The following is a 72,089-nucleotide window of genomic DNA, read 5'->3' on the forward strand; positions in this document are numbered from 1 at the left end:
AAATAAATTTCAACTAAAAATAATTTTCTATTTAATTAAGTGTCATGAAAAAGAAATATTTAAGTATGATGATGAAAATCAACTTAGAGATTTAATTTTTAAATTAATTAAATGTATTAAATTCAAGAAATAAATAATTAAGTGTAGAGAAGACTTAATTATTAATCTCTAGTTTAATACTAGGAAAAATATACTTAAAATAAATTGTACCAAAATTAATTATATAAATAATTAACTTCACAATGTATAATATTTTCCTATTTAATATTAGAAATAATAAGTAGTCTAGAAATAACTATCTAGGAAATATCTTATTTGACTAAATATCTTTTCCACAAAATTTGAAAAAATATCTAATTTAAGTTGTATTAGAAAAAATCTAGAACTTAAATATTTTCAAATTTAAATTTAATTAAATACCAAAAATTAAGTTGTAACCACTTAATTTAAAAAAAAAAATATTCCATTTTAAGTTAATATTCGAAAAGATATTACCTTAAAAAATATTTAAAATATTCAATTTTAAGTTAATATTCGAAAAGATATTAACTTAAAAAATATCTAAAGAATCTTAATAACCAATGCCTAAAATTCCTCAACTTAATTTTGAAATTTTAAATCCAAAAGATATTCAGATTTAAGCTGGTTAGTTATAGATAACTAAATGTCAACTTAAATAGGAATATGTAATGAAAAATTTAAATTAAGCTTCAGAAAGAATCTAGATGGTTATAATTCTATATTTAATTAAATACAAGAAAATACATATAGTTTAGCTTAGAATAAAATTCTTTAAACTTTGATTTTCTTAAATTAATTTCAAAATAAATGAAATTAATTATGTTGCTAATCAATTTTATTAGGTTAAACTAGTGTAATTAACCTAGTACAGTTGTTCAAATCAAGCAAATGGGCCTTCACAATTGGGGTGGTTCATGTGAGGGGGTGTTGGGTTCAGTATGTCGTACCCACTTCTATGGCTCCCAACTCTCACACAAGGCCCAAAAGAGATGAATTTAACCTTAAAATGAACAACTGTTATTAATTGAATAGACCCAAAAACTAAATGGGCCTAAATAAAATCTATCAAGAACTATGATAATTTATTTAGCAACATCAACCTATATGCATCTATAATGAAAATTAAACATATAGGCTCACACAGGCACACTTTGAATGGATCCTATCATGTTGCTAGGTCATACACAAATGAAAGAAGATTGTAAATATACCTGTTACAAATTATTTATATGACCAAGGGAGCCATCAGATCATTAGATCTGGCAAAAAGTAACCATGGCTATTTGCAATCACGTAATAATAGGTTTTAAAAACTTACAAACAAGCTAAAACACATACTTCTGCAACAAGGTTAGCTGGATAGTTGGATGTAGGATTTATTTAATTTTAAATAATTAATTTCGAAAATTAAATAATTAAATAAAAAAAAATTCGAAAATTTTAAAAAAAAAATTGAAATGAAAATTTCGAAATTAAATTAAAAAATTTAAATTTAAAATTAAACCTACAATTTTGAAAAATTAGGTTTCAACCAACCTAAATATCATTTTAAAATTTGCTAACTACTTTTAAAAATTAAATGTTATTTTATAAATAAAAATTAAAAAAGATAAATGAATATCTTTTTCAGATTTTAAATGTAATTTAAATAAATAAAATAACAAAATTTAAAAGTTAGTAAAATATCTTACACCTTTTTAAAATTACATGATTATAGCTATCTTATTTTAAATTTAAATAAGGTCAAATTATTTTTTTAAAAAAATTAATTTTAAAATATTTAAAATCTGACCTTAAATTTAAAAATAAGATAAGATATAATCAAATTTAAAAATAAGATAGATTATTAAGCAAATAAGATGGATACTAACTATTTTTAAATTCAAATTACACTAATATCTTGAATTAAATTTAAAAAATATTAAATTAATTCAAAATGATAATTAGAATTGAATTAGGAATAGTTATAGTATAAATACAGAACTACACAAAAAATCGGAAGTTAATTCCATGAAAAAGCATGAAAAAACAAAGAAAAACGAAAAAAAATTGCGAGTTGTACGGACGGAATGCTGTGCATACCCGTCCGCGCACGCAGGAGGGTGATTTGGGCGAGTTTGTGCGGCAGAATCATGTCGTGCATGATTTCTGCGCGCGCATGCAAGTTTCAGCACAACTCCGATTTTTTCGAATCTTCAAAAAATCATAACTAATTCAAATTAAATCGAAATTGAGTTTTGTAAAAAAGTAACTTGCTTAATATTTTACATACTATCCAATAAAAATAATTCTAGAAACAGATATTCAATTATTTTCACGAAAATTCACAAAAACCAATCAATCATCAAATAACACTCAATACAACATGATACCATCCAAAAACAAACAAACAATCGTTTTAAAGTCCAAATTTCTTGCAAGTAAATCAATTACCATGGCTCTGAGGCCAGTTGTTGGAAATTATTTTACCAGGATCTTAGATCTACTCACAAGTATGTTGATTGACACCCTAAATATGAACTTTCTAAAACGATGAAATAAACACGTATAAAGTTAAAGAAACCTTACATTGGGTGCAGCGGAATTAAATGACTCCTTCTATTCAGATATCTAGCCCTTGATTCCTTTCTGTAGCAGAGCATTATCAATATCTGAACCTGGATCTCTTTCTCTGAATCTTTGATGCTGAAACTTATTTGATGATGATCTTTCTTCACGATCTTCCTCACTATGATTGAGGTATTGCTTGCTGTGTGTGGGCACTACTCTAATCACTAAGATTTCGAAATTCAAGAGAGAAGAAAGAGAGAGGGAGTGGTCGGCCAGATAAGGAGAGAGAAGGCTCAGGTTTTTCTGAATCAGAAGTGTCAGAAGAAAAGTGTAATTTTCCTGAAGCCTTCACTATCTATTTATAGCATTCCACTAGGGTTAGGTTTGAATTATTTGGCATTAAAATAATGAAAATATTAGTTTAAAATGCCTACAAAAGTGGCCGGCCATGGCTTGATGGATTTGGGCCTTGCTTTTTGCAATTTTGCAGTTTTACCTTTTCTGCATCTGATTTTCTCAAAAACGCCAATTTTTTAATTCAACCATTTAAATGCCAATTCTAACTATTTAATAACTATAAATAATTATTAAATAATATTGTCATTTATCATATTTATTAATTGAACCATACAAAGTATCATAATTAACAAATAGGCCCCTAAAACTCTTTCTTTACAATTTCGCCCTTACTTAGTGAAAAAATTCACAAATAGACATAGTCTAATTTGAGAATTATAATTGATTACTCAAAACCAATTACATGAGTCTTACAAGCAATATTATCTCAACTAGTGCGGGGACCATGGGTCTATATAACCGAGCTTCCAATAAGTAGATCAAGAATTTAGCACTAAAATTCACTAACTTATTAATTCTTCGTTGAATCCACGCATAGAACTTAGAATTGCACTCTCAGTATATAGAATGCTCTATATGTTCCACCATATAGATGCATCATTAGTTATCCATTGTTATAATCCTAATGTGATCAATGATCCTCTATATGAATGATCTACACTGTAAATGGATTAGATTACCGTTACACCCTACAATGCATTTATTCCTTAAAACACTTGACCCCGTATAAATAATATTTCAGCTTATGTGAAATGAGTACTTGTAACACCCTAACTATCTTAGGCGTATTACGTGATTTTTAAACGTACTGTGCAGCTCGTTGCTAATCAACGAGGTTTATGGAAAAACGTGATTAATTAAAATTTTGCTTTTTAATTAAACTTGTAAAACATATTATAAAAGTCTCGGGATCCCGATTTATAAAATCATTTACAAACGTTTTAACTGATTAACTTTTACATCAAAATGAAAGTCGTCTAACGACAGTTACAAAAATCTCAGCCGTGCTGTCCCGAGGATCGTACGCTCCAGGCCTAACCGCCCCGACATGTACAATCTCATAAGCTCGCTCACGGTCCATCAGCTACAGCCTTGCCTTTACCTACACATGAACGTAAACTGTGAGTCGACAGACTCAGTAAGAAAAGCATAATAATATCATACATAAAACTGACTGCCGTGTCCAACACGATACTGAGTCCCGCTACTGCCATGTCCAACATGGTACTGAGCACTACTGCCATGTCCAACATGGTACTGAGTTTTGAACGTTCAGGGGACGGTACTATTGACAAGTATCCTCCTGATCGGTCGAACCGGTCATACTCCGGCTGCTGGTCATACTCCAGCCTGTACCGACGGGATAGGTCAATAGCCCTGAACCACCAACCAAGTGTCAGCCTGATCGGTCGAACCGGTCATACTCCGGCTGCTGGTCATACTCCAGCCTGTACCGACGTGACAGGGTTGGATGGTTCGAAGCCTAAATACATATCTAATGTAATCTAGCAGGCTTCCTACATGCACGCTAAACATGTAATCTACATATGCATACTGTTATACTAATCTTACCTGGATTCCGATTTCAGGTGTGCCGGTCAACCTGACTGGAACTGAAGCTGAGTGGCGGATTACTGGCTCCTAAACCATAAAAATCACAACGCTATAAGTGACACGCTAAATCACTTCCCGGGGACTAAAACTTGGAACTAAAAGTTTCCCTATCGATAAAAAGCATGGCAATACCCCTAAAAACCCAAAAACGAGGAAAACTAGGGTTCTGAAAAATCCCCCAACCGGCAGACCGGTTGCCCAACCGGAATTCCGGTTCTGGGAAATTCTGAACCCCCATCCGGAATTCCGGATGCTCAACCGGAATTCCGGTTCCTCGCAGGCAGCCAACTAAAAATCCCATAACTCGACCAATTCAACCCCAATTGGTCCCAAACTTTCCAGACCTGTTCTAAACTACCCCTAGAACAAATCCAAGGCATCAAATTCACCCAGAAAACACATATACAAAATTCACCATTGGAGCTCAAGCTTTGAGTTCCAAACTCAAGCTTGAGCAAATCCACCTAACATGCATCCTAGCCTAGTTAATTCTACTTAACTAAGCATAATAACACCTCTGAAAACATACAAGAACATCCAGCAACATCACAGAACAAAATGAACCATTTCTTTCAAAAATTCACAACTTTTTCACATAAAAACTAAAAGCTTGAACAACCTAGCTACTCATGCTTCAAACAACTCAATTATCATCAATTAAACATGCTTTAATCCACATAAAATAACCACGAAAGCGACGGCAACATCATCCAAAACAACATGCATTTACTCATCTTTTTATCAAAAATCCAAGAAAACATAGAAGGATAAGTTCAAGGATCTTACCTACAATTGAATCACACTTAAAATGGTAGAAAAAGGATTGAATTGAAGAGAAAATCCCCCAGCCCTAGCAGCTCACACCAAGCCGAAATAGAGAGAGAGAAAGAGAGAAAAATTCTCTTTGATTTCAAGGTTTTTTCTAATTTTTACTAAGTGTGAAAAACAAATGAAATAAAGGTCATATAATACCATTTTATTCAGCCAACAATTAACAAATAAAAATAAACATTTAACATTTAATTTTTCAAATAAAAAGCTCACATAAGACAAAACACTAATGGGGCAAAAAGACCATTTTGCCCCTCCACCATAAACCATGACAATCATACTAAAGGGGTATTTTTGGGAAATTCTAAATTCCCGGCCATTCCCGACATTCCCAATGTCTAGAACCCGTCCCCAAAATACTAACATACTAAGTTGTGATTTCTACTGAGCTAAACGCCGAGTTCCAAAATACCGGACACCGGAAATGCGAAATAAAACTACTGATGACATGATCATGCATTTCTGAATTCCGTAAATAACAGTAATAAATTATTTAAATAGCTATAAATAATTTCATAATTAAACATAAACAGCTGCTAATTTCCAAATTAACTAAGCGGGCTTTACAACTATCCCCCCCTTAAAAGGATTTCGTCCCCGAAATCTAACCTGAATAACTCTGGATATTGAGCTCGCATATCTGACTCTAGCTCCCAGGTGGCTTCTTCCACCTTACTGTTTCTCCAGAGAACCTTGACCAAAGCTATGGTCTTATTCCGAAGGACTTTATCCTTTCTATCCAGGATCTGCACTGGTTGTTCCTCATATGACATGTCTGACTGAAGCTGAAGACTCTCATAACTGAGTATATGAGAGGGGTCTGAAACGTATTTTCTCAACATTGAGACATGAAATACGTTGTGCACTGCTGATAAGGCTGGAGGCAATGCTAACCGATATGCCACTTGACCTATCTTTTCGAGAATCTCGAAAGGTCCTGTAAACCTAGGGCATAACTTGCCTCTTTTCCCGAAACGTTTAATCCCCTTCATCGGAGATACTCGCAAAAACACATGGTCCCCTACTCGGAACTCAACATCTCTACGTTTCGGATCTGCATAACTCTTCTGTCTGCTCTGTGAGGCAAGCATTCTTGCTTTTATCTTCTCTATTGCCTCATTGGTCCGCTGAACTGACTCTGGACCTAGGTATTTCCTCTCCCCTGTCTCATCCCAGTGGATAGGGGATCTACATTTCCTACCGTACAACAGTTCATAGGGTGCCATCCCTATCGTACTCGATAACCGTTGTTGTATGAAAATTCTATTAACGGTAGGTATTTGCTCCATGAACCCTCAAAGTCCATAACACAGGCTCTCAACATATCCTCCAATATACGAATTGTCCTTTCGGACCGACCATCCGTACGAGGATGGAATGCCGTGCCGAATTTTAGCTTCGTACCCATTGCCCGTTGCAAACTTTGCCAAAATTTGGAGGTGAATTTCGGATCCTGTCCGAAACTATGGACTTCGGTACCCCGTGAAGTCTCACTATCTCACGACATATAACTCGCCAACCGATCCACTTTGTAAACGTTGTTCTAACCGGCAGAAAATGAGCAGATTTCGTAAATCGGTCCACCACTACCCAGATGGAATCATACATACCCGTGGTCCTAGGTAACCCGACCACAAAATCCATCGCAATATCCTCCCATTTCCATTCTGGTAGGGTTAGAGGCTGCAACAACCCTGCTGGTCTCTGATGTTCAGCCTTGATCTGCTGACAAGTGAGGCATCTCGATACGAATTCTACCAAATTCTTCTTCATACCGCTCCACCAGAAGTACGGTTTCAAATCTTGGTACATCTTGGTGGTGCCGGGATGCAGAGAATATGGAGTAGAATGAGCCTCCTCAAAGATCTCATTTCTCAGTTCCACACTGCTCGGAATACAAACCCTAGCTTTATACAAAAGCATCCCACTTTCTGACACTGAAAAGTCTTTGGCTTGACCAGCCAATACCTCATCTCGGATGTTCACTAACTCCGGATCTGTCGTCTGAGCAACCTTTATTCTTTCCAACAGATCAGATTGTAGCGTTAAGTTGTGAAGCTGACCTACCACAAACTCAATGCTGGATCTAACCATATCCTCTGCTAGCTGGGGTGAGATCTGAACCATGCTAGCTACCTGCCCGGGACCCTTTCTACTCAGGGCATCAGCCACTACATTGGCTTTTCCGGGATGATAGAGGATCTCGCAATCGTAGTCCTTCACTAATTCCAACCAACGCCTTTGTCTCATGTTCAAATCTTTCTGAGTAAAGAAATACTTGAGACTCTTATGGTCGGTGTAGATCTCGCACTTCTCCCCATACAGGTAATGCCGCCAAATCTTCAGCGCAAAAACCACTGCGGCCAATTCTAAATCATGAGTCGGGTATCGTTGTTCATAATCCTTTAACTGATGGGAGGAATAAGCGATAACCCGATCGGCTTGCATCAATACGCACCCCAAACCCTGTTTGGATGCGTCGCAGTAGACTACGAACTTCTCCTTGTCTGAAGGCAAAGCTAGTACTGGTGCAGTAATCAATCTCTGCTTCAGCTCCTGAAAACTAGCTTCGCATTTATCTGACCAGATAAATCGCTGATTCTTCTTTGTAAGCTCGGTTAGGGGCATTGAAATTTTGGAGAACCCCTCCACGAACCTACGGTAGTACCCAGCTAATCCCAAGAAGCTTCGATCTACATCCTTGTCTTCGGTCTCGGCCAATCCCTGACGGATTCAATCTTCCCGGGGTCCACCTTGATCCCATCTTTACTCACAATGTGCCCTAGGAAGGACACCTGAGACAACCAGAACTCACATTTCTTGAACTTGGCGTAGAGCTTATGTTCTCGAAGTCGTTGCAGTACCATCTGAAGATGTAACTCATGCTCCTCTTCTGACTGAGAGTACACGAGGATGTCGTCGATAAACACAATCACACAGATATCGAGGAAATCCTTGAATACTCTATTCATCAGGTCCATGAATGCTGCAGGAGCATTGGTTAGTCCGAATGACATAACCAGAAACTCGTAGTGTCCATACCTAGTGCGGAAAGCCGTCTTTGGAATGTCCTCCTCTCGGATCATCAACTGATGATAACCCGAACGGAGATCAATCTTAGAAAAGATCGCCTTCCCCTGAAGCTGATCGAACAAGTCATCGATCCTAGGTAATGGATATTTATTCTTCACCGTCAACTTGTTCAACTCTCTGTAGTCGATGCACATCCTCATAGATCCATCCTTCTTCTTGACGAACAAAACCGGGGCTCCCCAGGGTGACACACTGGGCCGAATGAACCCTATGTCAAGCAACCCTTGGAGCTGAATCTTTAGTTCCTTAAGTTCAGCTGGGGCCATCCTATACGGGGCTTTGGAAACCGGATCCACCCCTGGTGCCAAGTCAATCACGAAGTCAATCTCCCGCTGAGGTGGTAACCCTGGAAGTTCTTCGGGAAAAACGTCCAAAAATTCCCGAACCACTCTGATGTCCTCTGGCCGAATGGTGTCTGGCCGAGTGGTGTCCACCACCACGGCCAGAAACCCTAAGCACCCACCGTGCAATAATTCTCTCGCTGACATAGCCGAGATCACCGGGATCCGAGATCCCTGAACCGAACCCACAAACACGAACGGTTCTTCACTTTCCGGTTGGAAGACCACCATCTTCCTCTTACAGTCAATGCTCGCCGAATATTTAGATAGGAAATCCATTCCTAAAATAATATCGAATTCGACTAAGCTCATCTCTATCAGATCAGCGCTTAACTCTCTACCATCTATCCTGATCGGCATAGACCTAATCCACCTATTGGAGATAACCAATTCTCCGCCAGGTAACAGGGTTCCAAACCCTGATTCATATCTATCAAAGGGTCTACCCAACTTACTAAAGACTCTGGCCGCCACATAAGAATGTGTAGCCCCAGAATCAAACAGCACTGAATAAAGCGAGTTGTTAATAAAAAGCTGACCTGTAACAACTGATGGGCTGGCATCTGCATCAGCCTGCGTGATAGCGAATACCCTGGCTGGAGTAGGTATCGCTGGAGCTCTCGGTGCCTCTGGCCGGAGCTGGGGACATTCCCTCTTGAAGTGTCCGGGCATGCCACAATGAAAGCATCCCTGCCCCTTGCACTCACCCCGATGATGCCTCTTGCAGCTGGGGCACTCGGGATAGGAGAATCGAGTCTCATTACCACCAGGACGACCCCCTCTGTTCTGGTTCCCCCGGAACCTCTTGTTCTGGCTCGAGCCGCCGGAAGCAGTGGGTGCCCTCTTCCTCTGATCAATGGCCGAACCACTACTCCCCCTGCTAAAGCCTGATGCAGGAGGGGTAGGAGCTCCGCCACTAATCGGAGTACTAGCTGACTCTGACATGCACCCCACTGCGCCCTCAGCTCGCAGTGCCTTCTCCACCATCTGAGCATAGGTGGTGCTGTCGTCCGTGGTAATCATCAGGTCATGCCTGATCTTGGGATTCAACCCGTCCAGATACTTCTCCTTCCTGCTGAAGTCGGTCGGCACAATTCCCGAGGCCAACCTCGCCAACCGATCAAACTGAGTAGTATACTCAGTGACGCTCATGTTCTCCCGCTGGGTCAGGTGAACGAACTCTTTCCTCTTGGCGCTTCTGACCGCCTCATTATAGTATTTCGCGTTGAAGAGTTCTTGGAACCTTTCCCAAGTCATGGTGGTGACATCGTGAATCTGAGACACCATGTCCCACCATACCAGGGCGTCCTCCTGGAACTGAAATGTGGCGCACACCACTCTGTCGTTACCGGTGACACCCATGAAATTCAGGATTCTGGTAATCACCGTCAGCCACTGCTCGGCTTTCGATACATCTGGACCTCCCAGGAATACCGGAGGTGCTTGCTTCCGGAACCGCTCATACAATGGTTCCAATCTATGGGCCGCCACCACTATCTCGGCCTGGGCAGCAGGGGCAGGTGCCACTGGAACTACGGGCACTGGAACTGCAGGAGCACCCTGCTGTCTCAACCTCTGAATCTCGAGGTCTTGTTCTTCGATCCGGGCTTGCATCTCCGCAAACCGTAACTCCCAGTTCGGGGCTCCCTGATCGGCTGGGGGAGCCTGGGCAGCCTGTGGCGGGTTCTCAACACCCCGGCCACGAGCCCTGCCTCGGGGACCTCTACCTCGGCCCCTAGCAGGTGGGGGAAACTGAGCTCCCTCTCCCTGATTCGACCCCACGGAGTTGCCCTGACTCCTGGTAGTCCGCCTGGCGTCCATCTGATTAGAACCGCCTGCGAAACCAAGAGTTGGCATATCAGGTCGTATTCAAGGCGAGCTTACTAATGCCGCTTAATTTGGAAATTAGAAATGAAACATGCGCCTATTCTACTATCAGGCTACTAACATGCTTCCTAACAGGCTTTTCTTTTTCATAACTGAATAAAATAAACTACTAAAGCAATAAAGGCTTACTGAACCGTGAACCGAGCTAACTGCTGATGATGATTGTACATGTCGTGACGATCTTCGGAAGACAACACAGCGGCTCTGATACCAAATTGTAACACCCTAACTATCTTAGGCGTATTACGTGATTTTTAAACGTACTGTGCAGCTCGTTGCTAATCAACGAGGTTTATGGAAAAACGTGATTAATTAAAATTTTGCTTTTTAATTAAACTTGTAAAACATATTATAAAAGTCTCGGGATCCCGATTTATAAAATCATTTACAAACGTTTTAACTGATTAACTTTTACATCAAAATGAAAGTCGTCTAACGACAGTTACAAAAATCTCAGCCGTGCTGTCCCGAGGATCGTACGCTCCAGGCCTAACCGCCCCGACATGTACAATCTCATAAGCTCGCTCACGGTCCATCAGCAACTGCCTTGCCTTTACCTACACATGAACGTAAACTGTGAGTCGACAGACTCAGTAAGAAAAGCATAATAATATCATACATAAAACTGACTGCCGTGTCCAACACGATACTGAGTCCCGCTACTGCCATGTCCAACATGGTACTGAGCACTACTGCCATGTCCAACATGGTACTGAGTTTTGAACGTTCAGGGGACGGTACTATTGACAAGTATCCTCCTGATCGGTCGAACCGGTCATACTCCGGCTGCTGGTCATACTCCAGCCTGTACCGACGGGATAGGTCAATAGCACTGAACCACCAACCAAGTGTCGGCTGATCGGTCGAACCGGTCATACTCCGTGTGGTCATACTCCGGACTGTACCGACGTGACGGGGTTGGATGGTTCGAAGCCTAAATACATATCTAATGTAATCTAGCGGGCTTCCTACATGCACGCTAAACATGTAATCTACATATGCATCTTGTTATACTAATCTTACCCGGATTAGATTTCGGGTGTGCGGTCAACCCGACAGGAACCGAAGGCCGAGTGGCGGATTGCGGCTCCTAAACCATAAAAATCACAACGCTATAAGTGACACGCTAAATCACTTCCCGGGGACTAAAACTTGGAACTAAAAGTTTCCCTATCGATAAAAAGCATGGCAATACCCCTAAAAACCCAAAAACGAGGAAAACTAGGGTTCTGAAAAATCCCCCAACCGGTAGACCGGTTGCCCAACCGGAATTCCGGTTCTGGGAAATTCAGGACCCCCATCCGGAATTCCGGATGCTCAACCGGAATTCCGGTTCCTCGCAGGCAGCCAACTAAAAATCCCATAACTCGACCAATTCAACCCCAATTGGTCCCAAACTTTCCAGACCTGTTCTAAACTACCCCTAGAACAAATCCAAGGCATCAAATTCACCCAGAAAACACATATACAAAATTCACCATTGGAGCTCAAGCTTTGAGTTCCAAACTCAAGCTTGAGCAAATCCACCTAACATGCATCCTAGCCTAGTTAATTCTACTTAACTAAGCATAATAACACCTCTGAAAACATACAAGAACATCCAGCAACATCACAGAACAAAATGAACCATTTCTTTCAAAAATTCACAACTTTTTCACATAAAAACTAAAAGCTTGAACAACCTAGCTACTCATGCTTCAAACAACTCAATTATCATCAATTAAACATGCTTTAATCCACATAAAATAACCACAGAAAGCAGCAGCAACAACATCCAAAACAACATGCATTTACTCATCTTTTTATCAAAAATCCAAGAAAACATAGAAGGATAAGTTCAAGGATCTTACCTACAATTGAATCACACTTAAAATGGTAGAAAAAGGATTGAATTGAAGAGAAAATCCCCCAGCCCTAGCAGCTCACACCAAGCCGAAATAGAGAGAGAGAAAGAGAGAAAAATTCTCTTTGATTTCAAGGTTTTTTCTAATTTTTACTAAGTGTGAAAAACAAATGAAATAAAGGTCATATAATACCATTTTATTCAGCCAACAATTAACAAATAAAAATAAACATTTAACATTTAATTTTTCAAATAAAAAGCTCACATAAGACAAAACACTAATGGGGCAAAAAGACCATTTTGCCCCTCCACCATAAACCATGACAATCATACTAAAGGGGTATTTTTGGGAAATTCTAAATTCCCGGCCATTCCCGACATTCCCAATGTCTAGAACCCGTCCCCAAAATACTAACATACTAAGTTGTGATTTCTACTGAGCCAAACGCCGAGTTCCAAAATACCGGACACCGGAAATGCGAAATAAAACTACTGATGACATGATCATGCATTTCTGAATTCCGTAAATAACAGTAATAAATTATTTAAATAGCTATAAATAATTTCATAATTAAACATAAACAGCTGCTAATTTCCAAATTAACTAAGCGGGCTTTACAGTACTCCACCATTTATGTTCGTTTGGTCAAGCTCGAAGGAGATCATCCTTTGCTTACTATTCGCCAGATAGAAGCTATAGATTCCATGTTTATGCTAGCGCTCCCACTCAATTGCACTACCGTGTTCCCAAAATGTACGTATCACCCTGACCTAAAAGTAGGCTTAACTAACAAATCAAAGAACACGAATAGCCTTTCAAGATTGAGCCTAATCATAACAGGATTAAGAACATTTGATCTATGATCAACTAGGCGATATTGACTTGAATAGATATTACGGTAAGTTTAATAAATCTAAGTCAAAGTTCAATATCGGTCCCTTCCGATGCATACTCCATGCATCCAACCTGAGCTTTACTTTAACCAATGCTCTGGAAAGAACATAGCACTTCTCCAAATGCAAGTAAACTCTGTTGTAGATTATCATATCAGTAAAATCCTATGTCTGATAAATCTAGGAAACTTTATTCACATAGTCATGTTTACTTTCCAATGTGTTGACGGCACAATAAACAGGATCAAGTATGTGAAAAGGGTTCAGATGAATTTATACATTATATACATATAATCATGAAATAAATCATGTGAACCATGCAACATTAAATGTTATTTTTGATCTATATTAATAAGTAAATCTGATTATATTGAAATGAGTTTTATTTAGGGCATAAAACCCAACATGTCACTCCAGGGCCCTTCTCATTTGAATTACCCCTGCCCCTAGCCATTAGATCATTTTGCACGGTATGCAAGGACATGCATGCTTTATGTGGCGTGAGAAACAACCTCCACTACTACAATATGGGCCTTTAGCTTCCCTTTTTTTAACTTATTTTATAAAAAGATAAGCTAAAGGGTGTGAAAACACCCACCTGATTCGAAATTGACATTTAGAGGCGGTTTTTTGGTAAAAACCGTAGGTATATATATTAATAAACCCTATCCCGTCGGTTGGAAATTGGGAATTTTTAAGGGTTTTTGGGAGACCCTATGCCGTCGGTTCCTAGCAAAGAACCGACGGCATAGGTGCACACTTTATTGACACGTGTGCACCTATGTCGTCGGTTCTTTGTTAGGAACCGACGACATAGGGTCTCCACTGAATAACCTTTGCATCGTCTTCTTCTTCCTCACTTATTCTTCTCCAGCATATACCAGCCACTTCTACAGTAGAGAAAATCCACGAAAACCCTCGCCAACCACCTCTAAAAACCCCCATATCTTTCTCATTTCTTCACCATTTCACCTCATTTTTGTCTTAAAAGTTTCTATTTTCAATATCTAATCCCACACACTAAATTTTTTTTGTTTTTTCACCCATTTACACTGTACCCGAACCTATTTTAAAAAAAGGTGGTGGTTTAACTCCGACCACCGATTTTAGCGGAGAAATCGTTTAATCTCAACATTCATTAAGGTATAAATATGATTTCTGTTCATTTTATTAATGTACATTGGTATTATTTCGTTTTTGTAAATTATTTTTAGGATTTTTTCATTTTATAAATATTATATTGTGTGTGCTATAGGTGGCTGGATTTTTGGTAGCAATTTGTCGCCAGATTGCGTTTATAAGGTAAATATTTATTTACTTGATATATAATATATATGTATATATTTTGTATTTTATTATTGAATATGTGTTTATATATATGTTGTGTGTATATATATTGTGTATATACTATTTGTGTATTTTGTGTATTTGTATTGTATATATATTTGTTGTGAATGAGAATGAGAGGTAGTAGGAATTTAATTAGTTTAGAGTTAAAGTTTTTAAAATAATGGTAGTGTGATATTTAATTGATTATATATGTATATATATGTATATGTTATTTTTAAAAAAATTAACTATGGAAATTAGTAACTAGTAACTTGCTACTTTGTTTAATAACTAGTAAGTAATTTAATAATTAAAATTTTAATTTGGTTGTATATTGCATTATGTTATAGGTTGTGTGCTAATATTTGAGAGTCGATCGACATATTTCGGTGTTGATCGGATTTGCAATAGGTATATCCATCCGCTAACCTTTTGTTATTATAATTAATTATCAATGCATGCTTAGTTGATTTTGAATATCTTAAATATTCATTCGTAGTGAAGTAGGTTCTGCGAATACATGTACTGCAGTCGGATTGGTGGATAAATTTTGTATTGTTTATGTTAGTTTCTTTGTTCTGTATTGTTATATTTGTTTTGTTTGTTACTTTAGGCACTTTTAAAATTTTTGGGAACGTCCAATTACAGCCGTTATGCTGCAAAAATTTCGGTAGAATTTGGATCAAATTTCAGTAGAATTTAGTGTTAGTAGCATGATTATCAATTTTGTTTGTTAATGGTGTAGATATGGCCAACTCGAGTTCAGGATCTGATTCAGACCCAGAGGCAGAGTGTCCAACAGTAATACCTACAAGAGGGCCTACTCAAATGAATGAAATATCCAAGCTAATGGATCAAGGCAAAAGAGTGGCCCTCGAGGTTAATGACAAAGAACAATACTGCGGGAAAAGCTATGCTAAGCTCGTATCCACTCTAGGTGTCAGATGCCGGCAGACGATAGGGTTGTCCTATAAAAATTGGAAAGAAGTCAACCCGACTCTGAAAAATAAAGTTTGGAACGACATACAAGTAAGCTGTTATTTGTTAGAATTTTGATTTGTTTTTCTATTAATTCAAATGTTCACTCTAACCATGTTTGTTTCCCTTCAAACTAGACGGGGTTCATTGTGCCGGACTCCTTCAAACATGATTGTCTCATCCTAGCTGGAAAGTTAATGAAAGACTTCAAGAATAGGATGACAAAAGACATCATAATGCCCGCGTTGCAAGAGAAGGATCTGGGACGACTGGCACAAGTCCCTGAAAAGCACCCCGAGATTGACGCTGCTGATTGGTGCACTTTTGTTGAAAGTCGACTAACTCCTGAATTTCAGGTACGCTAATTATATTAACACTAAGATAAACTCTTAAATACAAGTACATGTATCTAATGTATTTTTTTGGCATTGTAGGAATTGAGTAAGGTGCAACGTGAACGTTCATCGAAAATTCAATCCAGACATCGTAGTGGTCGGAGTGGAATGGTGAACGTACGGGAAGCTGTGGTAAGTAATGCTTAAAATTTAATGTGCTATAATTTGCTATAAAATTTAATTGGTACTCATTTAATTGTTATAACGTGATGTAGAAAAAGGATCTCGAAGTTGCAGATCCCCCCCACCACCGTGTTTGGATTAAATCTCGCACCAAGAGTCGAAAACTTGTCACTGATTACGGCAAGGAAATTGCAGAGAAGATAGTAAGTATATATTAATCCTTAATTGAGTTCTACTCATGAGTTAGTGTATATAATTCATATACTAATTGCTTGAATATATGTGTGCATTAGGCTCAATTAGAGGAGAAGCTTACTCAGGGACAAATTCAGGTCCAAGGCCAAAACGATATCCTGACGCAGGCGCTCGGGACACCAGAGCATCCTGGACGTGTCAGGGCTACTGGGTATGCTATTACTTGAAATGTTATTTATTTAGTTACACAAATAAAATCGTAGCTAATTTGCATTTTATGATTTGTAGGTTCCTGACCAGGGCATCTCAACTGTTCGGCAGGAAGAAAAGGGAAGTGTCTGATGTTGTGGCTCGGCAAGCGAAGGAGAATCAAAAATTAAAAGTCGAAGTCCAATCCCTTAAGCAGCAGAGAAACGCTGCCGAACAAGAGAAAGAAGGAGAGGTGGCTGGTGAGGCGTATGATCCACAACCATACGCTCCTGAGGATGAGGTACAACCACAAACTTATGCTGAGGAGTTTATTTCCCCCAACGACCAAGGTATCCTGTACAATTTCGATGACCATGCGGCCCTTAATCAGCAAGTACATCTCTGCTCTGACAACATCGACAACATTGTGGCCCGAACATATTTGTACGAGCATGTTGGTAAAATCACTGTTCACTGCCAGGACTACGATGATTCACATGCCCGAATTCTGGTGTCAGAAATCCTGCAAGAGGACGCTGAAATCCCAATCCCAATTGAAGGGTGCAGATATAACCGAGGTAACTTCTCTTATAATTAATTCGTAATGATTAGTGGAGTTTGAATATCTTCAATATTCATCCGTAGTGAAGTAGGTTCTGCGAATATATGTGCTGCGGTGGGATGGATGAACAAACTACTGTTATATATGTGTTATTTGTCGTTATACAGGCATGTTTAAAATTTTTTGGGCCATTCAATTACAACTGTTATGCTGCCGAAATTTCGGTAGAATTTGGATAAAATTTGATATATTATGTTCCGTTTTGTTTAGGGTCCACTAGCTCAACCGCCCTCAAGACGTGATGCGTCGAAGGGGAAAGCTCCGATGCTTTCTCCACAAGGCGGTGGTGCACGGGAAGATGACTTGTTCACGGAAGAGAAGATGGCGTTGATCCCTAATTCGCTAAAATGGATGATTCGTGAATTCCTGAGGCTCAAAGATAAACGTGATATAATCACAATTCCTGTCCCCTGAGGATTCATTGCACCGCGTACCCAGATCACGTTATCTGGAGAGGATTTGCAGTAGGTTGCTACGTGTGACTACATCGGCAACTAGGGAATGCTGTTTGGAATGATGTATACTCTTCTTTAATCTAATTAACCTTATATCAAATTGTAGTCAAATTATTATAAGACACTAACACTTTTTTTGGCAGGCACATATGGGAGAGCATCAACGGTCTGAGGAAAATTTTCAAGTTTTACGACCCAGAGCTTCTCATAGTGCATGGGATCACCGATGAAGAAAAGAGTCAGTCTTTTGACGATGCGGCAAGACGATTGGCTAATTGGTTATCATTAATGAATAACAACCACAAAATGTTCTTTATTCCTTGGAATATCGGGTAAGCTTTATTAAATTCTTTAGTGCTAATTGTTCATTTCTATATTATGTCTTCAAATTATTTTTATACTATCTTACTTATATTCCAATATAATTTTCTAGGATGCATTGGACGCTAGTGGTGGTTACGCCAAGGAAAATTATCCATCTAAACCCTGTAAGTGGCCACCCAATTCCCGAAGAAATAGAACAAATGATCGGAAGGTAATAATTTAATGACTTCTTATGTAACAAATTTAAATTAACTAACGAATTGAAATGCTAATATAATTTTCCAAAACAGGGCATTCATGTATATAGGGAACGCACATGAGTATCTTGGCCCGTGGCTAGGAATTAACCAAGTAAACTGTCGAAGACAACCTAAAAGCCAAAAATGTGGTTTTTATGTTTTGAAATATATCACTGACATCATCGCACGTGCCAACCCCAGCCGTTACATACAAGATCAAAAAGCTGTAAGTTTTAATTATTGATTATAGTATATAAATTCTATAATAACAAATATATAATATACATATATATAAACTAATATAAATTTATAATTTTTTTTAACAGTTTGGGGGTAAGAAGCAATACGATCCAAAAACAGAATTGTTATCACTACAGCGAAAGTGGATAGAACAATTGATGGCGGTGATTCACGGTGACGATTGAGGTTGAAAGGTCCAAGAATTTTTCTTCATTATGTAATTTTTATAGATTAACTTGTAGTTAGATTTATTAACTTATTAATATTTTTAACTAATTTTACATTAGTCTTTGTGTAATATTTAATTACTTTTATGAAATTAAATTATGTATTTTATACAAATTTAAATAATATTTAATTTACAATTTAAAAAATAAATATGCAATTTAAATTAAATAAAATAATATATAAATTAATAAAATAAATATGTAATTAAAATTATATAATTAAATTTAAAAAAAAATTGAAAAAACTGAAATTCGTGTACTTATGGCTTCGGTTGCTACGCTACATATGGCGTCGGTTGCTACGCTACATATGGCGTCGGTTCCTAGCTAATAACCGATGCCATAGGGGTACATATGGCGTCGGTTCATTTAAACCTTTTAGCTTCGCCCTGATCAGCGTCGGTAGCGAATTTTGCGAAAACCGACGCTGAAAGGGCTTAAAAACTGCCTCTAAAGGGGGTTTTTGTAGTAGTGCTCTGATATCATAATTATTGTAACTAAATGTATGTTTAGTAACAATACTTGGTGTGACTAAAAGTAAATTAGTGACAACTTGTATCTAAATATTATGTTTTACTCACAAGTAATTTTTTGATGTGACTAAAGTCTTATTTAGTCACAAAAAAATTATGTTGTGACTAGAAAGCTGTCAATAAATATAGCATTTTTTTCTTAGTGTTAGGTTTACTATTGAGCTCATCATTTAGTTTACTTATATTCACTTAGAGCTCGTTTGGAACGTCGTATTATAGGTCGTATTGTATTGTATTGTATTATATTGAATTGAATTATAGATCATATTTTTATATAATAGTATGTTAAACTTTAATTTATACTAAAATATTATATATTTAGGTGTCTATAAAAGTTAATACCACATATAGTTTTACATAAAAATATTGCATAAAATATAATTCAATACAATACGACTTAATACGGCGTTCCAAACGAGCCCTGATATGTTAATTTAAAATATTAACTCAAATAAATTGTTTTAATTTGTAAACTGCCACGAATATTGGATTATTAGAAAATAATCCTACCACGAAAGGTAGCGAAACCAATTTCAAATATGTATTACATATTTCTTATCCTAATACATTAATACATTAATCATGTTAATTTATTAGAAGACAATTTCTTAGTACTAATTAAGTAGCATCATATCTAACATAATAATGTTATAAATATAAATAAGAATATACACATCAGCCGTCGTCATATTTCATGTAACTTCATATGTTTATCTACTCTTCTTCTGATGGTGATCTCGATCCATCATTTTCTGATCCACAATTTACACCTACCCGATGAAATGACAGGTATACTGTATACTAGCTAACTGGCCAGCTGCTTCCTTTTTGTTTCTCCAATTTATAATCATCTAATTCAACAAGTGTTAGATGATGAAAGATAGTGACCGAAAAGATATTGATCTTGCAATAATTTTATCAAGATGTATACGTTTTGTTCTTTTTATATATATGTATATATAATATTAATAACAACAACAAATCAAGAGGTGTTGCCGAGCAAATCTTTATTATTATTCCCTAATTTCTCTAAATTAAGGAAGCATTAATAGCTACCCCGAGAAAATATAATTCCATCATTTGATTTAGTAGTATATATTTATCTAATTATGAAGTACTTTGTTAATAATTATCTAAAAAGGATGAGAGTCGGAAAAGTAGTGTAAATATTATTACTACTAACTTCCATCTCCATTGAGTTTAAGGGCTCTTTATTTTGTGGTTCAGTCTCTTTAAGGGGATGGTGATCATGATGATGATCATTGTGATCAGAATAAGGAAAGGCAATGGTAAGATCAAGATTAATTAGGTGTTTGCGATTGTGATTGTTATCAGAAGAGGCAGCTGCAGATGTTTCATCTGAGTTTGAGGCATGGGCGTTGATTGAGCCAGAAATAATATTATGGCTGTTGTGAGGATGAGTGGTTGTAGCACTATGATCATGATTTTGGCTTCGGTTGACCTTATGATTATTTGGATCAATTCCCAAATTTATGAGCTTCTTTCGTAAGTGAGAATTCCAATAGTTCTTCACCTCGTTATCCGTTCTCCCTGGTAACCTTCCAGCAATTAGAGACCACCTACCAATCCACCACATACAAACTTTTATTTTATTTTTTTACCAAATAATATATGTAAACTCAATTGAAACAAATTAAGTAATATGTACGTAATAATAATTTACATAACAACCTAGCTAATAATTCGTGTAATGTTTTTTTATATATAAAATGTATAATGTATGATCATTTACAAGTAATTTATACATATATATTATGTGTAAATAATATTAATTATTATTACCGATTGCCAAGGAGGGCATGAAGCTTGATAATGAGATCCTCTTCGTCCTCTCCAAAGTTTCCCCTTTTAATGTCTGGTCTAAGATAGTTAATCCATCTAAGCCTGCAACTTTTGCCACATCGGTGCAGACCTATATATATTGTATATATCCAACATATATATTATTATACACGCATTCAATTAATTAATAAGTATTCACTACATAAAGTTTCTTCTCTTTATTTTTACTTTTTGTAAAATTAGGTGACATGACAAAATCAACTTGAACGTACATCCCAAATGATCTTCATATATTATTATAACCCTTGAACAATTTCAAATATTTATGTAGATATATATATATTAGGAGTTATCATATGGTGCGTATGTGTGATTATTATACGTACGTACGTACCTGCAGCCTTGGGGAGTGAGCGCCAACATCCTTCGCCGTGAGTTGTGATATAATCAATCAGCTTTTGGTCTTCGTGCTTCGACCATGCTCCCTTGTTCGTTCCATCTTTATCACAGCAAGGTTTTCTCATTCTTTATGTGTGTATATACAATATGTATCTACCTCAGTTTTAATTTTCTGTAATTGTTCAGCAGAAAGTCTGGCAGAGGCGAAATATGCTCTTCTACATATATGATAGGTATTTCTATAAATATATATATATATATATATAACAGGGAAAGAGAAGGAGAGAGAGAGAGAGAAATTGTGAGAATGGACTAGCATAAGTGGTGCATATACTGGTGATCGTGTTAGCATATAGCACTGATTAGTAGGAATAGAGAATAGTAATGGTTGACTTTGACCGGTTGTTTTGGCCATGCATGCATGCATACATTTATATTTTATTAGGTGGGTCTCACTCACGATACTTACGAAATACTATTTTAGATCGTTAGGTCTTGTAATGTGTGGTGTGGTTTACCGTTAAGTATGCATCCTTTTCCTAGTTCTCATCACATACATACCAATATCTTATCTTATTTCGTTCTTCTAGTTATCTTATTACTCTCTCTCTTTCTCGCTTACTTTTCACACTATTCTTTTGTTGGGCGTTGCCACAAACAAAATTTTGATCACCAACACCAACCACCATATATATTATATATTATAGTAAAAACAAAAATAAAGATGAATATATATAAAGGCGTCGGCTACAGTACACATATGGCTAAATACGTCATCCAACATGCATAGGCGGACCTAAAATTAGAGATAGAAATAATACATAATTGGTAGTTAGTGTAGGTATTTGTTCTTTACTTAGTAGATTTGGTCTTGAATATGAGTTCTATCTTTTATTTTTATTTATATATAAATCTAATGTTTTGAAAAATTAAGCTACAAAATATTAACTTAAAGCATTCAAACTACAAATAATTTCTTTTTTGTTGAAAAAAAAACTTATTATGTTAATGAATTAATTGTTTGAATTATATATTTAATCTATAAGTAATACAAGTTCTTACATAAAAAAATAAAATAAAAATTATAAAATCTCATGTTATTATTTAGATTTGTTTCAATTTATATAATAATTTCATTTCAAATTTAAGTAAAAAAATGTATTATAGATTTTTCTTTTTTGCTTCAAAAAATATTATTTTAAATTCTAGTGCAAATTTTAGTTACCTCACCTTAAAATTATATTCTAGATCCGCTACTACCAACATGACACCTGGTTTTTTTTTCTAGCTTTAGAAAATATTTTATTGCATTTATAAATTACTTTTTAACTGGTTATTGTAGGTTACATTTATGGTTAAATATTTAATCAATTTTTTTATTATGATGTTATGTCTATAGTCATATTTTACATCAATTAATAAAAGGTCTAAATGTCAATCCACCCTTATTTTTTTTTTTTTTAAAGCACTTAACAAATTCATTGAAACTAGAATAACATCATATAGCTAGTTATGAATACTAAACATGTCATCTCATGTTCATCAAATAAATACTAAATATGGCATAATAATCAAAATAATACTATATTCTAACAAAAATAAAAATAATCATATCTACCAAAACAAGTTGTTTATTTATCCAAAAAGCATGTGCAACTAATTTACAAGCAACATAAATTAGGAACACTCATGGAAATTTAAATAACAAACTTGTAAAAACTTATAATAATAATCACAAAATCATTTGAGTAAAGGACTCTGATAGAAAAGCAATCATAATTGTAAAATCTTGGTACCAGACAACAATCTATTGTCATCACCAGCATCACGCAAATTGTTTTAAAAACTCACTATTCTTTCTCTAAAAGCTTGACGGGACTAAAGTATCTTAGCTGCACATAAACAAACTATATATTAGTGAGATAAAAATTAAAAATAATGAGAAAATAAACATTGCAAATTTATATTTTATTTTCACTACAAATAAACAAAATAAGCATCAATAGATAGAATTTATAGAAAACACTAACAATAGTTACTATATAAAAAAGTATTTCCAATCGAAAAATTATAAAAAAATGTAAAGTGACTTATCTTATCAAATGCATATTAGTGTCTCAAGGAAGATCCACGAGTACTAATTTAATCATTTAAATAATTATTATAATTTCAATGACTTTATAACTCAAATATTAGATAACTTAAATCTTTTAATTAATAACTTAAATTATATTTGTAATAATTTAATTTAACTACTGAAAAGATTTAATGATAGAGGTTTCAAAAAGAATATATGATTTGAAGAAATTTTTAAAATGAATAAGACTAAAAATATTTATTTCATAAAAAAAATAATTAAAAAAACAAACTAGTCTAATCAAATGTGTTCATTTTTAATGATTTATAAATAAAAATACTAATAAAATCATGTGTGATTTTTGTTAGAGTATATAAAACTAATTCTTTAATTAGCAGCTATGAAATTATGGATTACTGATGACGTAGTTGCCTACTTATTCCTTTAACCCGAAATAATTAGAATATATGTGTATGTGTTTTGGGATAGATCGATGTTCATAAATGGGCACCATTCATGATATTTGGACTTTTATGAATTTATAATTTTTTTTAGGGAAACTTATAAAAATATTAGAATTTGGGTTAACTTTTACAAAAATACTGTCACACGGAAAAGTTTTCAAAAATACTGTGTTTTTATAAAACACCAGTAGAACACAAAACAGAACAACTCAAAACAACAGTAGAACACGAGTGAAAACTTAACACAGCATACTGCAGTATAAAACTTATAAAAAAACACATTAAAAAAGTAAAAAATACTGCCTGACAATATTTTTGTAAAAAAATAACAAAAGTCAGTATACCATGTAAATTTCCCTTTTATTATTATTATTTTCAATTGTAAAACTTATGTATTTTTTTTTTAAAAAAAAAACGTTATGTAATTATATTTAGACGTCTTTTAATGTAAATTTTAAAATCATAAATATCAATCAATATATAAAGGAAGGTATAAACCAAAATTAGCTCCCAGCTTATCTTCTCTTTTTTTTTGAGTTTTTTCTAATTTTTAGTAATTTATAGTTTTAATTTATATATTATCCTAATCCTAATCCTAACAATAATATAACAATAATACTAATTAAAATGGGTAAAATCGTTTTTTTTTTTTTTTAAATTGATAGCTTACAATAAACATGATAATGAATAGCTTGCAATATATCTTTTCATTTCTTACCTAAATATTATTAATATATCACCATCAAGATAATGAATATTTATTTGTTTCTACTCAATATTAATTAATATTAATAAATATTCCAAACGAAAAGGCATAAACAGCTCCAAAAGGAGAGAATGGTTTAAAAGGAAAAAAAAAATAGGAGACCGACCTGAATATAAAGGAATGCACTAATTGATTGTGTAACAGTCAAAAACTTTCTATTTGATTGTAAAAACCATAAACCACCTTTTTATATAGATACCTAATTAATCATATTATTAGTAACTTGTGTAATAATACATACACTGTAAAAAATTATCATTCTTTGACACTGTTAGAGTCTTTACGATGCTTCCTTTGTCAATTTTTTTTTTTAAAAAGTGACCTCTACATTTGAAGCTCTTTTTTTTTTTCATCACCTCCATCCTTTCTAAGCACTTCCACGTAAGTTATTTTTTTCCTAAAATTTCATTCAAACATACATGATTCATTCCTAAAATTTTAATACACACTCAGATATGTTTATATATATACAATGTAGTCCTTTTGTTAGAAAACATTAACTAAATTAATTGGTTTTGTTGGATTAATTCATTATTATTTCATCACCAACAACTTTTTCCTTGGCACCTATGTAAGTATTTTTTTTTGGCTAGAATTTCATTCAAACATACATGATCCATTTATAAAATTTAAACAGACATATATATACAATGTAAGTCTTCTTGTTGAAATTTTTTTTAACTAAATGTATTGATTTTGTTAGATTATTATTAATTCATTATGAACTATACATATACATGTAAAAAAATTAATTTCTCCAACAATAGACGTTGCCAATTGTATATGTAAGAATAATTCTTTTTTAACCGTAGATGTTATAAGTTATATATACATCATATCATGTGGCAACAGAATTTTTCATTACTTCTTGTATATATGCATATGTATATACTAGGTAGAAATTACGTGCCGAGGCACGTAAATATTAATTTTATTTAAAGTTTAGTTCTTTATTTTTCTTTCATTTCTGTAACTAAGTATGATTATGTGAATGATTTGTTTTCTGCAAATAATATTTGTGTTATTATATTTGGTTAGTAAAATATAATTGTGTATATATAAGTCATAACAATATATGAAAATAATATTTTTTATCTACTTATAGAGAATTTAGAGGAACAATATATGTATTTTGCAAAATTTTAAGCAAATATTATGTAACGAAAATTAAAGAAAATGTGCGATCTTAAAATAGAAGAAAAAAATATTAAATAAAATCTTAAGCCTATTAAAATAAGGTTTTAGAAAGAAAAGACTAACCATAATCTAAGTGGCTCATTATTGGATAAAGGTAAAGACTAACCATAGATTTAAGTGGCTATTCGTTTCTGTGCCTATTTTTTCTTATGCTATGGTGTCGTTTGGTAACACTTTTTTAATCAGTTTTCTGTTTTTAAAAGTGGAAAAATAAAAAATATTAAATAAAATCTTAAGCCTATTAAAAAAAGGTTTTAGAAAGAAAAGACTAACCATAATCTAAGTGGCTCATTATTGGATAAAGGTAAAGACTAACCATAGATTTAAGTGGCTATTCGTTTCTGTGCCTATTTTTTCTTATGCTATGGTGTCGTTTGGTAACACTTTTTTAATCAGTTTTCTGTTTTTAAAAGTGGAAAAATAAAAAATATTAAATAAAATCTTAAGCCTATTAAAAAAAAAGGTTTTAGAAAGAAAAGACTAACCATAATCTAAGTGGCTCATTATTGGATAAAGGTAAAGACTAACCATAGATTTAAGTGGCTATTCGTTTCTGTGCCTATTTTTTCTTATGCTATGGTGTCGTTTGGTAATACTTTTTTAATCAGTTTTTTGTTTTTAAAAGTGGAAAAATAAAAATATATACAGTAAGTACATCATAGATCTTTGATAATAAAAGAATCTAACAAAAACAGATAATAAAAGAACTAAAACAGATAATGAAATTTAACAGCACATAATTTCAAAAGAATTTCTAATTTACACCTTTTTTTTTTATGCAAAATATCTACACTCTGATTGCTTCAAAGAAAGAATCAAGACAAAAGAAAGGAATAAAGAAACAGAAAGAAAAAGATGTAGAATAACTGATCAATTGAAAATAGTTATTGGCACCATTTTTGAGTATTGGTTATGAAAAATGTTCATACTTTCCCCACTCTGAAGGAGGATTCCATGCTGATAAAAGCATATCTAACTTTGCGTTGGGCAGGCAGTTTCGGACAACAAAATATTTAGTAGTGAAAAGAGCAACTCCAACATCCTTGTGATCTCGGTCAAAGTCATAAATCTGTATTAAAGAAAAAAAGAAAACTATGTCAAACTAACTTTTAAATGCTACCTCAGGAAGGGATATAAAATAAAGAGAAAGAACCCATCAAAGAAGAGTCAATTACATCCCCATAAAGACAAAAAAAATTAAACAAATCAAGGGAAAACATATGTAACCAAATGAAGCCAAAAAAACGAGAAAGAAAGTTAGCTTACCAAGTCACAGTTCATCATATACTTCTTTAAGCATTGAAAAAAAAAAGCAAAAAATTATGTAATTTATGATCGAAATTTCAAATCAAAGACTACATTTTTTTAATACCATATTAATCAAGATCAGGGAATCTTTCAGCAGAATTCTTGTCACAATTTTTTTCGTAAAAACTTTGGAAGAAGAAATTGAGGGACAACACTGAAATCAATTTCTTGAAGTACGAAACTATTTTTGTGCACCATCATATATTTCATTCAGCCATGCTAGTAAATGTTCGGGTTTTGCTGTATTACTCACCAAAGTCATGCACTCATCTATATTCAAAATAACTTTCTCATCTCATCATATAGAGATGTACATACTGTATACCTTATTTCTTATTCAAAACATTAATTAAAGGGCATGATCAATTCTTTTTCATTTTGACACACTGTTGCAAAAGCTGCAACAAAAAAGCTGACCTTTTCTGGTGGCAGATCTATCCCCAAATTTCCACGAGAGAGAATGATACCATCTGCTTCTTATAGAATCTCATCAAAATGAGTTAACCCCTAGAAAGATAGAGAGAGAGAGACATTTCTTGTTAAGAATCACATTGTAATGAAAAGGAGAAGGAAATAATGGCAGACTAAAAATATTTATTGCATGTAAACATCCTCATCCATGTAGATGTGAGTTGTACGTACTAATATGATATGAATTGAATATGGTTGCAAAATTAAACAGAGCAATACAACACCATCTATGGTCAATTAAAGTTGTTATGCTGCTATCCTCAATTAGATAAAGTAACACAAGCATAAAAGCTATGCACTGACCATTTAATTAGTTTCTGGTAAGGCATATCAGAATATTCAAAAGAGAGAGATGCCATGTCTCTCAAGGTGGAACCTATCTCAAGTAGTACATCATAGCCTTTCCTTACATCTTCTTCCTACCTACACATTATTACAAAATCCATTTCATGTATCACAATCGTCTAAAATAAAATTTTCAGATGATGCAAAATAAATAAATTGACATCCCAAAAACATCCCATGACCAGAGGTGGAATTCGATTGACCAAAAGTGAATCGATCCAAATGAAATGAATCAAATCGAATAAGAAAAACTAAAAGTGAATGGATCCAAATGAAATGAATCGAATCAAACCAAAAGGCCTAACCTTAGCAGCCTTGTAGGCAGAAAGAGTATTTTAGGCAGCCTCCTTTCAATCAGAACCATTTTGGAATTCAGCAAGGTACCTGTGGATATCACCCTTCATTTTCAGGTAAAAGACCTTAGATTCAGCGGCGGTGGCAGAAGGGACAAGCTTTCTCTCAAGCAGATCCAGAATATCATCGAATATGGAGGCGAGTTCGTTCTCGATCTTGGACCTGTATTCCTTGATGGTGGACACGTGTTCGACATTACCACGAGTCTCCTCCTTCTGCTCAATGGAAGAGACGATCCGCCACGAGGCACGGCGAGGTCCAACCATATATTCTTGTAAGCAATGGAGAATAGGTTTCGCTCCTCGAATGTGTGCCCACCAACATCGAGATTTGACCATGTAAACATTGTCTTCGCGTGTGACCGCCATTGATGGTGCTCAAAGTTAGGGTATGGGTCTGGTATTGGGAATTGAATCAAAGAGAAATTCATTGCTGTAAGCCGTGGTTGAGGAGTTCAATGGCGATTGGAGAAAGACAAATTCATATTTGAATTGAGTGTGTGATTTTGATTTTTCTTGAATTTCACAATCGTTGTTGGAAAAAAAAATGCTTTTTGTAGGTGGATGGATGTTTGAAAAGAGAGGTGAATCATTGTTTTTCTAGGTGGATCGTTAGCGTTAGCTTAAAAATATTAAAAAAACTTAACAGAGTTGGAAGCCATTGTATTTGTAGCAGCGTCTCTTCATAACAGAGTTGGTTTGTTTAATGTTTTGCTGCTGCGATTAGGGTTTTTAAAATTGGAGAGTGAGTGAGAGAGGGCAGAGTGATGAGAGATTCGTTTACGGATTAATTGAAATCTCAAGATGATTTTTTTTAATTTTAAAAAAAAAATTGTTTAATTTTTTGGTTTAATTATTGGGTTTATTTGTTAATGGGAGATCAAACCTATTAACATCGTTAAATTTAACAGAATATTCTTTTATTTTTAAGGTATATTCTGTTAAACCAAGAAATGCCGTTAGATAGGCACTTTTAATATATAAAGATATAATTTTAATGCAAGGTGTAATGTGAGGTAGCACTTTCTAGGAGTTTTCTATCTTATTTTTTAAATTCCCAATTTTCTTAATTTTTCTCGTTATACAATAATCTATTAATAATTAATGTTAGTATGAACTCTTATTTATTTCTTTTCTTTCAATTTTGTTCTTCATTTTCTCAATTTTAAGTGTACTATTACAAACCAATTAATTTAGTATATTATATGCATATAAATATTTCAGTTATAAGATTAAATTAATATAATATGACTTTATTATTTTTTTTTTCTATTTTTATCATAATTTTTTTTTTCACAATTTGAATGCACAAAAAATACACTGAATTTAATTTTATTATTCTCCATATTATTGAAGATAGATCTATGTGTGCTTTCTCTTTGAAATTATTATGAAGGTACACTAAAATTTCAAAATTAATATATAGTTTTTTTTTCTTTTCTAAATTCATTTGCTTAAAATATTATTATATTATGGTACATTACTATATGTTCAATGTTACATACGTGATTAAAGGAAGTTTGTTAATTATTATTAAGTTTTGCTTATGTATTATTATTAAGTTTTGATATTATGTTACTTTTAATGAGTAGGGAAAGATGTTTCTAATTTCAAGAGATGAAGTTTTTCAGCTTAACATATTTGTTTTTATATTGGAAGTGTCTCATATACTTTATTGCCTTAAGTTAAGTTTTACTTATGGTAAGCTCTCTATCTCAAATCAATTCATTTTCTTTAATACGTTAATTATCTATCTTATATATTTTCTTTTACAAGGCCTCAGGCCCGGCCCTAATGGTGTGCAGGCAGACCTACTGCACAGGGCTCAGGCAAGAAAAGGGCCCAATTTTGTTAATTTTTTTTAATAAGCTGACTAGGGATTTTTTCAAAAATATACTTAAAATATAAAATAATTACAAAAATAACTTAACAAATCTCAATTACACTAATGCCTTGCCACGTCATCAAAAAAATACCTTAATTCTAAAATAATATGCCTGGAATGAATTAATCCTGAAATTCTTTTTTTTTTTTTTTAAATTTTCATGCGTTTCAAAAATAACCTTTTGGTTACTTATGATGTTGATAAGAAACCAGTAAGTAACTTTTTCATAAAAAAGTATCACTTTTATATTATGTAATGTGAAATATATTTTGGTTACCTATAAAACTTACGTGTATACACTTTAATAATCAATTATTTATTTAGATTATATTAATACATTTGAGTAACCTTCAAGTTTATTTTCGAAAATAATGAGTTATCATTCAGTAAGTTGCCATTTTAATAAACTATATTTTAAAAAAAAATATGTATCATGAATATTTAAGTCACCCATATTTTTTAAATATAAATTAATATATACATTTTTAATAGTTAAATAAAGAATCAAGTTGCAAATAACTTTTAAATTATTACAAATAAGACACATTTTTTTGGACAAATTAGTTATAATTTCGATAAGATACCAATTGGTTACTTTTGATAAAACAATCAATTTTAAAATAAAAAGATGATGATCAGACTAAATATCCTATAATCAGATATGCATGTACTTATATATGCCAAATAAATTTATTAGTGTATTTTGGTATATTATTTATTATTGCATATTGAAACAAATTTTCATTCTTTGTTTACATTTTTTGTATAGCCTACCATCATATATGTTAATAAATCTATTGATTTATTTTGGCATATTGAAACAAATTTTTATTTTTATTTTTGTATATTTGAATAATAATTCATTTCATTTCATATAGCCTACCATTATATATGTCAACAAACGTACTAGTTTTTGTTTGTTGGAATAACATTTTATTCTTTTCAATACAGATTATACTATAACCAAACATAATGATATACGCCAATAAACCTATTAGTCTATTTTTCGTATATTGGAACAACAATTTATTTTTTGTTTTCAAACATAATGCGTGCCTATACAATAATAAACTAATTAGTCTATTTTTTTCCAGGTTGAGACATTAAAACTGGTTGTATACAATGTACATGATTGTAACATGTCTTACAGATTTACATAGTAAACTTGGATAACAATATATGCACTTGTCAAATATTTGAATATGATGAGATGTCTTGCTCACATAAAATGCCTTGTTCATAAAGTTATTTGGCATATATGGCTATACTATGCGTATACTCATACATGCGAAATAAACGGATTAATTTATTTTAGCATATTCAACTAAAAATTTACCCATTGTTTACATGATAGCCTTTTTGTATAGCCTATATATCGTATATGCTAATAAATCTATTAGTTTATTCTGACATATTGAAACAAAATTTTATTTTTCTTTTCGTATATTGGAACAACAATTTATTTTATTTCATATAGGCTACTATTATATATGCCAATAAACCTACTAGTTTATGTGTGTTAGAATAATATTTTATATTTTTCAATACAGAGTAAGCTATAATCAAACATAATGATATACACCAATAAATCTATTATAAAATAATATTTTTTAGGTTCAATCTAGTAATCACATGGTTAGAAATTCTTTTTAAAGTTAAAGATGAGAGAGAGAGAGAGAGAGAGAGAGAGAGAGAGAGAGAGAGAGAGAGAGAGAGAGAGAGAGAGAGAGAGAGAGAGAGAGAGAGAGAGAGCGAATAGAAAAGATAAAAAGAAAGAAAATAGGTAAATGATGTATTCTTGAAAAATAAACTTAAGTAAATAAATAAATATTAATAAACTTTCACTCACTTTCAATAATAAACAATTTTTTTATATAAAAAAACAACTAATATGGTAAAGTATGTATTTTTTTTTTTTGCAAGCTATTAGATATGATGGTATATGACATCATCAGTTGACATCAACACCTAGAGTGACTACAAACTCCATAAGTTGATAAATGCAATGTGAAAATTAATCATGACACTAGCGAACAATAAGCAATTAAATACTTTAAAATTGAAAACGGTAAAAACCCACAGTAATATTCACGTTAAAAATAATATTAAATAGAGAAAAACGTCTCCAGATGTAAAAATTCCATCATTAATTGAGAGACGTTGTTTATCTCTCTCTTTCTCCTTCCCAACAAAAGCTCATTAAATTTTAACATTTTCATTTTTTTTTTATAAACCAAGTATTAGTCAATTAATACCAAATTTCCTAGTTTATAGTAAACTAACGGTAACAAATTTATTAATACCATTTATTTTATTTTTTTGAACTTTTTTTATTTACCTACATGACTATATATATGTATATATCTATATATATATCTCATTTTAAGCTTTTTCATCAACATCAAAAATCAAAATTATTTATGAGAATTGAGAAGAAAGATATTAGATATATTTTGTTATCATCTATATTTCTAATTTTCTTTTTTTATATATATAAAAAAATAAAAGAATTGAAGAATAATATCATTCAATGGAATTTTTTGAGGCAAATTTATCAACGGTTAATAGAAGGTATGTATTTGATATTTACTCTTTGTTCATTGTATCTATATTGTTTATTATTTTTAATTTCAAATCTGTATATTTGTTATATTTGATCTCAATTTTTATGATTAACAGTGTAGTTAGTATTAGTAGTTAGCTAATTTTTTTTTTTTTTGTCTTTTTACCTTTTATTTTTTAAAAAACTAAGTATACATGTTTACATATTTAATGCTGAAACTAATGGAGAAAAAAAAAGTATGTAATATGTATATGTTGTAATTCACCCTTGTTTAATATTGTCAATCAATCATGTTTTTGTAATTTTTTTTTTAATTGAGATTAATTGTTATTTAGTTAATTATTATTTATTAGTACAATAACTTTATTCTAAAAATATCATTGCATAAATCAGAAAATCAATTTAAATGAGCATTGGCCAATTGGTGACGGCAAATTTTCACAATTTGAAATTTTAAACTTTGAAGACGGAATTAGCAGCGAATATCAAGTTTTTTCGTCCCTTTTTGAACTTTTAAATTACTAATTATTATTATTTTGATTGTTCTTTGAAATATTATATTAGTTGTTGCTATTATTTTTTTTACTATGTCTCATAAAATTTAAAAATATGTGTCTGAGTATGAAAAGCGTAAGAAAAAGAAAAAAATTGAGGAGTTAACGCAATCTCAAAGAGGAGCTCTTGATAAATTCATTATAAAAGAACCACAAGTTTCTTTTGAAAATCATAATCATAATGTTGTTGATACTGAAATTTTTGAAAATATGTTGCCTATTATTGAGAATCATAGTGAAAATGATAATGTAGAAAATAGAAGTGACATGCCTATTGAAAATGATAATGTGAAAAATAAAGGTGATGTGCCTACTGAAAATGATAATATCGAAAATCAAAATTTTGATTATGAAAATTGTGATGATGATCATTTGAATAATTCACTTGAAAATAAAATTTTAGAGGATAATAATAATGCTGAGCAAACAAACTCATTTAAAAATTTACTTGACATATTTGATCCAAGAAATTGGGATGCTCTTGATCCAAAAATAATTGATTTATTAGTGATTAAGGGTACAAAAAGAGATTGTTCTATTATGGCTGGTCCTAAAGGTAAATTTTCTAGACGATTCACTGTTAATTTGTATACTAGAGTTTTATCAAATGGGGAGAAGTGTGATAGAGATTGGCTTGTTTATTCAAAAGAGTTAGATAGAGTATTTTGTTTTTGTTGCAAAGCTTTTAAAACAAGAATTGTTAGAGGACAATTAATACATGAAGGCTTTAGTGATTGGGTGTATATTGTGAAAGACTTAGAGAGCATGAGATAAGCATGGAACATGTTAAAAATATGACCACTTGGTACGAGTTCCGTCTAAGACTCCAAAAGAATCAAACCATTGATAAATCGACTCAAAGACTAATTGAAAAAGAAAAAGATCACTGGAAAAAAGTTTTACAAAGAATTATTTTAATAGTTAAATTTCTTGCTAAATATAATTTGGCCTTCCGTGAATCTAATGAGAAATTATATCAAAATAGCAATGGCAATTTTCTTGGCTTAATTGAAATGTTGGCAGAGTTTGATCCTATTATCCAAGAACATGTTAAACGCATTACAAATGATGATATTCATATTCATTATCTTGGACATAACATCCAAAACGAGTTAATAATTTTGCTTGCTTCTGCAATTAAAGCTGAAATCATTAAAAAAGTTAAACAAGCAAAATATTTTTCTGTGATACTTGATTGTACTCCTGATGTTAGCCATCAAGAGAAAATGTCCTTAATATTGAGATATGTGGATGTTTCTCCACATTTTGTTAGCATTGAAGAATCTTTTTTAGGATTTTTAAATGTGAATGATACAACTGGTCAAGGACTTTTTGATGTGCTACAACATGAGCTGAAAAAACTTGATCTTGACATATTTGATGTGCGAGGACAAGGTTATGATAATAGGTCAAATATGAAAGAAAAACATCAAGGTGTACAAAAGAAATTTTTAGACATAAATCCAAGAGCCTTTTATACTCCTTGTGGTTATCATAGTCTTAATTTGATTTTTTGTGACATGGCTGAATCGTGTAGTAAAGTTAGAGATTTTTTTGGAGTTATTCAACGCATTTATACAATTTTTGCCAATTCTATTAAGAGATGGCAAATTTTGAAAGATAATGTGAAAGGATTGATTCCGAAATTATTGTCATCCACTCGTTGGGAGAGTCGTGTAGAAAGTGTTAAAGCTATAAGATCTCAAATGTCAGATTTTACTTGAAGTATCGGAAAAGGATGAACTTGATTCTAAAATCAGAAGTGAAGCAAAATCCTTAGCAATAAATGAACTTGGTGATTTTGAGTTTTTAATAGCAATTATTATTTGGTTTGAAATCTTATCTGCAATTAATTTGGTTAGTAAGCTTTTACAATCAAAGGATATGCTTATTGATATTGCTATGGACAAAATAAAAGGGTTAATTTTTTTTTCGTGGGATATAGAGAAACAGGTTTTTATAACGCCTTGGCTAATGCTAAGGAAATTACTATTGAAATGAATATCGATCCAGTATTTCCTCGAAGGCGCACAATTCGAAGAAAAAGACAATTTGATGAAAATTTAAATATTCCATCTGTTGAGTTATCTGGAGAAGAATCTTTTAGAATTAATTATTTTCTTTACCTTGTTGATCAAGCCATTGCTTCTCTTACTAAGAGATTTGAACAATATCAAGAGTATGAAAATATTTTTGGTTTCTTGTTTACTTCTGACAAGTTACAATCATTAGACAATGCAAATTTAAAGTCTTGTTGTTGTCATTTTGAAAATGCATTGAAACATAAGAACAATCTGATATTGATGGGAATGAATTATGTGTGGAGTTGAAGCTATTAAGGCAAATATTGCCTAGAGAGAAAATGAGAGCTATCGACATATTAAAGTTTTTGAAAGATTGTTTTCCTAATACAATTATTGCATATAGGATTTTGTTGACTATTCCTGTGACAGTTGCTTCTGCAGAAAGAAGTTTTTCAAAGTTAAAGTTGTTGAAGTCCTACTTGCGGTCTACCATGTTACAAGAAATGCTTAATGGATTAGCATCGATAGCGATTGAAAATGAGGTTTTGGAGACGATAAAATATGAAGAGTTGGTTGATGAATTTGCTTCAAAAAGCGTTCGAAGGATGGCCCTTTTAAATAGAATGTTGATATTGGCTTGAAGTTGTATTGGAATTAATAACAAGTTTAGTAAAATTTTTTGAACTTTTAAGTGTTTCATTATGTAAAATATAGTTTCGTAATATGATAATATTTAAAATATTATTTGCAAAATATATTTTTTTTTTTGTTAGGGGCCTATTTTTTAAAATTAGAACATGGCTTCCGAAATATTTGAGACGGCCCTGCAAGGCCTCTATTGTAGTTTCATATATTGATAATGTCCTACAACTTAATATTATTGATGCTTTGATTGAACTAATCATTTCATTGGTACAACTATATACATGTGATTCTTCTTATATATGCTGGTAACTGAGAATGTAAAAGAAATTTAGGTGGCAAAATGAAATAATTTGTATTCTATCTATTTGTTCGATTGTATTTTAAAGTATTGGAATGTCATTCTAACAATTTTGAAATAAAATTAAAGACTATTCCATTACAAGATATATATGTATTTTAAATTTGATTTCATTCTTATTTTTATTCCCATTCCTATTTCTATATTTTTATTTCCTCCAACCAAACGACATAAAAGTTTATTCCCTATTATACAGTATCCAAACATATTTTTGTTAAGCATGGTGAGTACCCTTTAATAAGTTTTTGTATATGTACTTTAAATATTAAAATTTGAAAGAGATGATTTTCTATCTTTTTAAAGTTATGAACTTAATATTTTCATTCACAAATGGAGTTAATTGGAATGGTCCTACACACTCCAATACTAGGTTCCCAAATCTTAGTGAAACAAACCCTGTTGAATTCGTTAATGAGGTAATTTTTAAACTTTCTCACATCGCTTAGTAGTATATGTTCTCTTAATCCTGTTACTTTACTGATACTGATTTTTATATAATAAAAGGAAATTATTGGTATATATTTTAATTCTCCAGCAGTTCGTAATAGTATATTTGTCATGCTATTTTTTTCTTTTCTCTATTCAAGTAATTTTTGTGAGAAGATTATGAAAATAAATTCAGAATTTAAAACTAATTTTAGAGTTGGACCATGAGATGGGACATTTAGATATTTTCTTCCTAATGTATTTTCTTGCTAAAGAATAGAGAGGTGGATCAAACTATTTGTTGGAGTACAGTTAGAGTTATTAAGGTAGTTCACACACTAAATCCTTCTTGCATAAAATATGGGAGAGTGTTACATAAGATAATTAATAATCATATTCTCATCATTATGTTTTCATTATTATATGTATTTGTAAATTATATCAAATTTTCTTTATATTTCACAAATCATCAAGAAAATTTTTACAGCTACAAATACTTAGGCACAAGTCTGTTTTTCTTTATTTTAATTTTTATTAAGAGTTGTATGTGATCAAGGTATATATTCATTAAAATTTTCTTAGCTATTTATAATTTAGGAAAAGTTGACTAATTTTTTTCAAAAATAGTGACATGCTTTATTTGTATTGTTTATTGTTATACAATGATAATTAGTGAATGAACTGAAGAGATCAAAAACTATTCTAAGTAAGGTACATATAGAGTACTTTCAAATAATTATAATTTTTTGTTTGGTTGTAATTTATTTATGTATTAACAATAACATAAACAAAGACTTTTTAAATATTTATTTATATATATTTATGTATAAGAGATAGTACTATTGTTTGATCCCATTTATTTATATATTATATTTTCCGTACTGTTATTATTATATTTTTCATATTTAATTATTGTTCCTTACTCTTGAGGTGATAAGTTAGATCGTGCTTTGTATGATTTAACATAATATGTTTTAAATTACTAGAGGACATATTTCCAAATAGTTGTGAAAACAAATTTTGAGTCGTATTGAGACAATTCAATATAAGTGTCTATTGATTTAGATTAACATAGATATATAATGTAACGCCCCGACCTGCAGGGACGCCACGTGCGTGTGCTTTTATGAACTTATTACTAGCTATTCTATTAGTTTATGAAAAGTGGGGTTTAATTAAAAACTTTTTGATTAAATCAGAATAAATTCTGTTTTCTCGGTAGTTTTGTGGGCCCAGAGTACCTGAGGTAGCTCGTCAACCCATCTGCCTTTGGCAGCGTCTAACTTCTTCTTCATTGTATCCTTTAGGGTTTTATTAACGACTTTCACTTGTCCATTTGCCTGAGGCCTGGATACTGACGAGAAGCTTTTGATAATTTTATTCCTCTCATAGAATTCAGTGAACAAGTCATCATTAAAATTGGGTTCCATTATCAGGTACTATCTTTATGGGAATTCCAAACCTACAGATAATGTTCTTGGCGACGAAGTCAAGGACTTTCTTGCAGGTTATAGATACGAGGGGCTCGACCTCCGTCCATTTAGTGAAGAAATCGACTGCTACCACTGCTAGCTCCTCCTCGCCAAGTGGGTAATGCCCCAATTAGGTCAATCCCCCATATAGCAAAAGGGTAGGGCAAGGTCATCATTCTAAGTTCGGTTGGCGGTACGCGAGGTATATGTGAAAATCTCTGACATTTATCACATTTCTTGACAAACTCATGTCTGTCCTTATTGATTGTTGGCCAGTAATATCCTTGTCTAATGATATTTTAAACAGACTTTGCCAATCTGCATGATCCCCACAAAAGCCTTTATGAATTTCTTTAATGATTTTGTTTACTTCTACGCGAGGAACACACCGAAGTAGGGGCATTGAATACCCTCTTCTATATAGTTTGCCTTCGATCATTGTGTAGCGAGGCATTGTATACAAAAGTTTTCGTGCCTCATTTTTGTCATTTGGAAGCTGCCCGTCGAGTAAATAGTTGATAATGGGCGTCATCCATGTTGGAGAGCTATCTATCATCTCGACGTCTTCAGTTTCACCTATATTTGGCTCGCTCAGAAGTTCTACCGGAACCAAATTTAATTTATCCAGATCATTCTACGAGGCCAATTTTGCTAAGGCATCGATGTTGGAGTTTTGTTCTCTCGAAATTTGTTCGATTTTAAAGTAATCGAATCTTTCCAAGTTCTTCTGAACTTTCTCTAAATACTTTGCCATTTTCAAGCCTTATGGCCTGGTATTCCCCGAGGACCTGGTTCACTATCACCTGCAAATCACTACGACAAATGAGATTTTTAACTTTCAAGGCCTCTGCTATCTTTAAGTCGGCAATCAAGGCTTCATACCCAGCCTCGTTATTTGATGCGTCAAATTGGAATCTCAGAGCATAGTGAAACTTAAAGCCTCCTGGAGATATTAATATTACCCCTGCACCCGAACCCTGTTCGTTGTATGCGCCATCCACATATAACTTCCAAGTTTCTACATCTTGCTGATTAGGTGGGATTTCTTCTAGAGTTATACCTTCTATCAAGAAGTCAGCCAAAGCTTGACCCTTGATAGATGTTCGAGGATGGTATGTTATATCGAACTGCCCCAATTCAATCGATCATTTTATCAATCTTCCAGAAGCATTTGGTTTTGATAAAACTTGTCTCTAGGGCTGATCGGTTAACACTTTTACGGGGTGAGCCTGGAAATATGGTCGTAGTTTGCGAGACGCATGGACTAGGCATAACGCAAGTTTTTCTAGAGGGGGATACCTGGATTCTTCCCCTAGTAACCTTTTACTTACGTAGTAAATAGGTTGTTGGTGCTTACCCTCTTCTCGCACTATAGCTGCACTAATCGCATATTCTGAGATGGCTAAATAAAGAAACAATGTCTCTCCAGTTATTGATTTATCCAAAACTAGAGGCGTTGCGAGATGCCTTTTTATGCTCTGAAAGGCCTCTTCGTACTCTTTTGTCCACTCGAACTTTTTGTTGCCTCGCAATATATTGAAGAATGGTACACACTTATCAGTTGACTTTGAAATGAATCTGTTAAGTGTCGTCATTCTTCCTGTCAGGGCCTGTACTTCCTTAGGCTTTATCGAGGATGGCATATCTATTAATGCCTTGATTTTTTTTAGGATTTTCCTCAATACCTCTTGCGTTAACTATGAATCCCAAAAACTTTCCCGAGGAGACTCCAAAGGAACCTTTTTTTGGGTTTTGCTTTATGTTATACTTTTTTAACCTTTTAAAGCATTTCGCAAGGTCTGAGGTATGATCCTTGCCCTTTATCAATTTTACCAACATATCGTCGATGTAAACCTCCATGTTTCGCCCTATTTGATTTCGAACATTTCATTTACTAGTCGCTGATACGTTGCCACAGCGTTTTTCAGTCCGAACGACATGACTTTATAACAATAGAGTCCCATGTTGGTTACGAAGCTTGTATGTTCTTGATCTGGGACATACATTTTTATTTGGTTATATCCAGAATATGCGTCCATAAAAGACATAAGCTCGTGCCCAGCAGTTGCATCCACTAATTGGTCGATCTTGGGAAGTGGAAAACAGTCCTTTGGGCATGCCTTATTCAGATCGGAGAAATCAATCAAGTTCTCCAAGTTTTGTTAGGTTTCGGGACGAGAACATGATTGGCTATCCATGAGGGATAAAATCCTCGCGTATAAAATCGTTGACTAACAACTTGTCAACTTCCTGTTTTAGTGCCCCTTGCCTCTCGAAATCCAAGGGCCTCATTTTTTGTCTATTCGCCAAGTAGTTTGGATCAACATTTAAGTGATGGCAGATAATCTTAGGGTCGTTCCCTATCATATCCCCATGACTCCAGGCGAATTAATCTTAGTTCCCCTTCAAAAAGCTCACTAATTGCTATTTGAGCTGCTTGTCTAGGTTTTTCCCAATGTATACACATTTGGTGAGACTTCCATGATCGAGAATAACCTCCTCCAATTCTTTAATTGGTTTTAGCAGGTTTCTTTCATTTTGAACTCGGGGATTAAGATCTTCATCTTTCTTCTCGTTTCTCCTGCCAAGATCGTCATCAGCTGATGACCAACCAATCTATGCTGCAACTCTATGCGATAGCAATCGCGAGCCAGCATCTGGTCGCCACGCACCACTCCCACACAATCTGCTGTTTAGAACTTTAAAGATAGGTGCTTGATCGAACCGACTGCCCCTAGCTCGATCAGTGTTGGACGACCCAACAGTATGTTGTAAGCCGAAGGCAAGTCGACAACCAAGAAGTCTTGCATAACAGTAGCATTTAAAGGTGCCTCGCCTACAGTTAATGCGAGCTCGATCATGCCAAGGCTAGCGATGCTATCCCCGATTCACCATACAAGGTCTTAACTTAGCCTTTTCGAGCCCCATTTTCTTCAGAGTCTCCTTATAAATGATATTTACTGAGCTTCCATTGTCTATTAACACTCTCTTGATCCTCTTATTGGCGAGTCGAATAGTTATGACCAGCGAATCGACGTGAGGATATCTCACGTTCTTCTCGTCTTCCTCTGTGAATGTAATGGGAGGTTCCTCGATTTTCACCTTCTTGGAAGGTTCTGGGGCAAAGACCGACTGCTTGTTCTGGATCTCCTTCACGTATCTCTTCTAAGCGTTATTGTTTTCCCTACAATTTGCGGTCCTTCTGAAATAACCAAGATGTCCTCTCCTTCCACAGGAATAGGTTGTAACCCCTAGTTATTTGGGTTATCAGGCTGACGGGGCTTGCTGTATCCCTGGCCTTGTCTTCTCACATACAGTTTAAAATGGCCTCGAGCGATAAGACTCTCTATCTCAACTTTCAATTGGCGACATTCGTCGGTTGAATGCCCAATATCTTTATGAAATTTACAATATTTGTTAGGATCTCTTTTGCTCCTCGAATTCCTCATAGGCTCGGGTTTGCCAAAGGCGACCTACTACTCATGTGCGAGGTAAATATTTTTCCGAGTTTTATTAAGCTCAGTATAAATAGTATACACTGGCACGTATTTGTCATGCTTCTTTTGTTTCTTTCTATCCTTCGACGGTTCCCTGATTCTGTCCTTTCTTTTCAGACCAGAAGCCCCTGAGTTATCAATTCTCGTGGAAGCAGTCCCTGTTGAGACATTGCTGGGTTTACCTCCCGAGCCTATTTTCAACAAGTTCATTTCCTTTCGGGCTTCTTCCTTCCGAACAAACACCTGAGCTCTCTTGTTGAACTCAGTGATGTTTCTTACCGAACGTCCTTGCACATCATCCCACAACTCGCCTTCGGCAATTAATGGATCAGTGGAGATTCCCGCCGGGCTATAAGTTGGGTGCTGCCATCCAAGTTTCTAACCCTAGCGGCAGTCGTGCTAAAATGACGTAAGTGTGCCTTAAGTGTTTCGTCAGGTTGCTGTTGTATATTGGTTAGCGAGGCCTCTTCAGAACGCCTATCCCTAGCTGTTGGAAATATTTTACTAGGATCTAGATTTACTACCAAGTATGTTTGATTAACACCCTAATATGAATTCTAAAACAATGAAATAAACACATAAGATTTTAAGAAAACCTTACATTGGGTGCATCAGAATATAATGACTCCTTCCATTCAGATCTCTAGCCCTGGATTCCTTTCTGTAGCAGAGCATTATCAAGATCTGAATCTGGATCTCCTTCTCTCCTTCTTTGATGCTAATTTTCCACAGTCTTACATACTATGATTGAGGTACCACTTGATGTGTGTGGGCACTACTCTATGACTCAAGGGAATTTCGAAATTGTAGAAAGGAAAAGAGAGAGAAATTGGCGTGTAGAAAGTTTGCTCTGAAGGAATGAGATGCAAGTGCATAGTTTCCTGAAGCCAACACTTTCTATTTATAGAATGCCCTCTACGTTTAGGTTAGAATTGTCTAGCATTAAAATAATGAAAAAATAAAATGGTAAAAGCCTCTGCATAGTGGGCGGCCATATAAGGAAATCGGGCCTCACTTTGCAACTTTCCCATTTTGTTATTTATCATTCTCATTTTCTCAAAAATGTCAATTTTCCAATTTAACCATTAAATGCCAATTCTAATTATTTAATAACTTAAAAATAATTATTAAATAATATTACCATTTAATATATTTATTAATTTAGACATGTAAAGTCTCTTAATTAATAAATAAACCTAGAATCTCTTTTCTTTACAATTTTGCCCTTGCTTAGTGAAAATTCATAAAGTAGACATAGTCTAACTTTAGAATTTTAATTGATTAATTAAAATCAATTAACTGAGTCTTACAAGCAGTATGGTCTCAACTAGTATGGGGACCATGGGTCTATATCACCGAACTTCCAATAAGTCGAACCGAATTTACCAATTAAATTCCCTAACTTATTAATTCCTTATTGAATCCACTCTTTGAACTTGGAATTGCACTCTCAGTCATATAGAACGCTCTATATGTTCCATGATATAGATACGTCATTAGTTATCTATTGTTATAATCCTAATGTGATCAATGACCCTCTAATAGATGATCTTGTTGGAAATTATTTTACCAGGATCTTAGATCTACTCACAAGTATGTTGATTAACACCCTAAATATGAACTTTCTAAAACGATGAAATAAACACATATAAAGTTTAGTAAACCTTACATTGGGTGCAGCGGAATATAATGACTCCTTCCGTTCAGATATCTAGCCCTTGATTCCTTTCTGTAGCAGAGCATTATCAATATCTGAACCTGGATCTCTTTCTTTGATTCTTTAGTGCTGAAACTCCTTCTTGCTGAAAGTCTTTGTTCACGATCTTCCTCACTATGATTGAGGTATCACTTGCTGTGTGTGGGCACAACTCTAACACTAAGTATTTCGAAATTGAAGAGGAAGAAGAGAGAGAGAGAGGGAGTGGTCGGCCAAAGATAGGGAGAGAGAGAGAGGCTTAGTTTTTTTCTTAATGAAAAGTGTGAAATTTTAGTGTAAATTTCCTGAAGCCTTCAGTATCTATTTATAGCATTCCACTAGGGTTAGGTTTGAATTATTTGGCATTAAAATAATGAAAATATCAGAGGAAAAACCCTACAAAAGTGGCCGACCATGCAATGTGGACTTGGGCCTCACTTTTTGCAATTTTGCAATTTTATCTTTTCTGCATCTGATTTTCTCAAAAACGCCAATTTTCTAATTCAACCATTTAAACGCCAATTCTAACTATTTAATAACTATAAATAATTATTAAATAATATTTTCATTTATCATATTTATTAATTGAACCATACAGAGTATCATAATTAACAAATATGCCCCTAAAACTCTTTCTTTACAATTTCACCCTTACTTAGTGAAAAATTCACAAATAGACATAGTCTAAATTGAGAATTATAATTGATTAATCAAAACCAATTATATGAGTCTTACAAGCAATATTATCTCAACTAGTGGGGGGACCATGGGTCTATATAACCGAGCTTCCAATAAGCAGATCAAGAATTTATAACCTAAATTCACTGACTTATTAATTCTTCGTTGAATCCACACATAGACTTTAGAATTGCACTCTCAGTATATAGAATGCTCTATATGATCCACCATATAGACACATCATTAGTTATCCATTGTTATAATCCTAATTTGATCAATGATCCTCTATATGAATGATCTACACTGTAAAGGGATTATATTACCGTTACACCCTACAATGTATTTAATCCTTAAAACACTTAACCCCGTATAAATGATATTTTAGCTTATGTGAAATGAGATCTCCGCTATTTATTTTCGTTTGGTCAAGCTCGAAGGAGATCATCCTTTACTTACTATTCGCCAGATAGAAGCTATAGATTTCATGTTTATGTTAGCGCTCCCACTCAATTGCACTACCGTGTTCCCAAAATGTACGTATCACCCTGACCTAAAAGTAGGCTTAACTAGCAACTAGCCTCTTGAGATTGAGCCTAATCATAACAGGATTAAGATCATTTGATCTAGGATCAACTAGGCGATATTGACTTGAATAGATATTACGGTAAGTTTAATAAATCTAAGTCAAAGTTCAATATCGGTCCCTTCCGATGCATACTCCATGCATCCAACCTGAGCTTTACTTTAACCAAGGCTCTGGAAATAACATAGCATTTCTCCAAATGCAAGTAAACTCTTGTTGTAGATTATCATATCTGTAAAAACCTGTGTCTGATAAATCTAGGAAACTTTATTCACATAGTGATGTTTACTTTCCAATATGTTGACAACACAATAAACAGGATCAAGTATGTGAAAAGGGTTTCAGATGAATTCATACATTATGTACATATAATCATGAAATAAATCATGTGAACCATGCAACATTAAATGTTATTTCTGATCTATATTATAAAGTAAATATGATTATATTGAAATGAGTTTTATTTAGGGCATAAAACCCAACAAACTCCCACTTAGACTAATATAAAATAAAAAGTGCATTTCAAATAATCTCAACACCTTGATATACAAATCAAGTGTAGTAGTAGTAAACTCCTCGTAATAGGATCTGAAAGGTTGAATTAAACACAACCTTTTCTCCACCATTACTCTTCCTTTAATCACAAAATCATTGATAATGTGAAATTCCTCTCTATATGTCTACTCTTATTGGGATACTGGATTCTATATCTTTGGCAACTACTTTTGGTTAATCAGGAAATAACACTAGTAGTTTAGGCAATTTGGAATGGTGCCAAAGATATATAGAACTTTCCTTAGACTGAATAAGTACCTTTCCTGCAAGTTTAACATTCAGTCCCTTTCTGGTAGACCTAGAGACTTCAGATAGGTTTTTACACTTCTCCAAAATCACTATTCCACCCCCAGAGTAATCACCATATTATCAGAAAGATTTTCTAGCACAAAGGCAAATCTAGAAATCTAATGTGGTGTAGTCTAAGAGTTTTAAACACACGCTTATAGACTGACATATAGTTCCTCTTCTTAATCTTAAGATTTACTTGATTGTCTTCCAATGTTCTTCTCCTGTATTAATCTGATACCTACTCATTACTCCCACTCAACAGCAGGTGTCTGGTCTAAGGCATACTAAAGCATATCTGAGACCTCTCACTGTAGATTTAAGAAATTCTTTCATGACTTTATCTTTTCTGGAATAGTTGAGACTTTTCCTTAGATAAATAAAATCTATACCCAGAAGTCGAGAAGCTTCTATAGATTGCCATTAGAAAGAAAATGCTTCAGCATCTTACTAAAGTAAGTTGCTTGCATTAGAGTAAGTAATTGCCAGGTATACCACAAGCCATAGGTTTAGATAAACTCAAACCTATAATACTAGGAACAGGAAGTTTTGTTAAGTACATTGAATAGACTTATTAACTAAAATTTCCTTTTATGTCCTTGTAATAGAAAAATTTAGGTTACTCCATGTGAATGGATTAAACCATAGTTCTCTTGGCTTTTCTTCTTAGTTTCTTATCTTGACAATCCATTACTTGTTTAAACTCACAATGGATTTTAATCACTAGTGTCTTCCAAGTCATAAGAAGGTGAGTTCCTAGAAACTCTCCCACTACGACAAGGTACCGTGAATTATGTCTAAGAAAACTAAATGGTATTGACCTCTTCGGTTGTGACAAGACAACAGAGCCAGTGGGATCATCATATGTCATATAAGATGATAGAACACTTTTGGAATCAAGAAAAATATCTCCTTTATTTGCTACTTTATTTTCAGACTTAGTCATTTTCTTAGAAAGTAGTATTTGTTTGAACAAACACTTTCTTATCTATTGACAATGGGATGGTCCACCCCTAATCACTTAGAATAGCTAACAAACCATGGTTAACAGTTCTAGCTTTTCTTAAGATTTTGATTAGGTCATCCATGAATCTAGTAATGATTTACATTAAGTATACAACCATTGCATCATTCTGAAATTGTATTACCATAGAAGGATTTAGGCAACGACTAGTAACTAATCATCAATATGCAAATCGAAATTTCTGGGGAGGTAAGTTTGGATATAATTCAAAAATCAAATTAATGATCTTTAAACTGCATATCTACTAACTATTTCTCCACCCCTATCAGTTCGCAAGATCTTTAACCACTTACCTTAATGGTTTTTACCATTGCTAGAAATTAATGAAATTTTTCAAATTTTTTTGCATAAGGTATAATCTAGAGTGATCGTTTTAAGAATACAACGAAAAAATAATATCCACCCCTGAATGTACATCCATTTGCGAATGAGATGAACTACTTTCAGTGGATATAGGCATATTAACTCTTTAAAGAGATTGATCTTGTCAAAACCACTATGAACAAGATACAAATGCCATAGATTAATAAAAATGTGCTTGTGTCTTTTTGATGACTTAGATTTAGCTACATCAAAGAGTTCTTAGAATAGTGCAAGTGGATCCTGGTCATAGAATACTAAACTCATATTCCATACAGTTTGAATCCATTAATAGAAGATGGATATTAAACACTTGAGAAAGTGAAACTGTATTATATTCTGGAATTAGAAATATAAGAAAATTTCTGTTTGGAATCTAAAATTAAAGTCAAAGACTTAAATTTATACCAAATCTAATGAGTAATTCTATCTTGGACCACCACTACTAATTTAACTCTAAGTCTGATTTGCCCATACAAGTAGGAGATTTCTAAGATTGAGGATTTATATCAATTGGGAATAGAATTTTGGGATTATAATCATATGCATCATTTAATTTCTTAAGAGAAAATATAATGACATTAAATGATATATAGACCATTCATCCAATGATATGTTATTGAGGTAATTCAAAATGAATAAGCTAAGAGGAGTTAGGATAATTTCGTTTATAAATAAGAATCCAACGATGCTTCGATTAGCGAGAGTCAAAGTAATCTTATTTATACAATCTTCTTGTTTCATATCGTAAAAATACTAGTCTAAGGTGTCATCAATTGATGAACAGCTAGATGTCGCATATACAATATTTATCTTTCAAGATCTAACACTATTATGTATGTCTAATGGTGAAAATCCATTAGGGATTTATCTCATTAGATAAACAAACCAAGTTAGACCAACAATGAAGATTCGAAATTAAACTACAATTTAATAACAAAAAATAAAATGGTTCAATATAAATTCATACACAATTCAGAAATTATTAAACATATAGCAAGTAGGAATGACAAGTGAAAATACTAAAACATACAATCCTAAATAATTTCCAAGGTTTTCAACAAACTGATATCAGTGTCCCGTTTAGGCGAGAGTCAAAGCTACCATCCATTGAATAGAGTTGTCAGCTCATCTAAAATGTTAAACATTCTAGCAACCTTTTATTCGATCAAGATTGGACTTCAACGTTGTCCCGTTTAGGCGAGAGTCAAGGCAATTCTATCTTATTAGCTTCCACCATTGTTTCATAATTTGCAAGTCAAATATGGTCGCCACCATTAGGGTGATCCATACCATATAAAACACTTACAAACCACTTATCTTTCGAGATTAAACGGTGCGAAATTGCTAATGAACGTTCCTCCATTAGGGAGGATTACTCACTAAAACAAACGCGATGTAAAACAAACAATGGAGATCGAATATCTTAATAATAAAGCTCATTATTTAAAGAGAGTTGTATTTTCTTTGAATCTCATTATTTTATCTATTTATTTTAAATATATATTTATTTAATTAAAATTTCCAATTTAGAATGAAGAATTCTAAATATAAATTTTAATTTAATATTTATAAATTTTACTTAGATGGATATGAAAATAACATGAATTTCTTCCATCTTAGTAATAATTTCCAATAAATATTTAGAAAAATATTCAATTTAAGTTGTTACAAAATTAATTTACAACTCAAATTTACTTTTCTATAAATATATATTGCATTTCGAAAAATTAAAGTATTTAAGAATACAATTTTCGAAAATGCATGTTAAAATAAAAATAAATCCTGGAAAAATTATTCTAATTTAATGTTGGCCCAAAATTAATTAATAAAATTAATTTACAACAAAAAAAAAATATAATTTTCCTATTTAATTAAATATATAAGAAAAATTTCAAATATTTAAGTATGATGATGAAAATCAACTTAAATATTAATTTTTATTTAATTAAATACACTAGAAAAATACTTCAAGCAAAAACAGATAATATCTATCTAGATTTTCATGGACTAATTAATTCATTTTCTAATTAAATATATTTTACTTCATTTATTTTAATTAATCATTAAATGAAAAAACCATTGATTCAAGTTGGTCCAAAATTAAAATAAATAATTTACAACTTTAATCTATTTTTCAAATAAAATTCGAAATTTCTGCATTTAAGAAATGCAATTTCGAAATATGATTAATAAAATAAAAAAATATATTTTGAAAATTATTTAAATTTAGTTGAAAAAATAAATTTCAACAAAAAATAATTTTCTATTTAACTAAGTGTCATGAAAAAGAAATATTTAAGTATCATGATGAAAATCAACTTAGATATTTAATTTTCAAATTAATTAAATGTATTAAATACAAGAAATAAATAATTAAGTGTAGAGAAGGCTTAATTATTAATCTCTAGTTTAATACTAGGAAAAATATACTTAAAATAAATTGTACCAAAATTAATTATTTAAATAATTAATTTCACAATGTATAATATTTTCCTATTTAATATTAGAAATAATAAGTAGTTTAGAAATAACTATCTAGAAAATATCTTATTTGACTAAGTATCTTTTCCACAAAATTTGAAAAAAATATCTAATTTAAGTTGTATTAGAAAAAATCTAGAACTTAAATATTTTCAAATTTAAATTTAATTAAATATCAAAAAATTAAGTTATAACCACTTAATTTGAAAATATTCTATTTTAAGTTAATATTCGAAAAGATATCAACTTAAAAAATATCTAAAGAATCTTAATAACCAATACATAAAATTCCTCAACTTGATTTTGAAATTTTAAATTCAAAAGATCTTCAGATTTAAGTTGATTAGTTAGAGATAACTAAATATCAACTTAAATAGGAATATTTAATGAAAAATTTAAATTAAGCTTCGGAAAGAATCTAGATGGTTATAATTCTATATTTAATTAAATACAAGAAAATACATATAGTTTAACTTAGAATAAAATTCTTTAAACTATGTTTTTCTTAAATTAATTTCAAAATAAATGAAATTAATTATGTTGCTAATCAATTTTATTAGGTTAAACTAGTTTAATTAACCTAGTACAGTTATTCAAATCAGGCAAATGGGCCTTCACAATTGGGGTAGTTCATGTGAGGGGGTGCTGGGTTCAATATGTCGTACCCACTACTATGGCTCCCAACTCTCACACAAGGCCCAAAAGAGAGGAATTTAACCTTAAAATGAACAACTGTTATTAATTGAATAGGCCCAAAAACTAAATGAGCCTAAATAAAATCTATCAAGAACTATGATATTTTATTTAGCAACAACAACCTATATGCATCTATAATAAATGTGCCACTCTGTCATTACCGGTGACACCCATGAAGTTCAGGATCTTGGTAATCACCGTCAGCCACTGCTCGGCTTTCATTACGTCTGGACCTCCCAAGAAAACCAGAGGTGCTTGCTTCCGGAACCGCTCGTACAAAGGTTCCAATCTATTGGCCGCCACCACTATCTCGGCACAGGCGGCGAGGGGCGGTGCCCTTTGGAACTACGAACCTGGAACTGCACGAGCACCCTGCTGTCTCAACCTCTGAATCTCGAGGTCTTGTTCTTCTATCCGCGCTTGCATTTCCGCAAACCGAACCTCCCAATTCTGGGCTCCCTAATCGGCTGGGGGAGCCTGGGCAGCCTGTGGCGGGTTCTCATCACCCCGGCCACGAGCCCTGCCTCGGGGACCTCTACCTCGGCCCCTAACTGGCGGGGCAAACTGAGCTCCTTGTCCTTGGTTCGACCCCACTGAGTTGCCCTGACTCCTGGTAGTCCGCCTGGCGTCCATCTAGTTAGAACCGCCTGCGAAACCAAGAGTTGGCATATCAGGTCGTATTCAAGAAGAGCTTACTAATGCCGCTTAATTTGGAAATTGAAAACGAAACATGCGCCTATTCTACTATCAGGCTACTAACATGCTTCCTAACAGGCTTTTCTTTTTCATAACTGAATAAAATAAACTACTAAAGCAATAAAGGCTTACTGAACCGTGAAACGAGCTAACTGCTGATGATGATTGTACATGTCGTGACGATCTTCGAAAGACAACCTGGCGGCTCTGAATAAAATAAACTACTAAAGCAATAAAGGCTTATCATAGGCATATTACGTGATTTTTAAACATGCTGTGCAGCTCGTTGCTAATCAACGAGGTTTATGGAAAACGTGATTAATTAAAATTTTTGCTTTTTAATTAAACTTATAAAATAATATTACAAAAGACTCGGGATCCCGATTACAAAACCATTTACAAAAAGGTTTAACTGTTTATACAAAATAATTGTCGCCTAGCGACTAGTTACAAAATCAGCCTCGCTGTCCCGATGATCGTACTCTCCAGGCCTAACCGCCCCGACATGTACAACCTTCATAAGCTCGCTCACGGTCCATCAGCTTTAGCCTTGCCTTTACCTTCACATAAACGTAGAACTGTGAGTCGACAGACTCAGTAAGAAAAGCATAATAATATTCATACATAATCCCGGTCATGATCAGACGCCCATACCCCTGATCATAACCCTAACTGTCGTGTCCAACACGATACTGAGTCCCGCTACTGCCGTGTCCAACACGGTACTGAGCCACTATTGCCGTGTCCAACACGGTACTAAGTTCTGAACGTTCATAGGGACGGTACTATTGACACGTAACAGCCTGATCGGTCGAACCGGTCATACTCGATTCTTGGTCATACTCCGGCTGTCTTACCGACGTGTTACTATATCCACTGATCGGTCGAGCCGGTCATACTCATTTCTGGTCATACTCCGGCTGTACCTACGGGATACGTCAATAGTACGGAACCACCAACCAAGTGTCAGCCTGATCGGTCGAACCGGTCATACTCCGGCTGCTGGTCATACTCCAGCCTGTACCGACGTGACAGGGTTGGATGGTTCGAAGCCAACATACATAACTAATGTAATCTAACAGGCTTCCTACATACATGCTAAACATGTAATCTACATATGCATACTGTTATACTAATCTTACCTGGATTTCGAATTCAGGTGTGCCGGTCAACCTGACTGGAACTTTAACTGCGCGGCGGATTACAGGCTCCTAAACCATAAAAATCACAACACTATGAGTGACACGCTAAATCACTTCCCGGGGACTTAAACTAGGAACTAAAAGTTTCCCTATCGATATAAAAAAACATGGCAATACCCCCTAAAACATAAAATCGAGGAAATCTAGGGTTTCTGAAAATTCCCCAACCGGTAGACCGGTTCTGCAACTGGAATTCCGGTTTTGGGAATTACTGGACCCTCATCCGGAATTCCGGATGCACAACCGGAATTCCGGTTCCTCGCAGGTAGCAAACATAAAAATTCATAACTTGCACAATTCAACTCCAAATCAATTCAAACCTTCCAGACCTATTCCATATGACCCAAAGAACATTTCTAAGGCACCAAAACCACCCAGATTGCACCATAGCAAAAAGTGCCATTAAAGCTCAAGCTTTGAGTTCTAAACTCAAACTTGAGTAAAATCACCTAACATGCATTCAAACTAGCTTGAATCTACTTAAACAAGCATAACTAAGCCTCTGGAAACAATTAAAAACATTAACAACAACACAGCAACAGATTCACAACATTTCCTTCAAAAATCATGTATTTTGCATAGAAAAACATAGCTTTGCTCAACCTAAGATTCATGCTTCAAAAACAACTCAATTAACCTTAATCTAACAAGCTCAAATCTCAGACAACAACAACCAATTCACAGCAACAACAATATCCAACAATATGCATGCATCAACTATTTTCATCATATTTTTCCAAGAAAATAAAGGAAGAAAATTAAGAAACACCTACCACAATCAAGAGTTCACAAATTTATGTTGAATCTAGCTTGAAAATTGATGAAAATCCCAGCCCTAGAGTCCCATGCAACCAGCCGAAAAGAGAGAGGGAAAAGAGAGAGTTTCTCTAGAAAATTTTCTATTTTTTTCTAACTTGTAATTTTTTTTTGATAAAAATGAAATAAAATCCACATAACATATAACCTCATTTCAGCCAACATTTAATATCAATTAACACTTATTTTTCAATAATAAACACACTAAAAGACAAAATACTAATGGGGCAAAAAGACCATTTTGCCCCTCCACACTAAAACCACATAAATAACACTAAAGGGGTATTTTTGGGAAATTCTAAATTCCCGGCCATTCCCGACATTCCCAATGTCTAATAAACCGTCCCAAACTACTAACATACTAAGTTGTGATTTCTATTGAGCCAAACACCGAGTTCCAAAATACCGGGCACCGGAAATGCAAAATATGAAAACTACTGAATGACATAGCAATGCATTTCTGAATTCAATAAATAACAGTATAATAAATTATTTAAATAGCTATAAATAATTTTCATAATTAATCATAATTAACTGCTAATTTCCAAATTAAACTAAGCGGTCTTTACACATTAAAATAATGAAAATATCAGAGGTAAAACCCTACAAAAGTGGTCGGCCATGCAATGTGGACTTGGGCCTCACTTTTTGCAATTTTGCAATTTTATCTTTTCTCAATCTGATTTTCTCAAAAACGCCAATTTTCTAATTCAACCATTTAAACGCCAATTCTAACTATTTAATAACTATAAATAATTATTAAATAATATTGTCATTTATCATATTTATTAATTGAACCACACAAAGTATCATAATTAACAAATATACCCCTAAAACTCTTTCTTTACAATTTCTCCCTTACTTAGTGAAAAATTCACAAATAGACATAGTCTAAATTGAGAATTATAATTGATTAATCAAAACCAATTATATGAGTCATACAAGCAATATTATCTCAACTAGTGGGGGGACCATGGGTCTATATAACCAAGCTTCCAATAAACAAATCAAGAATTTATAACCTAAATTCACTGACTTATTAATTCTTCGTTGAATCCACGCATAGAACTTAGAATTGCACTCTCAGTATATAGAATGCTCTATATGTTCCACCATCTAGACACATCATTAGTTATCCATTGTTATAATCCTAATTTGATCAATGATCCTCTATATGAATGATCTACACTGTAAAGGGATTATATTACCGTTACACCCTACAATGTATTTAATCCTTAAAACACTTAACCCCGTATAAATGATATTTCAGCTTATGTTAAATGAGATCTCCACCATTTATTTTTGTTTGGTCAAGCTCGAAGGAGATCATCCTTTACTTACTATTCGCCAGATAGAAGCTATAGATTCCATGTTTATGTTAGCGCTCCCACTCAATTGCACTACCGTGTTCCCAAAATATACGTATCACCCTGACCTAAAAGTAGGCTTAACTAACAAATCAAAGAACACGAATAGCCTCTTGAGATTGAGCCTAATCATAACAGGATTAAGATCATTTGATCTAGGATCAACTAGGCGATATTGACTTGAATAGATATTACGGTAAGTTTAATAAATCTAAGTCAAAGTTCAATATCGGTCCCTTCCGATGCATACTCCATGCATCCCACCTGAGCTTTACTTTAACCAATGCTCTGGAAAGAACATAGCATTTCTCCAAATGCAAGTAAACTCTGTTGTAGATTATCATATCAGTAAAACCCTGTGTCTGATAAATCTAGGAAACTTTATTCACATAGTTATGTTTACTTTCCAATATGTTGACAACACAATAAACAGGATCAAGTATGTGAAAAGGGTTTCAGATGAATTCATACATTATGTACATATAATCATGAAGTAAATCATGTGAACCATGCAACATTAAATGTTATTTCTGATCTATATTAATAAGTAAATCTGATTATATTAAAATGAGTTTTATTTAGGGCATAAACTCCAACAGATCTACATGGAAAAGGCACTAAGTTACCGTTACACCTTCAATGTATTTTATCCTTAAAACACTTAGCTCCGTATAAATGATATTTCAGCAAGTGAAATGAGATCTCCACCAGTTATCTCTGTTTAGCCAAGCTCGAAGGATATCTTCGTTTCACTTCTAAATTCATATAGAAGTTATAGACTCCATATTTATGGTAGCACTCCCACTCAATTATACTATCATGTTCCCAAAATGTAAATATCACCCTGACGCAAAAGTAGGCTTAACTAACAAATCAAAGAACATGTATAGTACTCTTGAAATCGAACCTAACCATATCAGGATTAAGATCATTTGATCTAGGATCAAAAGGTGATATTGAATTAAATAAATATTACGGTAAGTTTTAATATATCTAATCAAAGTTCAATATCGGTCCCTTCCGATGTATACTCCATACATCCGATACTGGTAAACTTTGCCAATGTCCTGGAAAGGACATAACACTTTTCCAAGGTGTAAGAATACCTATCACTGATTATACCATGTCAGACTAAATTCAGTGTTCTGACAAATCAGGGAATAAACTTTCGAACATATAATTAAGATTATATTGCACTGTGGTGAAAACACTATAATCATTAACAAATTCATATGTTCAGGACTTAAATAGAATTCATACATTATATATATAATCATGAAATAAATCATGTGAACCATGCAACATAAAAATGTTAATTCTGATCTTTATTAATAAGTAAATCTGATTATATTGAAATGGGTTTTATTTAGGGCACAAAACCCAACAAACTCCCACTTGCACTAATATAAAATAAAATGTGCATTTTAAATAATCTCAACACCTTGATGTACAAATCAAGTGTATTAGTAGTAAACTCTTTGTAATAGGATCTGACAGGTTGAATTAAACACAACCTTTTCTCTACCATTACTATTCCTTAATCATAAAATTCTTGATATTGTGAAATTCCTCTCTATATGTCTACTCTTTTGGGATACTGGATTCTATACCTTTGGCAACTACTTTTGGTTATTCAGGAAATAACACTAGTAGTTAAGACAAGTTAAAACGGTGCCATAATTGTATAGAACTTTCCTTAGACTGAATAAGTACCTTTCCTGCAACTTTAACATTCAGTTTCTCTCTGGTAGACTAAGAGATTTCAGATAGGTTTTTACAATTCTCCAAAATTACTACTCCACCCTTAGAGTAATCACCATCTTATCAGCAGACTTTCTAGCACAAAGGCAAGTCTCGAAATCTGATGTGGTGTAGTCTAAGAGTTTTAAACACACCCTTATTGACTAACATATAGTTCCTCTCCTTAATCTTAAAATTTACTTGATTGTCTTCCAATGTTCTTCTCCTGGATTAATCTGATACCTACTCGTTACTCCCACTCAACAGCAGGTGTCTGGCCTAAGGCATACTAAAGCATATCTGAGACCTCTCACTGTTGATTTAAGAAATTGTTTCATGGCTTTATCTTTTCTGAAATAGTTGAGACTTTTCCTTACATAAATAAAATCTATGCTTGGAAGTTGTGAAGCTTCTATAGATTTCCATTGGAAAGAAAAAGCTTCAGCATCTTACTAAAGTAAGTTGTTTGCATTAGAATAAGTAATTACCAGGTATACCACAAGCCATATGTTTAGATAAACTCAAACCTATAATACTAGGAACAGGAAGTTTTGTTAAGTCCATTGAATAGACTTATTAACGAAAATTTCCTTTTATGTCCTCGTAATAGAAAACTTTAGGTTACTCCATGTGAATGGATTAAACCATAGTTCTCTTGGCTTTCTTCTTAGTTTCTTATCTTGACAATCCATTACTTGTTTAAACTTACAATGGATTTTAATCACTAGTGTCTTCCAAGTCATAAGAAGAGTGAGTTCCTAGAAACTCTCCCACTACGACAAGGTACCGTGAATTATGTCTAAGAAAACTAAATGGTATTGACCTCTTCGGTTGCGTTAAGACACCAGAGGCAGTGGGATCATCTTGTAACGAATAAGATGATAGAACACTTATAGAATCAAGAAAAAAATATCTCCTTTATTTTCTACTTTATTTTTCAGACTTAGTCATTCTCTTAGAAAAGTAGTATTTGTTTAAATAAACACTTTCTTATCTAATGACTATGGGATGGTCCACCCCTAATCACTTAGAATAGCTAACAAACATGCAAATCATGGTTAACAGTTCTAGCTTTTCTTAAGATTTCGATTAGATCATCCATGAATCTAGTAATGATTTACATTAAGTATACAACCATTGCATCATTCTGAAATTATATTACCATAGTAGGATTTAGGCAACGACTAGAAACTAATTATCAATTTGCAAATTGAATTTCTGAGGAGGTAAGTTTGGATATAATTCAAAAATCAAATTAATGATCTTTGAACTGCATATCTACTAACTTTTTCTCCACCCCTATCAGTTCGCAAGATCTTTAACCACTTACATTGATGGGTTTCACCATTGCTAGAAATTCATGAAATTTTTCAAACATTTCAAATTTCTTTTGCATAAGGTAAAATCTAGAGTGATCGTTTTAAGAATACAACAAAAACTCATATCCACCCCTGAATGTACATCCATCTACGAATGAGATGAACTTACTTTCAGTGGATATAGGCATACTAACTCTTTGCAGAGAATGATCTTGTCAAAACCACTATGAACAAGATACAAATGCCATAGATTTATAAAATATGGTTATAGTCTTTTGATGATTTAGGTTTCGTTACATCAAAGAGTTCTTAGAATAGTGCAAGTAGATTCTGGTCACAGAATACTAAACTCATACAGTTTGAGTCCATTGAAAGAAAATGGTTATTAAACACTTGTGAAAGTGTAACTGTATAATTAGTAATTCTTTCTTGGACCACCACTACTAATCTAACTCTAAGTTGATTTGCCTATACAAGTGAGAGATTTTAAGATCGAGAATTTATATCATTTCGGGATAGAATTTCGGGAATATAATCATATTCGTCATTTAATTTCTTAAGAGAAAATATAGAATGACTTTATATGATTTATAGACCATTCATCCAATGATATGTCATTGAGCTAATTCGAAATAAATAAGCTAAGAGGAATTAGGATAATTTCGTTTTAAATAAGAATCCAACGATGCTCCGATTAGCGAGAGTCAAAGTAATCTTATTTATACAATCTTCTTGTTTCATATTGTAAATACTAGTCTAAGGTGTCATCAATTGATGAACAGCTAGATGTTGTATTTACAATACTTATCTTTCGAGATCTAACACTATTATGTTAGTCTAATGGTGAAAATCCATTAGGGATTTATCTCATTAGAAAATCAAACCAAGTTAGACCAACAATGAAGATTAAAAATTAAACTACAATTTACTAGCAGAAAATAACACGGTTCAATATAAATTCATACACAATTCAGAAATTATTAATCACATAGAGCAAGTTGGAATGACAAGTGAAAATACTAAAACATACAATCCTAAATAATTTTTAAGGTCTTCAACAAACTGATCAGTGTCCGGTTTAGGCGAGAGTCAGTGATACCATCCATTGAATAGAGTTGTCAGCTCATCTAAAATGATAATCATTCTAGCAACCTTTTATTCGATCAAGATTGGAATCCAGCGTTGTCCCGTTTAGGCGAGAGTCAAGGCTATTCTATCTTATGAGCTTCCACCATTGTTTCATATTTTGTAAGTCAAATACAGTCGCCACCATTAGGGTGATCAATACCATATAAAACACTTACAAATATACTTATCTTTCGAGATTAAACGGTGCTAACTTGCTAATGAACGTTCCTCCATTAGGGAGGATTACTCACTAAAACAAAAGCTATGTAAAACCAACAATGGAGATCGAATGTCTTAATAATAAAGCTCATTATTTAAAGTGTATTTTCTTCTAATATTTATTTTAATCAATTTATTTTAAATATATATTTATTTAATTAAAATTTCTAATTTAGAAAGAAAAATTTTAAATATAAATTTTAATTTAATATTTATAAGTTATACTTAGATGGATATGAAAATAACGTGAATTATTTCCATCTTAGTGATAATTTCCAATAAATATTTAGAAAATTATTCAATTTAAGTTGTTTCAAAATTAATTTAAATTAATTTACAACTCAAATTTAACTTTCTATAAATATATATTGCATTTCGAAAAATTGAAGTATATAAGAATACTATTTTTGAAAATACTTTAAAATAAAATAAAAATAAATCCTGGAAAAATTATCTTAAGTTTATGTTGGCCCAAAATTAATAAAAATTAATTTACAACAAAAATATAATTTTCCTTTTTAATTAAATATTTAAGAATAATTTCAAATATTTAAGTATCATGATTAAGAATCAACTTAAATATTAATTTTCTATTTAATTAAATATCACTAGAAAAAAAAAACTTCAAGCAAAACAGATAATATCTATCTAGACTTTCATTGACTAATTAATTTAATTTCTAATTATAATATATTTTAGTTTATTTATTTTAATTAATCATTATATGAAAAAATTATTGATTTAAGTTGATCCAAAATTAAAATAAATAATTTTCAACTTTAATCTATTTTTCAAGTAAAATTCGAAATTTCTGCATTAAAGAAATACAATTTCGAAATTGTGGGATAAAGATTAATAAAATAAAATAAAATATATTTTGAAAATTATTCAGATTTAAGTTATTCTGAAATAAGATTCTAAACTTAAGATAATTTTCAACTTTAATTAAATAACATGAAAATAACAATATTTAAGTATCATGATGAAAAACAACTTAGATATTGAAATTTTTAATTTAATTAAATGTATTATATTCAAGAAATAAATAATTAAGTATAGAGGAAACTTAATTATTAATTCTAGTTTAATACTAGGAAAATTTTCTAAACTTAGATTGTACCAAAATTAATTATTAAACAATTAATTTCACAATCAATGATATTTTCCTATTTTAATATTAGAAATAACTAGTATAGAAATAACTATCTAGAATATATATCATTAACTAAGTGTTTTTCTAAAATTAACTTTAAAATATTAAATGAAAAATAAATTTCATATATTTTAAAAGTTCATTATGTTGCTAGTTCAATTTTAATTAGGTTAGACTAATATAATTAACCTAATACGATTACTTAAATAAGGCAAATGAGCCTTCACAATTGGGGTAGTTCATGTGTGGGGGAGCTGGGTTCAGTATGTCGTACCCACTTCTATTGACCCCCAACTCTCACACAAGGTCCAAAAGAGAGGAATTTAACTTTAAAATGAACAACTATTATTAATTGAATAGGCCAAAATACTAAATGGACCTAAATAAAATCTATCAGGGTGTGATATTTTATTTAGCAACAACCTATATGCATCTATTATAAAATAAACATATAGGCTCACACAGGCATACAGATTTAGATGGATCCTATCATGTTACTAGGTCATACACAGATGAAAGAAGAATGTAAAATTTACCTGTTACAAATTATTTACTTGACCTATTGACAATTGAACCATGGGTTAAAATCAGATCATTAGATCTGTCAACAAGTTAACCATGGCAATTTAGATCAAGCAATAATAAGTTTTAGAAAAACTTACAAACAATCTAAAACACATACTCCTGCAACAAGTTAGATTTGATAGTTGGATGTAGGATTTATTTAATTTAAAATATTAATTTCGAAAATAATAAATAAATAAAAAAAAATATTTTCAGTTTTAAGTAAAATAAAATAATATTTAAATTAAACCTACAATTTTTGAAAAATTATGTTTCTACTAACCTAAATATCATTTCAAAAAAATTGCTAACCACCTTTTAAATTTCATGTTATTTTATAAATTAAATATTCAATAAAATAAAATGATAAATACATATAAGTAAAAATAACAAAATTTAAAAGTTAGCAAAAATATCTTATTTCCTTTTAAAATACCATGATTATAGTAATCTTATTTTAAATCTAAATAAGGTCAAATTACTTTAAATATAATATTTTTTATAAAAGGAATTTAATATCTGACCTTAGATTTAAAATTAAGATAAAATAGTCAATTTTTTTTTTTTTAAAAAAAAAAGAGGTAAGCAAAAATTGATTTTTACCTATTTTCAAAATCAAATTACACTAATATCTAAAATTGATTTTAAAAAATCAAATTAATTTATTTCTCATAATTAGATTTGAAATATGAAATAAAACTACACAAAAAATCGAAAGTTAATTCCATGAAATAGCATGAAAAATCGAAGAAAAACGAAAAAAAATTTGAGTTGTACGGACGGTATGCAAAGCACATCCTTGGACGCAAGGGGCTGCTTGGGCGCACAAAGGGTGCTGCCAGCAGCCAGCCACGCGCACAAGGGTGTGTCACCACCCCCGATTTTTTCAAAACTTCAAAAAATCATAACTAATTCAAATAAAAACGAAATTGAGTTCTGTAAAAAAGTGAATTTCTTAATTTTTTCCATACTATCCAATAAAAATAATTCCAGAAATGAAGATTAAATTATTTTTCCCAGAATTTCACAAACATCAATCAATCATCAATACAACACATAGATCAACATGAAACCATCCAAATCAACACATATCATCGTTTTAATTCATATTTCATGAAAGTAAATCATTACCATGGTTCTGGTGCCAGTTGTTGAAAATATTTTACTAGGATCTAGATTTACTACCAAGTATGTTTGATTAACACCCTAATATGAATTCTAAAACAATGAAATAAACACATAAGAGTTTAAGAAAACCTTACATTAGGTGCAGCGGAATATAATGACTCCTTCCATTCAGATATCTAGCCCTTGATTCCTTTCTGTAGATGAGCATTATCAAGATCTAAATCTGGATCTCCTTCTCTCTTTCTTTGATGCTGATTTTCCACAGTCTTACATACTATGATTGAGGTACCACTTGATGTGTGTGGGCACTACTCTATCACTCAAGGGAATTTCGAAATTTTAGAGAGGAAAAGAGAGAGAAAGTGGCGTGTAGAAAGTTTGCTCTGAAGGAATGAGATGCAAGTGCATAGTTTCCTGAAGCCAGCACTTTCTATTTATAGAATGCCCTCTAGGTTTAAGTTAGAATTGTGTGGCATTAAAATAATGGAAAAATAAAATGGTAAAAGCCTATGCATAGTGGGCGGCCCATATAAGGAAATTGGGCCACACTTTGCAACTTTCCCATTTTGTTATTTCTCATTCCCATTTTCTCAAAAATGTCAATTTTCTAATTTAACCATTAAATGCCAATTCTAATTATATAATAACTTAAAAATAATTATTAAATAATATTTCCATTTAATATATTTATTAATTTAGACATGTAAAGTCTCTTAATTAATAAATAAACCTGGAATCTCTTTTCTTTACAATTTTGCCCTTGCTTAGTGAAAATTCATAAAGTAGACATAGTCTAACTTTAGAATTTTAATTGATTAATTAAAATCAATTAACTGAGTCTTACAAGAAGTATGGTCTCAACTAGTATGGGGACCATGGGTCTACATAACCGAACTTCCAATAAGTCGAACCGAATTTACCAAGTAAATTCCCTAACTTATTAATTCCTTATTGAATCCACTCTTAGAACTTGGAATTGCACTCTTGGTCATATAGAACGCTCTATATGTTCCATGATATAGATACGTCATTAGTTATCCATTGTTATAACCCTAATGTGATCAATGACCCTCTAATAGATGATCTACATTGAAAAGGCACTAAGTTACCGTTACACCTTCAATGTATTTTATCCTTAAAACACTTAGCTCCGTATAAATGATATTTCAGCAAACTGAAATGAGATCTCCACCATTTATCTCTGTTTAGCCAAGCTCAAACGATATCATCGTTTTACTTCTAAATTTCTATAGAAGTTATAGACTCCATATTTATGGTAGCGCTCCCACTCAATTATACTATCATGTTCCCAAAATGTACGTATCACCCTGACCCAAAAGTAGGCCTAACTAACAAATGAAAGAACATGTATAGTACTCTTGAGATCGAACCTAACCATATCAGGATTAAGATCATTTGATCTAGGATCAACAGGTGATATTGAATTGAATAGATAGTACGGTAAGTTTTAATATATCTAATCATAGTTCAATATCGGTCCCTTCCGATGTATACTCCATACATCCGATACTGGTAAACTTTGTCAATGTCCTAGAAAGGACATAACACTTTTCCAAGGTGTAAGAATACCTATCGCTGATTATGCCATGTTAGACTAAATCCAGTGTTTTGACAAATCAGGGAATAAACTTTCGAACATATAATTAAGATTATATTCCACTGTGCTGGCAACACTATAATCATTAACAAATTCATATGTTCTGGACTTAAATAGAATTCATACATTATATATATAATCATGAAATAAATTATGTGAACCATGCAACATAAAAATGTTATTTCTGATCTTTATTAATAAGTAAATCTGATTATATTGAAATGGGTTTTATTTAGGGCACAAAACCCAACACTAGCGGCTTGAAACTGCTTCTTGAAATCCCTAGACAGCTGCTCCCAGGAAATTATTGAATGACGAGTGAATTTGTTAAACCAGCTACGCGCTGCTCCAACAAGTGAGTTGGGAAACAAAATACAGCGTAAGTTGTTCGTCACGTTACTCACTCGCATTATCGTGCTAAAGTGATTCAAATGCGAGACCAGATCTATGGTTCCGTCATAGGACGAGACATGTGGGTTTTTGTATCCTGAAGGAAAAGGGGTATTCATAATACTTGGGTGATACGGCTCTAGCTCCTCGTCAGAGTCGTATCCAGATGATTTCCCTATTTCCCCCACTTGATATCTCCTGAACTTGTCCTCCAACTCGTTTATCCGCAATATGATTGGATCCTCTTACTTTGGACCAAGCTGTTAGCGAAAGTCAGGTTTCTTCCGAGTCAAGTGCTCTCGCAGATCTGATTGGGAATAATTGCTGGCAGATATCGTCTTACTCATTGACTGCATCCTACTTATAGATTTTGCTCTTAAGTGGCTCGCGGATCTACTCGTTCCCATACCCTTCCGATCATTAGCTCCTTGAGTACTTTCTTCTCTTCGAGTTGATCGACTATGAGTTTTAGATCGCCTCGAAGTCACAACTACCTCTTCACGCTCTGTTCTTTCCTCCTGAGAGCGGTTTGTCGTATTTCCCCCATCAGGGTACGTACGAGTCCTCGCTCTATGGGTTTGGGAAGAACGTTGGTGATTCCTAACAAGTGATCTCCGTTCTCCCGGTTGAGTTCCAAGATGCTCCTCATTTTCATGAGGGATTTCTCGTTCATTAGTTTCCAGTTGTCTCCCTTCTGGCTGCTCATCCTAATTCTCAGGGGGTGTCTCATTTTCCCCGGGTTCGCTCTTCCCGGGCCTTTTCCTGTCTACTGGTTTGTGAGCCACGGGGTCTGCCTTAAGGTCTTCTCACTGCAAGTTTAGGTTGATTCTGAGCGTTCGTTCTCTGCGCCTTCTTGGCCGAGGCTGCCTCTCGTTCTAACTCAGTGTTTTGACATTGCGCCTCTTCCAGAGGGCATCGCAGGCAGCGACTTTCGGTTTCATAAGCTGTTTTTCTCACAGATTGGGCACCTCCACGGTTGGGCTCTTCATCCCTCGTCCTCGGATTCTGACCATTCCCACTCTAAGTTCTCCTCGAGCGCGTTGTCCGTGTACTAGGACCAACGTCGGGTTGAGTTCTCCGGGGATGTGTGGTCTGAGCACTGGGACCATCCTTAGGTTGGGCCCTCTTGGAGCGGGTGGTCCTCTTGGACTGGGGATTGGTAGATCTTCTAGATGTTGGGTTTTATGTCTAAATAAAACTCCATTTCAATGTAATCGTTATCTTTTAAATATCAATAAAGAAACAGAAGTATTTTTCATCACTCTGTGTGTCATTTGGTTCATGTTATCATTTATATGTTTATTTGATTTATAAATTCATCCAAACCCTTATCACATTTATGTTCTTGTTTATTGTGTCGTCAGCACAGTGGAAAGTAATCAAGATTATGTGATTAAATATATATTCCTAGATTTATCAGTACACAGAGGGTTTAACTGATATGATAATCTACAACATAGTTTACTTGCACCTTGGATAAGTGCTATGTTCTTTCCAGGGCATTGGTTAAAGTAAAGCTTGGGTTGGATGCATGGAGTATGCATCAGAAGGGACCAATATTGAATTTTGAATCAAATATGTTAAACTTACTGCAGAAGGGACCAATATTGAATTTTGAATCAAATATGTTAAACTTACCGTAATATCTATTCAATTCAATATCACCTAGTTGATCCTAGATCAAATGGTCTTAATCCTGACATGGTTAGGTTCGATCTCAAGAGTATTATACATGTTCTTTAATTTGTTAGTTAAGCCTACGTTTTGGTCAAGGTGATACGTACATTTTGGGAACATGGTAGTGCAATTGAGTGGGAGCACTAAACATAGATATGGAATTTATAGCTTCTATCTAGCACATAGAAGTGAAATGATGATTTCCTTCGAGCTTGGCTAAATAGAGATAAATGGTTGAGTACTCATTTCAGTGATTAGGTTTAGTTCACTGAAATATCATTTATAGGTGACTAAGTGTTTTAAGGATAAAATACATTGAAGGGTGTAACGGTAATTTAATCCCTATACAATGTGAATCATCTATAGAGGATCATTGATTATTGGGATTATAACAATGGATAATTGATAGCGTATCTGTATCGTGGAACATATAGAGCGTTCTATATAACTGAGAGTGCAATTCCAAGTTCTATGAGTGGATGCAACAGGGAATTAATAAGTCAGTGAATTTACTTAGTAAGTTCTGGGTCTGCTTATTGGAAGCTCAGATATATAGGCGCATGGTCCCCATACTAGTTGAGACAATACTACTTGTAAGACTCATTTAATTGATTTTGATTAATCAATTATAATTCTAAAATTAGCTATGTCTAGTTTATGAATTTTCACTAAGCAAGGGCTTAATTGTGAAGAAAGAGATTCTAGGGTTCATTTGTTAATTAAAAGACTTTGGTTAGTTTAATTAATAAATATATTAAATAACAATATTATTTAATAATTAATTTTTAGTTATTAAATAATTAGAATTGGCATTTAAATGGTTAAATTAGAAAATTGGCGTTTTTGAGAAAATGAGATGGAAAAATGACAAAATGGCAAAATTGCAAAGTGGGGCCATTATCCATACATGGCCGGCCACTTATAGTGCAATTTACCATTTATTTTTTCATTATTTTAATGCCAAATAAATCTAACCTAACCCTAGTGGTTTACTATAAATAGGTAGTGATGGCTTTAGAAAAAAGATGATGCATCTCATTCCTTCGGAGAAAAACTCAAAGCCTTCTTCCTATACCCTAGCTGCCACCTTCTCTCTCTCTTCCTCTCTTCTAAAAACTGAAGCCCTATAGTGAGTTAGTGAGTGCCCACACACATCCAGTGGTATCTCATTCATAGTGTGTAAGGCTGTGAAGAATCCAGATTCAAGAGAAGGACATTCGGGCTCAGATCTTGGTGATACTCTGCTACAGAAAGGATAAAAGGGTTAGAAATCTGAGTGGAATGAGACATTATATTCCCCTGCAACCACTGTAAGGTTTCTTATACTTTATATGTGTTTATTTCATATCATTTTAGAAGTTAATATTTAGGATGCTCCATAACATACTTGTTAGTAAATCTAAGATCCTCGTAAAATAATTCCTACACAAGAGCCCATGGGCTCTTTTCCATAACGATGGTTAGTTTCCTCATGTGGGGTGTTAATATTCTCTTGATTTTCAGCCACAAAGGAGAAGGTTTTTCTTTAAAAGAAGGGAAGGCTTTTCTGAGCTTTTTCACAGAGGCTCTCAATGAAAGCACCAAACTGTTAACGCAGATTTTCATTAACCAAATTCGAGCCTCGCGATGATAATTCAACATAGAGATAATAAAAGCTATAGAAATATGAACACTAGGTTTTTTACGTGGTTTTGCAGTTAAAATTTTGAATAGTCCAAAACTCAATCTTATTCAGATTTCTGAGTATTTTTCAGGGCCTCTTGCGTAAGAGTTTTTTCGTCCCCTTTTTTGAGATTGTTTGCCCCTATTTATAATTGCATAGTGGTAGTTAATTACAAGGCTGACCAAAATGTAATTACAGTCATTATCCCTTAAATCGTGAGATCTGATTACATATTATGAAATGTAAATGCGGTGTATGATTTTGAAAATCATTTAGCTGTGATTTTCCTGCTTTTACTGGGTCAGAATTATCGTGTATTAAACACGTCTTTAATTGTTGAATCTGGAGATGTCTCGACAAAAACTTGATTGTAGTGATCCCGCTGGCGAGCTGGAACCATCATTCTTTCCGAGGTCGACTTAATGTGTTTTACGTCGATTACGGGTATATGGAAATCTTCTGACTTGCCAGGGTCATGAGCCTCGCTCCTGTTAGTTGGATGGAACTTATAGGGAGCTTCCTCGTAGCGAGATGGTCATCTCGCATTCTTGTTCTTCGAGCCGATTCGACTTATAGTCTTAGTTTGCTTATCGCAAGCTAGGGTATTTATTACTTTTCTCTGGTGCCTTGTTATTCTTCTTTAGCGACATATGGTTTCTTGTTATACACTAAGTACTAGTTCGTACATCGATTCCTCCCCCTAAGACCTTACAATCAGCGTGTTACAAATATACTCTGATACTTACGCAATTAATGAGTTATTCCATAAAAAGATATGACACCGATTCACATTCTCTTTACCTTGACACGTGTGTTCCAGCCGAATTTAGGGTATAACAACTTCTATTTTAGTTTTTCATCCAGATTTTTCCCCATAAACACACATTAGTGGGATTTTCTGGATCTAAAACAACTTCTTCCGATTCCTCGATTGGTTTCAATTGGTTCTTTTCATCTTGAATTCAAGGATCTAGATCCTCATCCTGTTTCTCGCCTTCCTCTGTTATGGCTACAATTAACTGATGGCTGGCCTTTCTATTTTGTAATTCTATACGATAGCATTCGCGAGCCAGCAGTTGGTCACCTCGCACTACACCTACTGGTGTTTAAAATTTTAAAGATAGATGTTTAATCAAACTAACTGCCCCTAGTCCAATTAGTGCAGGACGACCCAACAGTATGTTATAGGTCGATGGTAGGTCGACAACTAGAAAATCTTGCATCACTGTTGTGGATAATGGTGGCTCGCCTACGGTTAATGGGAGTTGAATAATGCCCTGACTGGCGACACTATCTCCGGTAAATCCGCACAAATTCACCATATAAGGTTTTAACTTCGTATTTTGCAATCCCTTTTTCTTCAGTGTATCCTTGTATAGGATATTCACTGAGCATCCATTATCCACCAACACCCTTTTTATTCTTTTGTTGGCAAGTTGAATTGTAATGACGAGAGGGTCGACGTGTGGATACCTCATGTGCTTTGTGTCTTCCTCCAAAAATACAATTAGAGGTTCTTCAGTCTTGGCTTTCTTAGATGATTCTGGAGCAAAGATTGATTGCTCATTTTTATTTCCTTGACATATCTTTTCTGGGCATTACTGCTTTCTCCAGCGAGATGTAGTCCTCCTAAGATGACCAATATGTCCTCTCCTTCTACAGGAGGAGGTTCTAACCTTTGGTTACCTGGGTTATTGGGCGAATTTGGCTGGTTTTGTCCATTACCTTGTCGTCTCACATACTGTTGAAAATAGCCACGCGAGATAAAACTTTCTATCTCGTCTTTCAACTGACAACACTCTTCCGTTTCTATGTCCTATGTCCTTGTGAAATCTACAAAACTTTGTTGCGTCCTTTTTTTGTCTCGCATGTCTCACTGGCTCAGGCTTGCAAAATGCAACTCTATTCTCATTTACGAGAAAAATATTTTCCTGAGTTTCATTAAGCTCGGTATAAATAGTGTAAATTGGCACATACTTGTTGTGCTTTTTTTGTTTCTTCTTATTTTTGGCTAAATCCTTAGACTCATCTTTTCTCTTGGTGTTGGAGCCACCTGGATTGTCAGCCTTTGTTGAGACAGTGCTTGCTATAACAGAGTTGGGTTTATTTCCCGAGCTAGTCTTTAGCAATTTTATCTCGTTCCTTGCTTCTTCTTTCTGTACGAATACCTGAGCTCCTTCATTAAATTCGTTGATGTTCCTCACTAGGCGACCTTGCAAATCGTCCCATAGCTTACCCTAGCTATATAGAGGTCAGTAGTGATCCTTTCTTGAAGAGCAGTAAGTTGGATACTGTCGTTTAAGTTTCTAACTTTAGTAGTGGCAATACTAAAGCGACTCAGGTAAGCCTTAAGTGACTCGCGGGAGGACACTTTAGGTCGCCTATCTCTCGCTGCCTGTAATTGTTTCTTGAAATCCTTAAACAATTGTTCCCAAGAAGTAATTGAGTGATGGGTAAACTTGTTGAACCAAATACTCGCTGCCCCAGTCAGTGAGGTGGGGAATAAAATACAACGTAAATTATTTGAGACATTGCTGACTCGCATTATGGTATTGAAATCCTTGAGGTGAGCAACTGGATCTGAGGTCCCATCGTATGGCGAGACGTGGGGTTTTTTGAACCCTTGGGGAAATTTGAAGTTCATAATCTCTGGATGGAAAGGCTCAGGTTCCTCGTCCGAGTCATAACCTTGCAGTTTCACATATTCCCCATCTTAGTATCTCTTGAACTTATCTTCCAACTCATTGATTCACAATTGGATTGGATCCTCTTGCTTTCGATTAGCATTGAGTTATTGGCGTAAATCAGGTGCATTTTGCTTTAAGCGCTATTAACAGGAGCTGAAGAGGTAGTTTTTGTGCGAAGAACACAAGTAAACACATCTTGTAAAGAGGAGACATCAAAACCAGAAGGAACCTGTGACTTCGCAGAGTCAAATTCAGATGAGAGTCCTAAAAGAAAACTCATAATAGCCATCTTCTCTCGTTGGCGTTGTTGCACCTTCACACCAGGAGTAAATTGCAGTAACACAATAAGCTCTTCATACGTTTTTTTAAATGCCATAAAGTCATTCATAAGAGACTGATCTTGTTTCTCCGCACGATAAAAGGCTTTGCAAACATCATACATACAAGACAAGTTGCCTTTGCCAGAATACGAAAACCCCAAGTAATCCATTAGTTCTTTAACCAATTCACAATGATTAATCGAACTAATTACCTCATTATCGATAGAATTTCAGATTAGAAGAAACAAGCGAGCATCCTCACATAGCCACACTTTTCTTAAATCATCTTTTTTTTGGGAGGATCATCAGTCAAGTGATGATCTTTGTCAATACTCCTTAGATAAAGTCGAATCGTCTTACTCCATTCCAAATAATTCGAACTAATCAATTTATGGTAATTAAGCATTAAAGATTTGGGTAAACAACAACAAGATTCTCCTCCCTATCATCTCATATTGCTTAAACTTTAACTGTGTTTTGCGTTTTCTTAATTACTTTACTTTTCTTAAATCATAATTGTTTTCGATTTGCCGAATAGAATTATAAGTATAGTTTAATGGTATTTAATCCAATTCCCTGTGGGATCGACCTCACCTGTGTGAGATTTACTACTTGATTGCGTATACTTGCGTAGTGTTTATAAATTATAGCAACATAAGGCATACTAAAGCATATCTGAGACCTCTCACTGTTGATATAAGAAATTCTTTCATGGCTTTATCTTTTCTGGAATAGTTGAGACTTTTCCTTAGATAAATAAAATCTATGCCTAGAAATCGAGAAGCTTCTATAGATATCCATTAGAAAGAAAATGCTTCAGCATCTTACTAAAGTATGTTGCTTGCATTAGAGTAAGTAATTAACCAGGTATACCACAAGCCATACGTTTAGATAAACTCAAACCTATAATACTAGGAACAGGAAGTTTGTTAAGTCCATTGAATAGACTTATAAACGAAAATTTCCTTTTATGTCCTTGTAATAGAAAACTTTAGGTTACTCCATGTGAATGGATTAAACCATAGTTCTATTGGCTTTTCTTCTTAGTTTCTTATCTTGACAATCCATTACTTGTCTAAACTCACAATGAATTTTAATCACTAGTGTCTCCTAAGTCATAAGAAGGTGAGTTTCTAAAAACTCTCTCACTACGACCAGGTACCGTGAATTATGTCTAAGAAAACTAAATGGTATAGACCTCTTCGGTTGTGACAAGACAACAGAGGCATTGGGATCATCATATGTTAAATAAGATGATAGAACACTTTTGGAATCAAGAAAAATATCTCCTTTATTTGCTACTTGTTTTCAGACTTAGTCATTATCTTAGAAAAGTAGTATTTGTTTGATCAAACACTTTCTTATCTATTGACAATGGGATGGTCCACCCCTAATCATTTAGAATAGCTAACAAACCATGGTTAACAGTTCTAGCTTTTCTTAAGATTTTGATTAGGTCATCCATGAATCTAGTAATGTTTTACATTAAGTATACAACCATTACATCATTCTGAAATTGTATTACCATAGAAGGATTTAGGCAACGACTAGTAACTAATCATCAATATGCAACTCGAAATTTCTGGGGAGGTAAGTTTGGATATAATTCAAAAAACAATTTAATAATCTTTAAACTGCATATCTACTAACTATTTCTCCACCCCTATCAGTTCGCAAGATCTTTAACCATTGCTAGAAATTTATGAAATTTTTCAAACATTTCAAATTTCTTTGCATAAGGTATAATCTAGAGTTATATTTTAAGAATACAACGAAAAACTCATATCCACCCCTGAATGTACATCCATCTGCGAATGAGATGAACTACTTTCAGTGGATGTAGGCATATTAACTCTTTGTAGAGATTGATCTTGTCAAATCCACTATGAACAAGATACAAATGCCATAGATTATTGAAAAATGTGGTTGAGTCTTTTGATGACTTAGGTATAGTTACATCAAAGAGTTCTTAGAATAGTGCAAGTGGATCCTGGTCACAGAATACCAAACTCATATTCCATAGAGTTTGGATCCATTGATTGAAAATGGATATTGAACACTTGGAAAGTGTAACTGTATTGCTTCCTAGAAATAGAAATATAAGAAAATTTCTGTTTGGATTCTAAAATTAAAGTCAAAGACTTAAATTCA

General features: G+C 33.4%; 2 protein-coding genes and 1 pseudogene across 2 annotated transcripts; 1 reads left to right on the forward strand and 2 right to left on the reverse strand.

Moving 5' to 3' along the window:
• Window positions 1–20,262: 20,262 nt before the first annotated feature.
• Window positions 20,263–21,779, reverse strand: LOC115721889 (transcription factor MYB8). Its single transcript, XM_030650991.2, has 3 exons — window positions 21,478–21,779; window positions 21,084–21,213; window positions 20,263–20,860 (listed from the first exon to the last, which is right to left on the reverse strand). The coding sequence occupies exons 1-3, from the start codon at window positions 21,605–21,607 to the stop codon at window positions 20,410–20,412; spliced, it is 711 nt and encodes a 236-aa protein (XP_030506851.2). The 5' UTR covers window positions 21,608–21,779; the 3' UTR covers window positions 20,263–20,409.
• A 6,030-nt stretch (window positions 21,780–27,809) lies between these two features.
• On the reverse strand, window positions 27,810–29,453 carry LOC133030893 (14-3-3 protein 3-like). The gene is given in 2 exon segments (XM_061103865.1): window positions 27,810–28,188; window positions 28,416–29,453. Coding segments are annotated over 2 exon segments (447 nt in total). The 5' UTR covers window positions 28,833–29,453; the 3' UTR covers window positions 27,810–28,158.
• Window positions 29,454–33,675: 4,222 nt separating this feature from the next.
• LOC115717890 (uncharacterized) lies at window positions 33,676–36,185 on the forward strand (annotated as a pseudogene).
• The last annotated feature ends 35,904 nt before the right edge of the window (window positions 36,186–72,089 follow it).

Source organism: Cannabis sativa, chromosome 9 (assembly GCF_029168945.1).
Source record: "Cannabis sativa cultivar Pink pepper isolate KNU-18-1 chromosome 9, ASM2916894v1, whole genome shotgun sequence".
NCBI lineage: Eukaryota > Viridiplantae > Streptophyta > Magnoliopsida > Rosales > Cannabaceae > Cannabis > Cannabis sativa.

What these genes read in the sequence shown, in the direction of transcription:
- LOC115721889 (XM_030650991.2), bottom strand. Translation starts at nt 21,607, where the DNA reads ATGAGAAAACCTTGCTGTGATAAAGATGGAACGAACAAGGGAGCATGG. An exon ending in CTCACTCCCCAAGGCTGCAG is followed by an intron (nt 21,214 to 21,477) that starts GTACGTACGTAC and finishes CAATATATATAG; the next exon opens with GTCTGCACCGATGTGGCAAA. An exon ending in CATGCCCTCCTTGGCAATCG is followed by an intron (nt 20,861 to 21,083) that starts GTAATAATAATT and finishes GTGGATTGGTAG; the next exon opens with GTGGTCTCTAATTGCTGGAA.